Source organism: Barbus barbus (genome assembly GCF_936440315.1).
Source record: "Barbus barbus genome assembly, chromosome: 10".
In the NCBI taxonomy this organism is placed as follows: Eukaryota; Metazoa; Chordata; class Actinopteri; order Cypriniformes; family Cyprinidae; genus Barbus; species Barbus barbus.
Genome location: NC_136738.1, coordinates 32,061,747 through 32,130,793, shown reverse-complemented (window position 1 = coordinate 32,130,793; position 69,047 = coordinate 32,061,747). Strand labels below are relative to the sequence as shown.

The 69,047-nt window shown below is 37.9% G+C and overlaps 2 protein-coding genes across 3 annotated transcripts; both read right to left on the bottom strand.

Moving 5' to 3' along the window:
• Positions 1-12,422: 12,422 nt before the first annotated feature.
• On the bottom strand, positions 12,423-23,913 carry LOC306876186 (nuclear factor 7, ovary-like). The gene is made up of 6 exons (XM_079427180.1): positions 22,478-23,913; positions 19,681-19,776; positions 19,227-19,457; positions 19,127-19,149; positions 18,927-19,045; positions 12,423-14,916 (listed from the first exon to the last, which is right to left on the bottom strand). The coding sequence occupies exons 1-6, from the start codon at positions 22,871-22,873 to the stop codon at positions 14,432-14,434; spliced, it is 1,350 nt and encodes a 449-aa protein (XP_079283306.1). The 5' UTR covers positions 22,874-23,913; the 3' UTR covers positions 12,423-14,431.
• On the bottom strand, positions 23,334-40,681 carry LOC306876183 (epidermal growth factor-like protein 6). 2 transcript variants are annotated; one of them, XM_079427176.1, is made up of 13 exons: positions 40,447-40,653; positions 38,002-38,108; positions 36,856-36,948; positions 35,980-36,099; positions 34,895-35,014; positions 34,480-34,614; positions 33,407-33,529; positions 31,885-31,947; positions 31,028-31,303; positions 27,266-27,340; positions 27,077-27,172; positions 25,979-26,241; positions 23,334-25,069 (listed from the first exon to the last, which is right to left on the bottom strand). In XM_079427176.1, the coding sequence occupies exons 1-13, from the start codon at positions 40,515-40,517 to the stop codon at positions 24,962-24,964; spliced, it is 1,650 nt and encodes a 549-aa protein (XP_079283302.1). In that variant the 5' UTR covers positions 40,518-40,653; the 3' UTR covers positions 23,334-24,961. The 2 variants fall into 2 exon arrangements, with proteins under 2 accessions (XP_079283302.1, XP_079283303.1); XM_079427177.1 differs by lacking the exon at positions 31,885-31,947 and having other exon boundaries at positions 40,447-40,681.
• Between the last annotated feature and the right edge of the window lie 28,366 nt (positions 40,682-69,047).

The window sequence follows — 69,047 nt, the reverse complement described above, 5'->3', positions numbered from 1 at the left end:
TGAAGGTGGTTTTAAGCTCACAAAATGGATTAGTAATCGACGTACTGTCCTCGCTGGAATTCCACCGGAAGAGCGAGCCAAAGAGGTAAAAGATTTGGATTTGGATAATGACTCTTTGCCCGTTGAGCGTGCCTTGGGTGTGCAGTGGTGTGTCGAATCTGACTCATTTAAGTTTAAAATCGTACTTAAAACTCACCCACTCACAAGAAGAGGAATCCTGTCCATGGTTAGTTCGATCTATGACCCTCTTGGTTTCGTGGCCCCTGTCGTTTTGTCTGCCAAGAAAATCCTCCAAGACCTTTGCAGGAGACGTTTGGGATGGGATGATCCTTTGCCCTCTTCTGTTGTCGGAGAATGGATGGCTTGGCTGGAAGACCTTCATGACCTTGAAAACTGGGAGGTCAATAGGTGCTTAAAACCTGTGGACTGTGGTCATCTTGTCTCTGCTCAGCTACACCACTTTGCAGACGCAAGTGAGGAAGGATTTGGGACTGTGACTTATTTGTTGCTCCATGACAATAATGGACGAACTCACAGTGCATTTGTAATGGGAAAGGCACGTGTAGCTCCTCTTAAACTTGTAACTATTCCTCGGATGGAGCTGACTGCCGCGGTGGTGGCTAGCAGAATGGACAAGTTGTGGAGGAAGGAGCTGCAAATGGACCTTGAAGAGTCGGTCTTTTGGACGGACAGCACTTCTGTTTTGAAATGCATAAAAAATGAGACATCTAGATTTAAGATATTCATAGCAAACAGAGTGTCTGAAATATTGAAAACATCTAACGTATCGCAGTGGAGGTACGTGAATACAGCAAACAACCCTGCGGATCTAGTTTCCAGAGGTGTTAAAGTTCAGTCACTTTTAAAGACTGATGCTTGGCTCTGTGGCCCTGACTTTCTTCATGAGCCTGAGTATAGGTGGCCCGAAAATCCTGAGATCTTGGAAAGCTCTCTTTTTGGAGACCCAGAGGTTAAGGCTGTGGCGGTGAACGCTGCTCAAGTTGAGCAGGTTAGTCCGGTGGAGAAGCTCATTGGTTACTTTTCCTCTTGGTTCCGTCTTAAGAGGGCAGTTGGTTGGTTTCTCAAGTTTAAGACCTTGCTCCTATCCTTGGCACGACATCGAAAGCTGCTGAGAGAAAACCTTTCTAATTTGGATCTAAGTACTGATCAGTTGGAGAAAAAGCTACAGGTTCAGATGGAAGGTGTTAAGGCTCAAGTGCCAAAGGATGTTTTATCCCTAGAGGATATGGACATGGCAGAGTTAAACATTATCCGTTTCTGCCAAAAAATAAGGTTTCCGGAGGAACTGTCCTATTTGAAGAAGGGAGAGTGTGTAAGAAGGACAAGTCATCTCTACAAGCTCAACCCGATCCTGGATGGTGATCTCATTAGGGTTGGAGGACGGCTCAGTAGAGCAGCAATGCCACTTGAAGCGAAACATCCGGTTATACTGGCCAAAGATCAACACATTTCTAATCTCATCCTTGCTCATGTACATCAAGAAACAGGCCATGGTGGACGAAACCATATGCTTTCTCATTTACATCAGAAGTATTGGATTCCTGGTGCCTGTGTTGCCATCAGAAAGGTTCTGACTAAATGTGTTATCTGTCGTAAACTGTCTGCTTCACCTGGACAGCAGAAAATGGCTGATCTTCCTCACAACAGAATTACTCCTGATGAGCCTCCTTTCAGTCGAGTTGGTTTGGACTGTTTTGGACCATTTGAAGTTAAACGTGGAAGAACTGTAATCAAGCGGTATGGGCTCATTTTTACATGCTTGGCAATACGACCCATACACCTTGAAGTTCTTTCATCTTTAGACACGGACTCCTTCATTAATGGTTTCAGAAGGTTTATAGCAAGACGTGGACAAGTCCTGGAAATCCGTTCAGACAACGGTACTAATTTTGTGGGCGCTGAACGTGAATTGAGGCAGGCTATTGAGAATCTGAATCATGACCTCATAAATGATGTACTGTTGCAAAAGGGTGTTAAATGGGTTTTCAATCCCCCAGCAGCATCACACCATGGAGGCGCTTGGGAAAGATTAATTCGGTCAGTTCGTAGAGTGCTGAACTCTGTCTTTAAGACTCAGATCCTTGATGAAGAAAGCTTGGCAACGGTATTTTGTGAGGCTGAAGCGATTGTTAACAGTCGTCCAATAACGAAAGCATCTATGGATCCTCAAGATTTGGAGGCATTGACTCCTAATCATCTGCTTTTGCTTAAATCGCAGCCGTTATTGCCTCCAGGATTGTTCAAGAAGGAGGACGTTTATTCTCGTCGTCGCTGGAGACAAGCTCAGTACATGTCGGATTTGTTCTGGAAGCGCTGGGTAAAGGAGTACCTTCCTGGACTTCAGGAGCGCCAGAAGTGGAATTCCGTAAAAAGAAACTTTGTTTCAGGAGATCTGGTGGTGCTAGTGGATGATATGGCACCTCGAAACACTTGGATTACGGGAATAATTGTGGATACTGTTCTAGATAAAAATGGACTGGTTCGAAGTGTACGGATTAAGACTAAGACTAGCTATCTGAACAGACCAATAACCAAAGTCTGCCTTCTGCAGGAAGCAGAAGGGCAGTGAAGATCTTGTACAGTTTGAATGAACTTTATTATTGGACTTTTAAAGGACTAATAGTTCATTCTTCATATTCTGATTGGTGTCTGTCTCCCACAAGGTAATAGTGGTGGTTAATTATTACTATGAAATAATTTGGGGCCGGAATGTAGGAGCCATATATCGGGTTTGATTAGTCTGTTGTGATATTTCTTCTTTCCTTCTATACTGTTGTGTATATGCACGCGCGGTGTGACGTCATTTGTAACTATGGCACCGTAAGTGGGTGTGGTGTGTATATTAGCGTGTGTGTTCACCTGTGGGGCATGGCGGGTTGTTTGGAGCATGGCTGCAGGGTGAGCATGGGGAAAAACTTTCTTTTGACCGTCACTACTGTCAATGACGTTACTACCATCACTATCTGTTACTGTGCGTTCTTTGATGTATCTTCCCTCGACTGAATGCATCTACCAAAGTAAGTGATTGGTGTTTGTTCTTTCTGCTGGTGAAACGGAGTAATAAAAATAACATCAGATGTAATGCCTCAGTGTGACGCGTCTTTAGTATAATCTCCTCGTGTCTTAGCCTGCTGCGGCTTTTGGATTGTTTTTGAGTATATGCCGCTACACCAATGCTCGCTGGACGGAAGAGAAAACGTAACTGCTCTACCGGGAAAGTTCTCGCTGCGTCCGCTGTGAGACCAAATGCTCGCTGGACAGAAAGAGGAAACAGGAAAATGAGAGCTTGACCGGGAGATTTTCTCACACTGCGTCCGCTGTGAGACTAATGCTCGCTGGACGGAAGAGAAAACGTAACTGCTCTACCGGGAAAGTTCTCGCTGCGTCCGCTGTGAGACCAAATGCTCGCTGGACAGAAAGAGGAAACAGGGAATAGGAAAAAATGGGAGCTTGACCGGGAGATTCTCACGCTGCGTCCGCTGTGAAACTAATGCTCGCTGGACGAAAGAGAAAACGTAACTGCTCTACCGGGAAAGTTCTCGCTGCGTCAGCTGTAAGACCAAATGTTTTTTTTTGTTTTTGTTTTTTTTTTAACCCCGGGTTTTTAATCAATGAGGGTTTGGTGAGCTTTTTTAATGTGGAATCGGTTGGTCCTGATATAGCTTTGGAAAGCATCTGAGGACCATCTCCCAAGGGCTTGGATCTGCTGTTGGGAGAGGCCTTTTTGGGCTGCTGAAGTTGCTGCCCCAATACGGAAAGCGTGACTTGAAAAATTCTTTACTGGAATGCCTGACTGTAGGAGAACAGATTTGAGGTGTTTCTGGAACCAAAAACGTGTCACAGGTTTTTTGGATTCATCTATGAATAGGGGTTCCAGAGGAATTTTAGCCTGAGAGCTTCTCCATTGCAAATATGCCAGGATTGACTGGTATGGTTGGATTGGCGAAGAGAGGTTAAAGATGTAGATGAAATGACCTTTTTTGGTTTGGTCGGTCTTACTTTGTTTAATCAAATATGAAATTGTTTCACCATCTAGTACTGATAAGTCTGAGATGGTGGGGTGGATTTTTGGGTCAAATTTGGAAGTGATGGCGAGTTCCGAGCATCTAAGAAAACCAAAAAAGGCTAGGATAAACATGGCATCGAGTGTGCGAGCGGTACTGATGGGCTGGTAGCCTGTGCGGAGGCCGTGAATACATTTGGTGAGAATGTCTAGCGTTATGGGTTGTCTGGCGTCGGGACGGGTGGGCTGGGATCTTTGAATCCCTTTGATCAGGAGGGAGGTTTGTGAATTGTTTATCTCAGGGGAAGGAGCGCCGTACATCAATTTATGGAAAAACTGGATGCCGCTCAAGTAACCTTTGATGGACCCGACTTGAAGGCCCTTAACGCTATTAAGGTAGGAAATAAAAGATGTGATTGAAAGAAGAGAAAAATCAGGGAAAGGCATGTTATAAGAGACATTTAATGTTTTGAAACATCTCCAAGCAGTCACGTAGGATTGGAGGGTCCTGGGAGAAACTGCTTGGAGGATAGTGTCGAGCGATGCGTCAAGCAGGGGTTTTAACGGGTGGGTTACGGGAATATTAGTTCTGAATAGCGAGGTACTGGAGTTGGGAATTGATCCGCCTCTGGAGCCAGCGTCCTGAATTTCTGAAACAGAAAACGAGACAGGGAGTCAGCGATTTGGTTTTCTGACCCAGGGATGTGTTTAGCAATTATGATGAATTGGTCGCAAGCTGAAATCCAGGTGAGACGCCTTAAGAGTGGCATCAGAGCAGGTGAATGGGAACGGCCTTTGTTAATGCAATGCACTGTTGCGTCGTTGTCGCAATGCACTAAAATGCTACTAGCAGCCCATTCTTTCCCCCACAGAAAAGCTGCTACTACGAGAGGGTAAAGCTCGAATAGAGCTGCGGATTGGGATATATCCTGGAGCTGCGGTGGCCACGGAGCTGCGAACCAACGACCTTGAAAAAATCCCCCGAAACCGATTGAGGGGGCGGCGTCTGTAAACAGTTGGATATCGGTCGGGGACGAAACAAGGTTGCTATAGAAAAAGGATAGGCCGTTCCACTGGTTTAGAAATGTTAACCATAGCCTAAGTTCGTCGCGACATGCTTGAGTTATAGAAATGAGGTCCTCTAGCGAGTGGACCGAGGACGCGAGTGAGAGGAGGTGCGATATGAAGGGGCGGCCCTGCGGAATGATGCGCATTGCGAAGTTTAAATGGCCGAGCAGGGATAGGAGTTCGCGTTTTGAACAATTAGATTTTTTAAGTAGAGTAGAAGAGACGAGAATTATTCGATCAATTTTGTCTTTGGGCAGGGATGCTTGGAATTTGTCTGAATCCAAATTAATTCCTAGGAACTCGATGGATGTTGCAGGGCCCATGGTTTTTTCCTCTGCGATTGGAATTCCTAGCTCAGAAAAAACGTTTTGGACCGTGAGGATGTGCGCGGCTGGGATGGCATTGGGAGACGAGATTATTAAAAAATCGTCTAGCAGGTGAATGAGGTGGGGAATGGCGTAGTTGTTCGACAAAATCCAGCAGACGGCTTCTGATAGCATGTCGAAAATTTTAGGGCTGCTTTTGCATCCGAAAGTTAAACGCACTGCAAAATAATATTTCCCGAGCCAGCGAACTCCAAATAGGTGCCATGAATCTGGATGGATGGGCATTACTTTGAAAGCAGCTGTAATGTCGATTTTTGCAAGCCAAGCACCCCGACCTGCGATTTTGATCATGTCGATGGCCTGATCTATGTCGTGGTATTTCAGCGAAAATTCGTCGAGAGGGATCAAGCTGTTTATGCTTGGGAACGGGGAATTGTGCGGGGCTGACAGGTCGATTATTAGGCGTTTTTTACCCGAGAATTTTCTTGTAGCCACTCCGATGGGGCTAATACGGAACAGATTAAATGGAGGATTGTCAAACGGACCAATCATGAAGCCTGACTCAACTTCTTTTTTGATCAGTTTGCTTACGACTTCAGGTTCTATGAGGGCGGATTGAAGATTATTACATGTGATGTTTTGGGAGAGCGGGCATTCTAAGCCGGGTTTAAATCCGTTTTTTAGACCGGACAGCAGATAATGAGTAAATTCAACGTCTGGGTGATGAGCTAGTTCGAATTGCATGCGTGAAGTATTTACAGGAGTCGCCAAAAATTTTTTTGATTTTTCATTCACAGATTTGTAAACTGGACATACAATGCGGGCATGAGCGCCGCCACAGAAGCTACAAATGTGCATGAACCGGCAGCGCGATCTGTTACATTTACCCGCGTTGAAATGGTTACAAGGATGTCTGCTTTCGTCGAAAGCGGAATCCTGGTTTGCGCTGGTGGTTGCTGCACGAGGCACGTAGCTGGTGGATTTAGAGGTGCTTGATCCCGGGTAGGGAAGAGAGGAAGGGTTAACCTGCGGGCACGACGCGGTCGTGTGCGCTACTGACCTGCAGACCGCGCAAGAAATGTTTTTTGCAACCTAAAAACACCCTGCTGTGGAGATCCTGGTCGAGTGCGCCCCAGTATGTGCATTGGTTCCACTGTGCGACTCGCACGGCACTTTTGGCTGAAAACAGTTTATGGTATGTGAAGAAATGCCCACCCCCATAGGACAGCGCAAGTTCGGCTATGATTGCTTGATAATCATTCAGTTCGCGCCGCCTGTGGGGGAAAGCTGAACAGATGATTTCAGTGTAACGGGAAAAAGCAATTGAAAATTCAGAAAATGAAAGAACGCGAGATGAGTGAGTGTTTGTGTTTTTTTAGGGTAACGGAGAAATCCCCGCAATCTATTTGGCGGTCTGGTTCAGCTGCGGGGAGTAGAGCGAGAAGAGAGGAAAGGTCTACATCCGCACCTGAGAGGATCTGTGCGCGGATGTTTTGGGATACTGCTGGTGGTTCCATAGCGACGGCGTTGGACGGAACGGGCATCGGTGTTGCTGTGAACAGAGAATAAGGTGATTTATGTTGTAAAACAGAACAGGGAAGGGTATAAGCCGGGTCTGCAAATGACGGCGGCGGCCTCGCGCTTGGATGACCTGCTGTGGTTTGAAAAGGAAAGTTAGTTGGAGGATATGGAGGAATGGAAGGATTATATGATAAAAAATGAGCTTGAGCTGCAAGCGGAGGCGGGCCCGTGCTTGTTTGAGCTACTGGAGCTGCAGGCCACTGAAAGTGGGTGGGGTTGTAACCTGTTGGGTGAAACTGTTGGAGTGGTTGGACCTGTGCTGCTAGCGGTGATAGCCTCGCGCTAGTGTCTGTGAAAGGAGCTGGAGGCCACTCTAAAGGAAAAGGGTTATAAACAGCGGGAGTATGAAACTGAGTGGTTGTGGGGAGGCCGCTGGGCCCGGCTGTATGCGGCGCTGTGGCAGCAGAAGCCGTGGTGGAGGGCTGGGCCTCATTGAGAGGTGGGGGTGCCATGGCGGAATCTGGTGCGCGGCCCAGGCTCGCTGAAGGCTTGTTGCTGCGTCTTGATGGGCGAAGCGATCCGGATCCTGTGCGGGAAGATGACGGTGGTGATTGGGCAGGCGATTTTTGGGCCCTGCGGGCTTTGCTCTGCCTGTGGGTCGTCTTGGGAGTTGATTGTAGGGAAACGTACAGATCATACAGCTCCGCCTTGTTCATTTTCCGCGAAGCTTGTACGTCTGAATTCCCCAGTGCTTGTTTTAATCCCGCTACGGTCCAATTCCTGATAGGTGGGATCGTCGGGACGGCCGAGCGGTAGGAGGAAGCCGGAGAAGATGATGGAAGTCTTGCCGGGGGCGGTGAAGACTGGCCACGGCGTCTTGGTGAGCGCAGGGCTGTTCGGGCCGGTGTGCGGCCGCGTGAAGAAGCCTGGGGCTCAGGTGTGACGTCTGGCGTAGGAGGTATGATCGTGGGACCGGTGGAATGCGCAGGGGCATCCCTGGCAAAGTTTACTTCTTCGTCGGAGGAAGAGCTTGGACGTTCAGACATGCTGCAAACTGTCAATGGAATGAGGTGAGAATGCTGAGTGTATATATACCTCTTGCCATTGATTGCTGAGTGCTCTCCACTTGTGTTAATTATCTGAACGAGCTCCTCCCGAACTTTGTTAATAAAACATCATAATGTAACTTGTTTTGCTTCCACGTCATTTATGAATCCTCTCCCAAGGCCTCAAGGGATAGTAAATTATCCTTTGTATGCATACTTCATCCCGCATGACGGTACTTTTTGACTACTTTAGAATACTTAACAATACTGTGAATTCAGACATATTCATGTTTTTGTTTGTTTGTTTGTTTTTGTCTACTACATAGTAGGGAAGTGAGCATATTCAGACATGCACCATTCATCACCCAATCAGTTCTTTTCCACTACAGTAAGAAAAATAATATACTTCATGAATTCAAGTGTGAGTAACATTTATGAAATTATATTTTGAATACATTAATATTTTGACTATGTCTGAAAATATTCTCATGGACATCCTCATAATCCACTCTCAGATGCCCTTATTATAGTCACATTTCAGTCTGTGCCTCTGACTATTTTCACCCTTTACATACCAACCGTAGGCTACGTGCTTCTGTATTTGTCTTATATTTTCCCACATATTTCTGTTGTTTAGACTCTACCATACTAAATACATCATTATGGTTTGATTCCCTATTTAACTGATTTCTTGTTTGACTCTATTATTTGATAGCTGATCATCATCTCTGTTCTTTTGTCTGACTGACTGAAGTGTATAAACTGATGCTGTCTCCTGAAAACTCCCATTCTTTCATGCCAAAAGCAGACGAGGAGTGAGGCAGTACAGCTGGAGAAGATTCATACATCTCCTTCTTCTGACAGATTTTTCACACTCAAAATAAGATTTACCGTACGGTTAAGAAATCAGTTACACTAAATGCCACAGTTTTTCTACATGTCAATGATTTTGAAAGAAAACGGGTCTGGAATCTAATGTTGTTATAGAAATGAACACAACTTCCACGCATCTGATTGAACGATAAACCACGCTCTTATTTTAGCAGAAAGTTTGCTTTGTAAAGTAGGTTCAACAGCGTTAAGTTAATGTCATTCAATTGAACTGTGTACATTAATTTTAGACACCTATGTTATGCTCTTGTGCCTGTAATGATGAAAATGATAAAAAATTGTATTTTCTAGCGTCTGTTAATGTCAGTGATGTAACTCATTTCAGGAGTGGCCAAAATGACAATTTTAAATCAGTCAGCGCTATAGACATGTGCCTTCATATTCACAAGTAAAGCTTCGTATTAAGATGTAGTAGAAAGAAACGTTTACACGAACTGAGTTTCAATCGACTAACCGGAGCGAGTGCTTTGATGTAGATCAGCGATGAGTGACAGGACAGAGGCACTTTAGGAGCCAATCAGATTTCAGCGTGAAAGTGCATTCACTGACAGATTACTGGAGGAGATCCAAAATCTTCCATATTCCCTTTCCTGCACAAGTAAATGTCTGCAAGGAAATTCCTTACCATCTCCTCTGCACTGCATCTCAGTGATCCTGCAGTGGATGCTGAAAAACAAAAAAAGAAATGAACAGCCGCCTCGGTAAGATCAAGCCCATGTATCAACAGCTGAGAGATGCATGTAAAAACTATTTTCATCCCTTCCAGAATATTGCCATTGATGAGAGGATGGTGGCAACAAAAGCTAGAAATGGCCTAAAACAATATATGAAAGGCAAGCCAACAAAGTGGGGATATAAACTCTTTGTGCTGGCAGACTCACTCTGTGCATACACATGGGACTTCTTTATCTATGAGGGTAAATCACCAGCATCACTGATCCCACTGGACAAAGGACTGTGTTATGAGTCTGTCATGGCACTTGTTGATGTGCAGATGTTGGAAACGGGTTTACAAACTGTTCGTAGACAACTTTACAAGTCCAGCACTGTTTAAAGATCTCCTAAAGAAAAACATCTGGGCTTGTGGAACTATTCGGTCCAACAGGGTAGGCTACCCTAAAACCACCACCAACAAGCTCCCGAAAAAAGCTCCTCGAGGCACTCATCGCTGGCTGAGAGATGGGAACTTGCTGTTTGTTGAATGCAAGGATACAAGGGAGGTCCAGATGTGCTTCACCATTCATAGAGGCACTGGCAGTAGCACCGTGTAGAGGAAGGTGAAAGGTAGCAGCAGACAGTGGACAACCTTGGATGCACCTGTTCCAGACTGTGTTACAACAGGTTAGTAGAAAGTATTCAGTGATATAAATTTAGCTCATTTATATTTCTCACTTAGAGAACCTCAAGTATAATTCTGCCTTTTTCATTCTAAAATCTGATCATTTTTATTTCTTTTCAGGTGCATGGGTGGAGTTAATGTATCTGATGCACTCATCGGCTCGCACAAGACAAGAAAGTGGTACTGTAGCTTTTTCTACCACTTTGTGGACATAGCCATCGCAAATGCCTTCATCCTACATCGTGAAATGGCCTGTGCAAAGAATCAGAAGCCAATGACACAGAAGCAGTTCAGAGAAAAACTCATTGAGGAACTTGCTGGATTAGTGCTTCCTGACTTTCCTCCATCTCCTCCATCCCCTCCTCAGACCACTCGCCACTTACCAGGGCATTTTGCTTCAGACAGCACTAAAGAAAGGCAACAATGTAGGGTTTGTGCACAAAAAAACCCTGTATATTGTTGACTTGACTTGTTTAGTGGCAATGTGCTTTCAGCCGAAGCGTGACTGCTTCTCTGCTTGGCATAACCAGCACTGACCAGTAGTTTTATTTCTGCAAAGCAGATCATTTATAACACAGTATTAACAACACTACACTTACATTTATAACACAATATTACTTTTCTGAGTGTGCTACACACAGGTGAGTGGGCTGAACAAACTACCTGTAGTAACACTCTTTTCTCACTATATGCACTAGACACTTTTTTTATAAACACTCCCTGTTACAAGCAATTGTCTCTTACTTCTATTTTTGTGTGTCTACATTTGTTTTTTATGTAGGACCATGGTCCTGAGAAGACACAATATTTCATTCCAGTGACAATAAAGCTCGACTTGACTTGTTTGATTGTAATATTGTAATATACACTCTCAAAATTAATTCAAATTAAAATTTTGTCTGAATAAACCTTTGTGGAATTTTATTCCTAATTTTATTTTTGACCAACTCGGGGGTCTTTCTTTTTTACTAATGTGTGATTATAAGATTGAGAAATTGGATTGCACAGGTTCTGCGCAATCCTCTTCACTAAGATTCTCTGGGTCTCAAATGGGCTCAAATTGATAAGCAAAATATATTTTGAGCTGAGGGGCCGTTCACACACTGGGCCAGCTGACCACCCAAATCCATTTCTGAGGGAGGGGCTTCATAAAAACAGGAAAGCATCAGAACGTTCATCAGAAAAGGGACAGAGTGTTGTAGAATAAAGGTAAATTATGTGAAAAATCAGGGCTTGGTCGATTATTTTTAGTCGCAGAAAAAAAAATTCCATAGGAAGTGGCGAAGTCACGCAGTCTGTGACGGACACATCATTAACGGCTGGTCTATGTGGTAATATAGTGTATCGGGCAGGACATCCAAACGCTCACCTATCATTCATCGACCTCAAATATGGCTTTTCATCTGAAAGTAGCAACTTTACATGGCCTCTCAATCTAATGTTAACTGTTAAATGTGAGCTATTGAAGTGTCTGTGCGGAGTGTAGAAGCTGGACACTAGCGCTCACTGCAGGGCAGATGGAGGCGCCGGTGCACTCATTTGCTCTTAAAATACTCCATCATTTTTGGTCATACAGATAAAAGTAATACATCTTATCAATCTGTAAAGAATACGTTTATTTGTGTGCCCTCAGAATAACAACGAAACTTTGCGTCGTTGTAAAATAAAGCAAACGGGATGTGCTTTCTGCCGTCTCGGTCTCTGTGAACTTGAGCGCATCACTCCAAAACTCCATGTGTACTTGCCTTACAGATATGAAAAATATATCTACAGAGAGTGAAGTGTCTACTTTTCAATGGACCAATTCAAATAGAAAACAAATATTCTCCGATTTTGTTATCCGTATAAAACATGCATACAGGTGCATCACTACTGCGGAGATGACGAGTCAGTGTGTCGCCGACTTAAACCGAAAACACTAATTTTATCAATAAGTTATTATAACGTTAATGCAGTCTCCTTGCTGTTTTTTGCTGGCACATTTGTAATTATTATATCTGCGGTGCGCTGTGGCAAGCTTTTTTTGCATGCTTTGAGCGCTTATTAAGCTATGTAGGAAATTAAAGGCTCATTATTATTATTTATATAGTTTATTAACAAACATCTGACTAAAAGTCAACTAATGCTTAAAATGAATGACTACTAGTCGACCAGAAAAATCTTTAGTCGAGGGAAGCCCTATGAAAAATGTTTTATTTTTTTATTTTAAATGAAGCATTAACACATTAGACTGCACCCCATGAACAAAATCAAGCCAAGAAAAAACAGCCAACCACCCCTTAAAATGTTAACAATTCTTTAATGAGGCCCAATTTAGTAAACAGCTGTAGGAATTTCTGTAGGAAGTATTTACATTTCATTCAACTCTGATATGGATCGAAAATAAATTTTACATCCATTTATGCCAATGATCATTAAAGGTTTAGTTCACCCAAAAATGAAAATTAGCCCATGTTTTACTCACCCTAAAAGCATCCTAGGTGTATATGACTTTCTTCTTTCAGACGAATCCAATCAGAGTTATATTCAAAATGATCCTGGCTCTTCAAAGCGTTAGAATGGGAGTAGGCGGGTGTTTTTGTTCAACAGTCCAAAAGTAGTCAAATAAACTGTGCGCATCCATAATAAAACGTGCCGCACAAAACTCCAGGGGGTGAATAGAGGCCTCCTGCAGCAAATTGATGCATTTTTATAAGAACATTTTATACAATATTTAAAATATGGATATTATATATACGTTATTCTTCTCAAATCTGCTGATTGTCATACGTGCAAGCTGCTCTGGTGGATGACATAGGACGTACGCATAGCGCGTGCACTGGAGATTAGTTGATGAACGCGGGAGCGTGGAGGAGAGACGGCAAAACACTGGTCATGAATTAGAAACACAAAACAAGGATTTGTAAAGAAAAATGTCGGAAGATTTCAATATAAGCCAAGAAGAGACTGGCTTTCCTTTGGTAAAGTGCTTCCTTTGCTCCTGTAAACAAACTCGCGAGACTAGCATATCCCACTAGCGCGTACGTCCTACGTCATCCCCCCATTAGTTTTTGGGTGAACTAACCATTTAAACAATTATAACGGACATAAACAATTGTGACATGTTCTGGCAAAATGAGTCACAAGTGTTCAAAAATTAGTTTACATCCTAAATCAAAAATTTACAATGTACAAATTTACATAAATTTACATAAAAATTATGTATGATTTGTTGGAATCGGACAAAAAATTACTGAGCTACACTCGTTTGAAGTCGATAGAGTCAGCAAAGTCAATTTTGAGAAAAATGTAAAGTATTCTGAAGGTTCCAGAGCAAAATCACCTAGCAACGCTGCATCTTTTGCTCCAGTTCTTTATGTAATAACAATTACTATATTAATACTCACAATATAGCTATCTTTTTATTTTATCTTTGTTATTATAAATAACAACAGATACCAAAAAAAGTAGAACAAATAGCCTAAGAAAAATAATGCATTACCTTTTTCATTTTAAATTTAAACAAAAGCATTCAAGGAATGAAAAACAAATAATCAAATGTAAAAATTCCTTTAGTGCATTCATTACAAATAAATGAATTATTAAAACTACAAAAGCAGTTCAGTCAAGAGCAGCGAGTGATTCCCTCTTTTCTTTTATTGTTAGATTAACATTAACGAGACAGGCGGTCTATATATTAAGACCTACTGTACTGCAGATCTAATATAATGTTACACATCAGATGTTTTCCCCCAACAGTTCCCGAGACATTCACTTAAGACATAAATTATATTTCAGTGAATACTTAAATACTGTAATTCTGTGTATATGTGAATAATTATTTACTGGAATTGCGTGCTGCCAGGAGCACCTTTATGCATGCTTCGGATGACAGTCAGCGTGAGAAGCGAGTGGAGAAAAGGTACTCTTCTCAGAAAACATACAAATAAAGATAATTTTAGATGTTTAATTACTATTTGGAGCATTGGGATCACTAGACGAGGGCTTAATGAACTCATTTTTGTGAAAACCTCAAATTCAACATTTTTCCTTTTTTTTTTGCCTGTAGCTCAAAATTAGTTCATTCGCATTCACACTCGTTTTGCCAGCACGGGTCACAATTATCCATTAGTTTCATGTTGAAGAAATATTGAAATTGTGATTATGGATTAAAAATTGGAAACATGATGAGTGTCTAAAATGAAAGCAGGTCGATCCAGATCTACAGGTGTAACGTTTACTGACTATTAAGCGGTAAGATCCTCAGAGGGTAACAACAGAACAATGGAAAGAGTGTGTCAGTGAAGGTGGCTGTGAATGTGTGTAGATGTGTGTTAGTTACAGGATCAGAGAATGACACTGTTCCTCTGTCATAGTTCAGATACACTCTCACACGCTCAAGCTTCTGTTTGACAGGAAAACCAGCCTTTTCAGAACATCTATGTTCCACACACCAGACATCAGTGTTAAAGAAGTCATCTCTTTTCCTTTGGTTTGATGCTGTAGTTACTCCAACAATCCAGCATGGAGTCTCTTTAACCTCCACATCCCAGCAGTGTGTTCCTGAGTTAAAACCCTCTGAACCCAGAACACAAGGATAAGAGTCAAATCTCTCTGGATTATCAGGAAGCAGTTGTTTGTTCTCGCTGCATCTCACACTAGTCAGATCATCAGACAGGACGAGATCTAGATTTGCAGTGTTTGGATCCAGAATCACAGGAGCTGATGAGACACAATCAACAGCTGATTTTATTCTGATGTTCATAAAATTATCAAGAGTGAACCATACATAGATTATGAATTATGACACTAATCCTATTGATCAAACACATCAGACGTTGTTTATGTTGGGAAGGTGTTTTCTTCCTCTAACGAGAAACGAAAACACCACAGAGACCACATCCTACCCGAAAGGGGAGATAAACATGTGGACTTACCAGTGGGAAGTATTACATAGGGAGGTCTCTGTGGTGGGCTTCACCTAATGGGAGAGACAGCCATACACAGTGAACCAGTAACAGAGTGAAACTCTGTCCAGGGGAAGACACGGTTTGCACTAGGAACTGAAAGAATACACACAGGGTTTTTGAGGCTGCTGCAAACGATCTGGACGAGCTCACAGAGACTGTAACATCTTATATCAGTTTCTGTGAGGATATATGCATTCCTACCAGGACTCATCTAATTTACAATAACGACAAACCGTGGTTCACTGCAAACTCAGACAGCTTCGTCAGGTCAAAGAAGATGCTTACAGGAAGGGGGACAAAGTCTTGTACAAATAGGCCAAATACACACTGGAAAAGGAGATCAGAGTGGCAAAGAGGAATTATTCTGGAAAGCTAAGGAACAAATTCTCTTCCAGTGATTCTGCTTCAGTGTGGAAAGTTCTGAAAGACATCACCAATTACAAGACACCATCCCCCAGCACTGTGGAGAATCAACAACTGGCAGACGATCTGAATGAGTTCTACTGCAGGTTTGAAAAACACCATTAACACCTCCTGCAACCCCCCTCTCCCCCACACCTGCACAGAAAATAAGTGAAGATGACGTGTGCCAGGTCTTCAGAAAGAACAAGAGAAGGAAGGCACCAGGCCCAGATGGTGTGACACCAGTCTGTCTGCCTACAGAGCAAACAGGTCTGTGGATGATGCAGTCAACATGGGACTGCACTTCATCCTGCAGCATCTGGACAGACCAGGGATTTATGTGAGGATGTAGACTTCAGCTCTGCTTTTAAAACCATAATCCCATCACTCCTTCAGCTCAAACTAACTGTACCATCCTCCGTCTGTCAGTGGATCACCAGCTTCCTGACAGACAGGCAGCAGCTAGTGAGGCTGGGAAAATTATCATCCAGCACCCGTACTATCAGCACTGGAGCTCCTCAGGGCTGCATTCTCTCCCCACTGCTCTTCTCCCTGTACTCCAATGACTGCACATCTAAAGACCCCTCTGTCAAGCTCCTTAAGTTTGCAGATGTCACCACAGTCACCTGCCTCATTCAGGATGGTGACGAGTCTGCTTACAGACAGGAGGTTAAGGAGCTGACTGTCTGGTGCAGTCTTAGCAACCTGGAGCTTAACATACTCAAAACTGTGGAGATGATCGTGGACTTCAGGATAACCCCCCCCCCCCCCCCCCCCCGCGCTCTCCCCCCACTCACCATCATGAACAGCACTGTGACTGCAGTGGAGTCATTCAGATTGGAACAATTACATTGAGTCAATTGTGAAAAAGGCCCAGCAGAGGTTATATTTCCTTTGCCAGCTGAGGAAGTTCAACCTGGCACAGGAGCTGCTGAAACAGTTCTACTCTGCCATCACTGAATCCATCCTCTGCACGTCAATAACTGTCTGGTTCAGCTCAGCTACCAAATCTGACCTCAGAAAACTACGGAGGGTAGTCCGGACTGCTGAGCGAATCATTGGTACAACCCTCCCTACTCTCCAAGAACTGTACTTATCCAGAGTGAGCAAAAGGACTGGTAAAATCACCATGGACCCCTCACATCCAGCACACTCCCTCTTTGAACTGTTACCGTCTGGTCGACGCTACGCACCAGAACAGCCAGACACAGGAACAGTTTCTTCCCTCAGGCAATCCATCTCATGAACACTTGACAATAACGTGGAACACATAACACACAACACTATTATACATCATTTATCCATCACTCATACTTATTTACATTTCAAATTTGTACATATCATACCTGTACATACATAATTGTCTATATTATATATTGTGTTTTTGCTTTTTTTTTGTACATTGCATATTTTGTATATTTGTACAGTATATTATTCTTTTTATTATCTGTGTCCTGTCCTGTTGCTGTCTTCTGTTGCACTGAGGAGCTTCTGACACTATAACAAATTCCTCGTATGTGTAAACATACCTGGCAATAAAGCTCATTCTCATTCTCATTCTCTCATATGGGACCGTCATTAGAAAGTCACTTTATATGGAGCATTAACCCAATTGTGAGGGCTGACCTGAAAAGGGGCATAGCCACAGGTAACTAAGTCTGGTAACGAGTTCCCCCCCTAAACTCATCTACTGCAAATGCTTAGTGATGGAAAGGGTAGTCCAGGGTTCACCACCCAAGGGAAACTAGAACTGGACCTAAACAGAGCACATTATCACCTCATAGAGGAAAAAGGTTCTGAATGAAAGCATTACACCCTACCAGACATCTGAATTCCTCTGTTGATACTAAAAATCCTAGATTAACCTGGTTCCATGCACAGATGATAAAATCTGGTTAAGGTATTGGGAGTAGCCCAGCTCACAGCTCTACATATATCTGCTAATGAGGCACCATCCGCTAACGCTGAAGAGGTAGTGACACCCCTGGTCGAGTGCGCCCTCACTCCCAAGGGGCATATACCAAGAGAATTGCATTCACAATCCAATGAGATACTTTCTGTTTGGAGACAGCCTTCCCCTTCTACTGTCCTTCAAAGCAGACAAAGAGCTGTTCATATAACGTTAAACTCTGTGTTATGTCCAAATAAATTCACAAAGCATGGGCACAAAAGAGACAAGGCTGAATCTCCCTCATCAGCAGGTATAGCTTGCAGGGTTACCCCCTGATTCTTGAAAGGGGTAGTAAGAACCTTAGGCACATATCCGGGCTGAGGTCTCAGGACAACATGAGAGTATGCATGTCTCGTTCACAGAGAGGGTCTATAGATCCCCCAACCTTTTGACAGAAGTAAATGCGGTCAGAAGGGTCGTCTTCATGGAGAGGGCACTGAGCTTGACTGACTCCAAAGGCTCAAATGGCTCTCTCTGTAAGGCCTGAAAGACCACTGAGAGATCCCAAGAAGGGATGAGGTACAGTCTTGGAGGATTTAATCTCTGTGCACCTCTCAGGAATTGATGAACAAGTGCCACTTTGTAGAGGGGGCACTAGATTGAGTAATTGTATCTATCCCTGCTGGTGACACCCCTCTGAATTCCTTCTTGTCCCATTCAAAGACCATCCATGGAGGTTTTAAATGTCTGGGCACGAGTGCGAAATTGTGCCTTGCCCCTGATAGAGATGGTCCTTCCTCAGAGGAATTTGCCAGGGAAGGGCAGACACCATCAAAGTGAGCTCTGAGAACCAGATTGGGCCAAAATGGCGTGACCACAATGACCTGTTCCACATCTTTCTTGATCTTGCAAAGAGTGGCTGTAATGAAGCTCACTGGGGGAAATGCATATTTGCATAGATCCCTGGGCCAGCTGCATTCGTACCGAGGGGGGCCTCGGTCAGGGAGTACCAAAGAAGACAATAGTAGGATTCCTGAGAAGCGAACAGATCTACGTGTGCTTCACCAAATCAACTCCAAATCAGCTGGACCATCTGGGGATGAAGTCCCCACACTCTTCTGAGCATAACCTGTCGCGTGAGTGAATCCATTACGAGATTGAGGTCACCTGGAATGTGAGTGGTTCACAGAGACTTGAGCCACTGCTGACTCCAGAGGAGGAGATGGCAGGTGAGTTGTGACATGCGACAGGAGCGAATACCACCCTGGTGGCAGATATAAGCTACTGTTGCGGTGTTGTTTGTCCATATCAACATGTACTTGCCTTGGATCAAAGTTTGAAACCCTCCTCACAGCTAGAAACACAGTCAACAACTCTAGTCAGTTGATGGACAGAAAGGGAACTGTAAATATTCCCTCATGCATCATTTCCAGTGTATGTGTAACAGCACAAATCTTCTCCAGACTCACTGTTTTGCACAATGTCCTGCATCTTCTTCCATACTCTGAACGGCAGGTTGCCCAAGTAAAGTGACACATGAATCAAAGCTCCAGAAGGCGTCTGTGGATCTGGCTGGGAGATCTGGACTCTGGAAAAACATTCAGAATCAGAACTGCAGTGGCTTTGGCTTCAGAAGCAGAGAGACCAGAGACACCAGCAGATCACTCACCTTTCCTTCGTGACTGGAAACTCCTGCAGAACAAATACAACATTTATCACCAAGAACTCAATCAATCATCAATCAATCAATGGATGAACTGAAATTAGACCTTTAGAAAGCAGACATCATTGGCTTTCATCATCTCCTCCGTGTCTTTGATTGTGTGTGAAAGAGCTGAGATGTGTCTGTTCATCTCCTCCAGCTTCTCCTTCATCCTATGATTCTTCTGCTCCTCTTCCTCTCTCAGTGCAGTGATTGTAGCTTCTTCTTCATCTCTGAGAAACTGATGAAGCTTCTCAAACTGCTGTTTAATCTGACGCTCTGTGTGCTCAGCTTGAGACTGAAATCAAATCACATTCACTTCAATCATCTCAATCAACACACATCAACACATCACATCATTCAGATCCAAGAGAAACTCAGACACCAGACATATAACAGACCCAGAAGCAGATTGTTGCTTGTCATTTACAAAAAAAAAAAAAATTAAATATAACAATTCATAATTGTGTATAGTCATCCTACACCTGTACTGAAAATCACTTTTGTTTCTGTTTCCTCACCTTGATGTGTTGAACTGTTTCCTCAAACTTTCCTTTAATGTTTTCATTGTGCTGAAGTTTCTCCTGTAAGGATGTCAGTGCTGTATTGAGCTCCTCCTAGAATTTAACAAAATAAAAATATATAAAACACCAGATTACAGTGAAGAGATGAGAATACAGTGATCATACAGTGCAGTGAAAAAGTATTTGCCCCATCCTGATTTCTTTTGTTTGTGTGTGTGTGTGTGTGTTTGTCTCATACTAAATTGATTCAGAAATCAAAACCAAACACAAAACAAAAGCAACCTGAGTAAATACAAAATACACTTATGTAGTTTGTTTCAACAGCATGAAGTTGGTTAAAGGTCTTACAAAGTAACACACTATGCCAAAGGTAAAAAAAATTATATAAACGATGAAGAAGGAAGTAATAGAAATACATCAGCCTGAGAGGGGTTAAAGAGCATTTTTAAGGCTCGCGGACTCAAAGAACCACAGCAAAAGCCATTATCTACATATGGAATAACTAACCTTCACAGAATTAGCTCATCCAAGAAGTCACAAAAGGAGCTGCATTTTCTACACCTGACAAGAAAATCCTAAAAGAGAATGCCTGGTTTTCCTCTCTCTTTGGAGTGTTACAAGCTGTTCGTGCATAGATGAGATCCCTAAAGTTGCAAAGACTGAAGTCTCAAACCCAAAGAGATATTCTTTATAAAAGTTAAGACTCGACCACGCCCTCCTAAAATGGCTCATTCAAACACGCCCCCACGTCTACGTCACGATGTGGGAAGATTTGCGTAACACCGCCCAAGTGTTCACCAAAAGAAAGAAGGAGTGGTTTCAGTAACCGCAGTAGTGTTGATGCAGCCATGTCAGGGAGACGCTGTGTGTTTCTATGCGAAAGCAAAATAACTTTATTTGGCCTTTCGAAAGTAGATGCAATTAGGAATCATTGGTTAAAGGGGTCATATGATGTTGCTAAAAATAACATTATGTTGTGTATTTGGTGTAATGCAATGTGTTTATGCGGTTTAAGGTTAAAATTTTTATTTTTTTCCACATACTGTACATTATTGCTGCTCCTCTATGCCCTGCCTTTCTGAAACGCATTGATTTTACAAAGATCATCATTCTGAGAAGCGAGGCGTGCTTTGATTCGCCAGCTATCCAGTGAGTTGTGATTGGCCAAATACTTTAAACGTTACGCCCCTCACCGTATTGTGATGCCATGTCCCGGCGCGACATCACTAAAACAATAAAACCTATTTATGAACGAGGCATTTGTTGCATCCAGTGGGGACATAATAACTGATTATAATGACCTATACTGTCTTTTTACGCGTCGCGTTGCATCGTGCCACGTAAACGTTACCATGTCTGCATTTGTGATCGGAGAAACAACAAACAACAAGCACTACTCTACGCTGCTCAAAACTCACGCTTGAATCTTCAGTGGCAAATTCTTTAAATAAGAAAACATACTTACAGGCTGTGAGTCAGAAGCGCCAGACTGTCCTTGCAAAGTTGGAATTGCCCCACTTTATAGAAACAGCCTTTGTGCGAGCCAGCATTGTAGGCTACTCTCTCCCAGGTTCAGGAAATAGTCCTCCGTAAAATGTGCTGCACACACTCTAATATTTGCATTGTAAATTGTGTTGTAAATACAACTTAACCACTGATTTCTAGTTCTGTCCTCTTTTAGAAGAATAATAGTTCCGCCTTGTTTCATTGCGTATACGTTTGGGCGGTGTTTTGCAAATCTTCCCACATCGTGACGTAGACGTGTGGGGGCGTGTTTGAATGAGCCATTTTAGGAGAGCGTGGCAGAGTCTTAACTTTTATAAAGAATATGTCTTTGGTTTTGAGACTTTAGTCTTTGCAACTTCAGGGATCTTATCTATGCACAAACAGCTTGTAACGCTCCAAAGAGAAAGGAAAACTTGAAATCACATCATATGACCCCTTTTTGTTTGTTTACAACACAACAGCACAACCGAAATGTTCAAATTTGTGCAACGCATTTTATGGACAGCAGTTTTGTGAACCTAGTAGAGTACAAGGCTGGCTATGCATGAAGGCTATTTCTAAAAAAAAGGTCAATTCCGACTTTGCTATGATAATCTGGCGCTTCTGAATCAGCGACTGTAAGTATGTTTTGTTATTAGTTCAAGTATTTGCTATTGACTGTTCAAATGTGGAGTTTTGCGCATAATGCGTTGTGTGTGTGTGTGAGTGTGTGTGTGTGAGAGGAACAGGGTCACAACACAGCGGAGTGTTCAGCCCATCAGAAATCGTCTTAACCACGGCTTGTGTGCAAATACATACGAGCATCATCATGCGACTCTGTTCCCCTCTCAGGCTTGAACTGATAAAACTAACTTGAAAGCTGAAGCTTGTGATTATGTTAAGGGCCGTTAAATTTCCGACGCGTGCTTGTGGTTTTCGGCCAATCACAATGCACTGGGTCAGTTGGCCAATCAGAGCAGACTGCACTTGTTGGAAGGAGGGGCTTTGTAGAAAACGATGCGTTTGAACATTAAAGCATGTCAACACCAAATAATGATCTTTAAAATAGCATCATATGGCCCCTTTAAACTGTATTCTGATTTGTACTCATGTTGCCTTTATGTTGTATTTTGAAGATCTAAAACTACTTAATTTGAGATGGGCAAATACTTTTTCACAGCAGATTATATTTCATATGAATTTGAGTAAAAAGGTAGAGAGAAATATTCAAAGTGCATGAATGTGATGATATCTGTGTTAACAATGACTTATAGTTCTTAACATATTAAACAGGATACATTTGTCCTACCTTATATGATGAAATCACTTCACTTATTGGTCTGAATTTGTGACTGTCGTGTTGTTTTGAATCTCTGCACACTACACACGCAGGCTGTTTGTCCTCCAGACAGAAGAGTTTGAGTTTCTCTCTGTGTAAACTGCAGATCTCCTCAGATCCTGATGAATGGCTCTCATTTCTCTCCTTCAGGAACGACTCACACAAGTTTTTTAATGCCAGATTTACTGGAGGAAACCTTTTTGAGGATCTTCTCCTGCAGACAGGACACTCCTGAGTTTTCTTGATTCTCCAGAACTGTTGAAGACACTCTTTACAGACACTGTGACTACATGATAAAAGAACAGGAGCGTTGAAGATTTCACAGCACACGGGACAATTATAGTCATATTCATCTGATGAAGCCATTTTCACTGTTTGAGCTCCAGAAATCTAAACCTTACTTTCACTTTCTGACCGACGGCTTCAAACATGAATAACCACGAGAATCACAAAGATCTGCTGTCTGTTCAGAAACTTTTTTATTCGTTGTCCACCGATGGCTAATTCTTTTTTTACTTTTTCTCAAAGAGAAGAAAATCAGCATGACGAAGGAAAAACAACATGTCAGTCTTTTCCTAGTAAATGTTGTAAGAGGGTGGAGTTTCTGATCACCTTGGGGTGTTTAAACAGCTCTAATGACAACATCAGGATTTCTTCAGGTTACATTTGAGTATCATGCATTCAGAATTCACTTGCACTGAAACTTTCTCAAGTATAATGCTAGAAAATGTTAAATGGCACGCAACAACAATTTACAACAATGGAACAATGGAAAACACATTGATGTTAAAAAGACTCAAGGCACTTTATTTGTGTTTTATTTATTGAACTTTATTTGTCTCAGACTTTCTTGAGAAGAAGAGGGTAGAGCAACCAACAACTACTCAATAAAAGAAATGGGTGTTCATTTCATACTCGGTGATAGTAGCACATTTTTAATGTCTCAAAACATGGTAATACTATAGTTTGTAGTGGCCTATTTAATGCACTTTTAGTTTGGCTTGAACTATTCATGAACCAATTCAGACTGGCTTGCAAATAGTTTTATCAAATCGTTGAAAAGACTCGACTCTTCTTGTGAAGACAAAGAAACTCATACAGAGGTTTGAAAATATAGGAGTAGGTGATGACAGATGTTTAAGATGTATATTTTACCTGCATGAACAGACTGTGTTAACAGTACAGCAGAAACAGCAGCACATCTTCAGATGAAAGGAAATATTCAAATCAAATCTCTTCATGCATTCGTTCTTCAAACATGACCTTCGTTTAGCAGCCGTGTGTTTACAGTGTAGGCTATGCAGGATAGAATTATCACACATAGTTTACTGTATCTCAAAACAGTATATTTCCATGTTAAACAATAACATTAGAAGAATCTGAGAAGCTTAAATGAGCCATTGCATTGATGATGTCTGCATCCGAAAACTGAAAAATGCTGCCTGCGGAGGATGCATATGTAATTTGTGACTGTGTGATCTCTGTAAACCCATGAATCAGTGTTCATCCCACAAAGGCGATCCAGTGTCTGTGGTCTTTACCTGATCTCAGTTTTAGAAATTTGCAGGCATTTTTAATGAGACATTTGTTTAATTAAAAGGAAGAGTAGTAGTTAATCGTTCTGTTTTGACAAGCAAACAAAACACGTTACACAGACACTTCATTTTTAATGGTAGTTGATGATTTGTCAATTTTTATACTTTCAATAAAACATTTGCAATGGGTTAGTAAAAGCTGTTTTTTTGCAATATGTTTAAGGTCTGAGTTTTCATTGCATTTACTCAGTTTTGACCAGCAGGCATCACCAGCGTGAGGACTCGAGCACTTCGAAACACAATCCTTTTATGAAGCAGTTGGTTCAATTGATTCAAAGCTTCGAAACATCAATATGTAAATCTATCCCTCAATAGACTTCAATATAAATTCAATATAGCATCTAACCAGTATTATCGGTAGACATTTATTCATTTGAAACTCTTAAAATGATTCTTCTTTATTATTATATTTTTAGAAAGAAGTCAATATCACCACTGAACAAGCTCTGAGGTGATGGTACAGAAGGTCTGAAGGTTTATACTTCATTGCCAAATATCCATTTCTTTCATTGCCAAGGATCCTGTCCTCTTGACAATGAGTCTTGGAAGAGTTATTGATTTGAAATTATGTATTAAAAAATAATTCTGAACAGAAGAGTAAAATTTGTAAATCTATTAAAATATTTTAATGTAAAGCAAAATTTACAGCCATTATACTGTTACAATGTTTATATAATCATACAAATATTGACTGATATCTACCTACAAAGAATCAATAACACTGACTTACATAAATGTAATTCTCCTTATTTCATGCAGGTTTGTACCTGTTTATTATGAAAGATGAGCAACAGCTAAAGCTGTCTTTTGTTGTTTTTGTTGAGATGGTTAAAAAGTAATGATATCCTTTGTGTCACCGTTAAAAGATGTCAGATTTATCATCCGAACAGGATCCAGAGATCAGAACCACATGATCCAGACCGATCTCTCCGTTTACTGACTTCCCACGCTCAGCTTCAAAGATGATCTGAAGAAACAGTCAACTATTAATAAATATACTGTAATAAGCTGGAGAACAATACAAGATCTAGTTCAAACAATTAGACATTTCAACATCCAATCAATTAACGTTTTTTTTCCTGTATTGTTTGTAACTTGTTCAAAAATCAGTCAGTATTTGCTAATATTTTGATCAAATAAATACAGCCTTGATGAGCAGAAGAGGCTCCCTTAACGGAGAATAGAAACCATCCAGCGCTATTATCTCACGAATCAGCGGTCTGAGTGGTAAGATAAGATAAGATAAAAACAGTATTAATAAAAAAATAAATAAAATAAAAAATATTTTTTTTAATGAACGTGACATATTGTCAAGTATGGTGACCCATACTCGAAATTGGTGCTCTGCGTTTAACCCATCCAAGTGCACACACACAGCAGTGAGTAGTCAACAAATGCACGCACACACACACACACACACCGTGAACACACACCCGGAGCAGTGGGCAGCATTTATGCTGCGGTGCCCGGGGAGCAGTTGGGGGTTTGGTGCCTTGCTCAAGGGCACCTCAGTCGTGGTATTGAGGGTGGAGAGAGCGCTGGACATTCACTCCCTCCACCTACAATCCCTGCCGGCCCGAGACTCGAACCCACAACCTTTGGATTATGAGTCCCGACTCTCTAACCATTAGGCCACGACTGTCCCTGTGTATTGAGTATTAATATGTTCCGTAGATGAGGTCTTAAGGGTGAGGGTGAGTAATTAATGACAGAATTTTCATTTTGGGTGAACTATAACTTTAAGAATGTTTAGATATTTTTACTGGAAAACAAGAAATAAATACTGAGGAAGAAAATAATTTTTTTGCAGTGTGGCTCAAATATTCCACCCTTTTTCCAACTTTTAGAAAACTCAGGCAGAATAACTGTAACTCACGGCCTCTGGAGTGTTTTCTGTCCAGCTGATGGTGATCTGCTCTGACTGCCAGCTGCGGTCGAGAGGGTTTCGTTTCTCCCAGACGGCCACAGCGCTGTTGTCCAGCATCACCCGTAAGACGCCCATGTTCTGACCCAAAATGCGATAATCAAATTTCAGACAGAAGCTGCTCTGACGCATGTAATCATCCAGCAGCAGCTTCATCCGTGCCTGTTCCTTCCGGTTCCTCACAGGACCGTCCAGAGCCAAGTAATATTCCCTTCCTGAAAAACCAAAGAGCCAGGATCGAGATTCATGAATTTATTGGGGGTTTTTAAAATAATGTTTTTAGACTGTAACAGTATAAATAGTATAAAACAGTATAACAGTATAAACAGTATATACAATAACAAGACACAGGAGGAAATGCAATACTGTCAAAATATGTGTAAATATTTATTAAAAATTCAGTATTAGTGACAAGTGACACATAACAAACTCAATAAAATAACTAAATAATTATTAATATCAAAGATACTAATTGTTTAATATGATGATATTTATTACACTATTATAGTAATATTATTATAGTTCTATATAATATATAAAGTACTATTAAACAGTAAATATAAATTTGTAAATTATAGTACTTTTTATTATTATTACTATAATAATTATTAATTATAGTACTTTCAGTATTTAATATTTAGCCAAAAAAAATTCTTACCGTAACTAAAATAACATTATAATTATGTTAAGTAAATATTTACATCTTTGCATGCATATACAAAGACATTAATTGTTTAATTACTCTCTCTCTCTCTCTCTCTCTCTCACTCTCTCTCTATATATATATATATATATAGGCAAAAATATTAATTTTGGATTATATTATTATATTATATTTAGTCACTAATATTACATTTCTTTAAAAAATGTATTAAAATGATTACATTAAAAAAAAAAAAAATCAGTTAATAAGGGTTTTGAGAAGTATGGAAAACGTTTATACACTCAAACACTGGCTAAGCTTTTAGTAAATTTGAAACTGACACAAGGGGGAACTATGTGTTAATTTTCCCAGTGGACACATTTATTAATGTATGCTTGAGTCTGTACCGTTTTCATGATATTTGATGGTCCAGTCCAGATCATCTTCATTATCCTGCACCCATTCACACGCACCGCGATCAAAGTCACAGTCCGTCAGGAATCCTGCTCAAATAAACACATACAGCACCTCCTCAAATCATCTGACTGCTGGGAAGACAAAAGCCTTATTCAGATCATCTGAAAGAGTTTGCTTACTTTCCTTCAGCGGCGCTGCCTGGATCTCCTTCGGCTCGGATTCTGGACTGTAAACAGGCACAAAATCATCTGGAACTACAAATGGAAAAACACACAGATCATAAACAGCATTGCCAACATTTGTCTTCAACCTCTGGCAAACCAGAAGAACAGACAGAAAGCAGCACATAATGATCTCAACAGAGAACTCCTCTGATTCTGATGTGCTTCTGAAGGAAATCTCACTGCTGACAATACAGCAGGAGGATCGTTTCACTTTATTTAGAAGAATAATGCTTTCATGACTCTCTTGCATGAATAATGCACAATAAGGAAAGTAACTTAATTATGAAATGATTTGAAGATTAATGGCAAAAGTTTGCTAATTACGTTTATATGTTAGGTACTGGACTCTAAGAAAAGTTCATAAAAACAGGACTTGATATGAAGGAATTGGGCATTGTGTTGTCTTTGGTGTTGAAGAACATCTCTGTAAACTTACATTAATAGGTCATTTTGTTAATAAACTCTGTTTTCCTATGGATTTTAAAATATATATCGTCTCATATAAAAAAAAAAAGTTTAAAAGTAATATTACACAATTAATATATTTGTGTATATAACATTTTATTTGTTTCATGTTGTACTATTATTTTAATTACTTTAATTTTACTTATAATAAATATAAACAATAATTATAATGTATTTATTTATTATTAATGATTATTATTATTACATATTATTTTATTTATTTAAATTAGAGGTCAGTATTACGTACACTACTACATACAAAGACATTAATATTCATGATTATTTTATTCATTTCTGAGTATACTGTTATTTCAGTCAGCCACTTTAATATTTAAATTTTTATAAAAAATAATATTTATGTAATTACTTTAATATTTATTTTGCACTATTTGACTTAAATTAGAGGTCTGTTTTTCTATGGATTTTGCTTGTACTGTGTTGACTAGCAAACTCTTTCACATATTTGAGCTTCTCTTGGTAAATCAGGGAAAGCCACTAGAACGTGAATATCTGTAGAAGAGAAGGATCCTGCAAGTGGACACTTGCCTGCGCTTTCAGACTCTCGTGTGCTGTTAGAAGAGCAGACATGCAGTCAGACTAATGGAGAGAGAGAGAGAGCTGATGATGAAAGGCTGTCAAACAGCTGTTCTGACGAGGATAATAAAAGGCTTGAGCTCTAGGAAAACAGCACTGGAAGATGTTTCTCAAGCAGAGGGGAATTTTCTCCCAGAGCTCATCTGTGTCTCGGGCTTGTCTCCTCCTGTCGGATCTCCAACATGAGATTCTGTCGGGTTTATGTCTTGTCGAGAGATTTAGAGTTTCTCAGACATGTCCTTTCATTGCAATTGTTAAAGCAATTTTAGTTCATTACTTCATTTCAGTTAGTTGCAGTTAGTTTAATTTAACATTTACATTTTTTTTATTCATTTCAGATTTCAATGAACAATATATATAGTTTTAGTTAACAGTCATAGCAAAAAAAAAAAAGTCCTATTCTTAAAACTGTTTATTTAAAATAAAGTATATAGTCTCCCAAGTTTTGTCTTTTCTTCTCTCTTCTGTGACTGATGGAGTTTGTGTGTCTTCTCCTGCGGGTCACAGAGGTTCAGTGATTGATCGCTCTACGCCTCGGCTCTATTGTGAGTCGGACTCTATAGAAGACACTGCTGTTCCTCCATTAGTCAACAGTCTGTCTTTGCCGCTAAATTGAGTATTTTGGACGGTCATACTACACTTGGTTCATTCACTTCCATTCATATGGATGTGAACGAAGAAGATCAGGTTCACCAGAAAACTCTGACCTGTGAGTCACAGACTGACCCATTCAGATCAAGACAAAACATACAAATTCTACATGAAAGTGGATCATTTAATTTAATTTAAAAACAGAAGACCTATATATTTTTGTATTGAAAACAGGGTTATTATTGTTAACTATAACCATAAAAAAGGGGGAAAAAGAAAAAAACTTGAAAATTACTTTAAATGAAATAAACATTGCTGGAAAGTGAGAATTCATTTTTCATTTTCATTTGGTTGAAGTACTAAAATAAACTAAAACTGAAATAAAAATTACACATATATATATATATATATATTAAAAAAGAATGTAAAATTTTAATTTAATACAGTCAACCAACAACAGAACCAAATAAAAAATAAATACTACATTTGAACTTAAAATAAAAAAATAAATGATTATTTTATTTTAGCTAGTTGCGATTTCTCATATTCATTAGTTTAACTTGATGTACGAAAAATGAATAAATAATAAATAATCTAAGCTAAATAACAATAATACAATTATTTAAATTATTATTTTTATCACATTAAAAAACACATATTACTAAAAGCTAAAATTATCCTAATTTCAACTGAAATTTAAAAGGAAATGGACAATTACACATATTAACAACAATATCACAAAGATAATAAAATAACACTGAATCAAAAGATGTAGATTCCTAAAACTGAATTAAGGCTGAAAGCAGGATGCAGAGTTATAATTTGCATTTCAATTTAAGTGAGAGAAATTAAATTAGAATGAGGTTTTTAACAACAATTTCATTATTCAGTATAAATTATGTTTTTATCCATTCGACTTATTAACATTTGGGTGGTGGAAAATGCCTACAGAAGAAAATAAGATATAAATAAGCCCTCTGTGCTGAAATCATCTGTGTTTATTGATTGAAGTCTGCAGGATAATGGTGTTCAGATGTGTTTCACACCTACATCTGCTCACATCAGATGAGTTTAATAAGCACTTATTCCACCAGCACCAGTTATTTCCTCCGACACATCCTGCAATCGCATGCAACGCTGCTTCCTCTCACGGGGAAATAATACGAGTGAATTGGACATTATTCTTGGTCTCCCTGTCTGTACATGTAGTACAGCAGATATTCATATACAGGCCGTATTTGATGAATGCGGTTCAGTCCCAACATGCCCTGAAATTTTGTTATTTTTAAGCAAACGTTTAAGCTATTCCAAAAAAATGTTCATTAACAGAAATTAAGCTGAAAGAAAAGAAAAATACCGTGTAAAACGTAAAAAAAAAAAAAAAAAACATGAAACAAACTAGAAAACTTGCCTTTGCAACCAACTAAAGTATAAGCTGAAGTACTAAAATGATTCAAATATTACTGTTGTTATTGTTAGAAAAATACTAGTAAAATAATTTTCATTAACTGAAATAAAACTGAATTAAAATTAAATTAAAGTTAAATTTCATGTTAGAAGAAAAACTTTAAAATCACGAAAATTTTAAAATAAAATAAAAATTACAGATTAAAAACTTTCAACTTAAAAAACCTTTGCAACTAATTAAATTGAACTAAAAAACTAAAATAAAATAAAGCTATATATAAAAAATGATAATAAAAATGACAAAATTACTCAAATTAAAATTAAAACTATAATATGTTTTTTTAATAAAACTGTATGAAGAGTTTTGCCCTAAATTCCTGACTCTCCATATTCATTCTGTCATATAAAACACAATAATACCAATCTTTCAGTACCAGCAATATATTGCAAATGTATTTATGTTGATTCTCATTTTAATTATGCGACACACCCAATCTGTGTGCGGTTAATGATGCCTAGTTCAGTTTGTCCTGCATGTATATGAACCGTATATATCTGTATCTGTGAGTGGACTCAGCACATTACTCAGTATATGTGTTCTTTAAATAGGACTTCATGGGTCAACAGAGTAAAGAGGAGTATTTTTAGTGCGTCACTCACAGAAAGCGTCTCCTCTGGGGTTCAGCTCCTCACCCTCCAGCTGGTTTCCAGTGTCGTCTTCCTCTTCTTCCTCTTCCTCCTCTTCATCTTCCTCATCATAAACCTTCTCCTCCTCTGGAAACACAGGTTTCTGCTCCGGAGGGCCGATGTAGGCCTCGCCGTCGTAGTCGAAGGGTTGCAGGTGGAATCGTGGAGATCCGGTCACGGCAGGCTCGGGGATAGTGTTGTCAAACCTTCCTCCCAAAATACGAGTTTTGGAGGGGAAATCAGGAATAGCTGCAGGATACAGAAGATGGAATTAAATGCATGAGAAAACTGGGATGAAATCTTGTATGCTGATGTTGAATGATGTTCTGAAGCCATTAAAAGTCAAAACTGCATGTATGGAGCCTGTCCATTTGATTCATGCAATCGCAGCATTATTGCATTAATTATTTAATGTGCTTTATATACATCATAAATGCATGTTTGGATATGCATGAGGCTTTTCCATGCAAAGTGCATCTGTTGTGCATGAAGCCATTCACAAAGGTCAATGATTACGTTGCATGGTAAAACTTTACTTAAAGTTGCAAAATTAGTTAACTAAATGGTTAACATTAGTGCATTATATATAAGCCCAGTCCTAGATATTGCATTAAATATTGCATTAACAAATGAAACTTTATTGTAAAGTGTTACCAGTTGCATTTGCAAAGCATTAAATATGTTGCTATAGCAGAAGTTTCCTCTAAATGCTGATGTTTGCATGTTGTTTTGCACCACAATAAATCACATCAAAGATCAGCGCTGAGAGGAAACGTCCTTCTTCACATACAGCCATTAAACATTTGCTCTGCATCGCTGGACTTTCTCACCATTGAGAATCGCATGTGCATTTCCTTTCTCACCTTCCCAGGATCTGTGATAAAAAGGCTTGACTACAAACACAAAGGATTCGATTCACATGAGTTAAATGATGTTGCTCAGAGGTCAAAGTTCAGGAGACTTACTGAGATCTCAGTTCAGTTTAAAGGAATTATTTACCCCAAAATTAAAATTAGCTGAAAATGTGAAATGTGACAATCCAAGCTGTAGATGAGTTTGTTTCTTCATCAGGCTTTGGAAAAATGTAGCATTCCATCATTTGCTCAGCAATGGATCCTCTGCAGTGAATGGGTGCCGTCTTGAGAAGACAAAAGCTATGTGTTTGTGAGAAACAAATACATTTTTAACTTGAAACCATAATCCATAATAACGCTTGCTCCAGTGTAAAAATGCATCTCCTGTTGTCTCTCACATCAAATTCCAGCCACATATTTGTTTGAAGCTGTTTAGAGCTGTTTTGTCTTGTAAACAGTGCTTGATCTGTGCAGATTTCTCTCCTGATCCAGACCAGACCACCTTTTCACTGGAGGAAGCGTTATTATGGATTATGGATATTTTAGCCGTAAACAATAGTTTAAAGTTACAATGCCTCAATGATGGATGTGTTTCAGCTTTTGTCTTCTCCAGATGTTGGACTGATGGACCGGAGTGGTGTGGATTATTGTGATGTTTTTATCAGACTCTCATTCTGACGGCACCCATTCACTGCAGAGCATCCATTGCTGAGACACTGATGCAGAGACACATTTCTACAATCTGATGAAGAAACAAACTCATCTACATCTTGGATGGCCTGAGGGCGAGCACATTTTCAGCAAAATGTTATTTTTGGGTGAACTATCCCTTTAGAACAGTTTTCCTAAGTCCTTAGATGTTTCTCCTGAAGTTCCTCTATGTGTGGACCCTCATTCATTTCTACAGAAGTGAAGCTCTGGCATCTGTGCAGATAAAGAGCACAGAAGAACCGTTTCCTTTGGCCTTCACTTCAGTGTGTTCGGTACAAACGCAGATATTTACACAGGTGGGATTTCAATCGCAGACTTTCTCTGCCTGACACCTGTGAAATTCAGGAGGCTCTTTAAAGGAGCTGCTGATGATGCATTTTCTTTCCTGTCATTTCACCCCTTTTTCAAGGCTAATTACAAACAAATGAACTCAAAATATAATTGCATATGCATATACAAAATATAAAGTACAAGTCAAGAGTCTGGACACAGAAACGTACTCCTAGGACTGCCTATCTAATTATTTCAGAGTTTTCTTGTGGTGCATTGTTGCACTTTAGTTTTATAAAGAATTTCACACATGCATTATATTTTAGATTTATATTCTACAAAAATAATTTCAAGCATTGAGGTATTTAGGGTCTTTAAGATAATGAGAAACATACATTCGGTCCAAACTCATCACTGGTGGTGTATAATTCAACCAAAAGCAACCAATCTATAGAACTGTACATGATGCATAAGATTTTACTGATTCATTGCTTTCAGGTTTGATTTAGTCCCTCACCTGAACAATCAAATCCACTGCCACGGAAACCCTGCTTGCATTTACACTTGTAGGATCCGTGAGTGTTGATGCACTCAGCGTGATGACTGCACTTATGTGTGTTGGACACGCATTCATTTATATCTGAAAACACAATGAGTTTTAGTATTACATTTCAAATTATGAATCATTCTTATCATTGTTTCAAATCTTTCAGTTTCATATGCAATGCACACAGTACATCTTATAGATATAAAGCATAAGAGTGAATGCACATTGCAATCTTTCCAAGCATTAAAAAAATTATTCATTAAAGTTTTCTGATCCATGAGCAAGTGGCTCCAAATGAATCACAATATTTCAAGCAAAACTGTCTTTGAAAATTAGAAAAAAGACTGTTTAGTTATTGTATGAGAAATTAAACTACACATCCTATGATGCATTGCAACAACCAAATCAATAATGACAATAAAATGTTTGCAATTATAAGAAAAAGTCATAATTACGAGATATAAACTCAGAATTCTGACTTTTTCTCACAACTCTGAATTTTGAGTTTGCATCCTGCATTTCTGTTTTTTGTTTGTTTGCTTTGCTTTTCACCTCATAGTTAAATAAAAATGAGATATTAGAAAAGATAACTGCAACTTTTTATCTTGCAATTACGATTTGTTTCTCACAAATGCAAGTTTGTCACAATTCCTCTCAAGTTTATATCTCACAATTTTGAGTTTATATCTAGCACTTCTGAGTTTCTATTCTGAAAAAGTCCAAATTGTGTGTTAAAAGTTGTGAAACAAGCTTCCATACAATTCTTCCATTTAACATGATTTATTTATTTTTTCCTTGTTTCTGATTTGTCTCTTCTACAGAAGCAAATATCATCAATAAACAACTTCAGAATTCATACACTTAAAAAAATGATGCAGGATTAACTTTAATTCAATTTTCACTCAGAAATTGTTAGTAAATTAAAAAACAAAACAAAAAAATTACAACATGCAATAATATTTGCTTTATTTACAAATTCACAATAAAGTTTTACTCTGTTATTTAGTCAATAATATCAGCAAGCTGCACTGTTTCTTTCTTACCAACGCAGTCGTATTTCCCATTGACGTATTTGAGATCGTAGCCCGGCTGACACTTGCAGTAGTAGCTTCCGAATGTGTTGGTGCACTGACGGTTGAACGGACACTGGTTCTTCCCAGTCGCACATTCATCAATGTCTGAAGAAGAAAATGAGGGAAACAACAAGAGATGATTAGGCATCTTGACTATCGGTTTTCATTGATCCAAAGTCCCACGCCTTATGACTTATGATTTTTCCACCAGCTCTTGATTACTAGGATTTTTATAAAATAATTTCAATACATAACACTAACAAATAAACTCAAACCAATTAAGTATTTTAAAGCAAAGCACAACTAGAAAAAAAAGACCCTCTTGGGCTCCATCACTCTCATCAGTGAGAGCGTTTACTAGCTTCATCTGAAGAGCTGATCTCACCCTCGCAGGTCTTCCCATCAGATCCCAGCTGCAGGCCAGGAGACGGACAGAGACAGCGGACCTCACCCTGCACCTCCTCACAGCCGTACTGACAGTGAGCCAGAGAACACGTCCTGGAGTCTGCAGGACACACGACAAAACATCCACAGACCTTCAATACAACACAAACTCAGCTTTACGGGCTGATTGAATTAACTAATGTACAAAAGCTGACATTAACCTTGAATAACATGTTAAATAAAGGTCATTTAGTATGTGCATCTTAAATGTGACCCTGCAGCACAAAAGCAGTCATCAGTAGCACAGGTATATTTGTAGCAATAGCTAACAATACATTGTATGGCTCAAAATTATACATTTCTCTTTTATGCCAAAAATCATGAGGATATTAAGATCATGTTCCATCAAGATATTTAGTAAATTTCCTACCGTAAATATATCAAAACTTCATTTTTGATTAGTAATATGCATTGCTAAGAACTTCATTTGAACAACTTTAAAGGAGATTTTCTCAATATTTAGATTTTTTTGCACCCTCAGATTCCAGATTTTCAAATAGTTGTATCTCAGACAAATATTGTCCTATCATAACAAACCATACATCAATGGACAGATTATTTATTCGGCTTTCAGAAGATGTATAAGTCTCAATTTTGAAAAATTGACACTTATGACTGGTTTTGTGATCTAGGGTCACAAATGATTAAACAGCAATATCAAACGAATGTGCTGCTGAACGTGCTCAGTTTGACCACCCATAATTCATTGCACCTGAAACATTTGTGCTTTTGGTTAAAGCATGTCGACTTATGAGCACATGCAAATATTTGATATTCTGAATTAGCCATTTAGCTCTATTGAATGTTTTTAAGTCACTATTAAGGTGACAATGAATAGAATATTAGAAATAATATGACCTTTTGAGTTAATTGATACACAAATTAAGCAAACTTAAATTGTTTAGTGGATTTTATGTCAGATTTACATCCATAATGTGCAATATTAATACTCATTTAGCTTCAAAATGATAGCTTATTGAACTTGTATCCACTCACATTGAAATATATTGAAGCACAGTCACTTACTTGCACAGGAGCCATCGGACATCAGCATGTATCCGTTTAAGCAGTAGCACATATAGCTGCCAAACGTGTTCATACAGCGATGTTCACAGGGCCGAGGCTTTAGACCGCACTCATTCAGATCTGAGCTCAGAGACAGAAAGAGACAGGCTGGTCAAAGGCTGTGCACAAAGCATCATATTATGTCTGCGGTAAAATACTGTGCACAGTCTGGGAATTTACTGTATGCATGGATGACCCTACATTTGGGCAAATATAAATCTCATGTTATCTCACAATGTAATGACCTTCCATTGTCAATGTGATGAATGAATTAATAGTAATATCAGCCATGATACAGAGGCATCAGACCATTTCTACTGTAAAATATTACTGATAAATCCTTGTCTGATAACAGAGATTACCATATACCAATATGAGACTCGTTTTCCTCGATATTTCAGGAACCATGTTGTGTGTGTGTTTCTATCAGCTTTTAGAATCAGAACAAGCCATGCCAGATTGTGCTAATTAATCACTCTTTTGAACTAATCTGATGACTGGATTTGGTCTGAATTAGTTTGATTCACAGTTCACAGACTGTAAAGTTGACTTTTAAAGACAAGCAAGGGAGAACCACCAAAAAAAGGCCTTACTTAAAATAAAAAAAACATTAAATTATTAAAAAATATATATTTAAAAAACTTAGTTTAAGTTGAAGTAACTAAATCAAATAAACTAAACAAAAAAACTAAAACTCATAAATACAAATTTATAGAAAAAAATATAATAAATAATAAATAAAACAAATGACAAAAAAAATACTAAACATTTAAAAAATCTTAAAAATAAAATCGAATTCAAAATATTAACAAAAACTATAATAGCACTGGCACAAACCTTGACTGCATGTCTTTCCGGTGTATCCGGGGAAGCACTTGCATTTGTTAGAGCCGACACACTCGCCGTGTCTGCAGCCCAGGTCACACTGAGCTGGAAAAACATTCAACACAGAGATATATTAGTAAAGGAAGCAGTGCAGGTCAAATCCGTTCACAAAACCACACGTCTGGAAACCAAAGCCAACTGCTGTTCTCCCAGATTTCCTCTCATAGTTCAGCGTGGTTTAAAAGCACCAAAGCGCAGAAAGAATGAACATATCATGAGTTTGTGGATGGAATATTCACCCAGTGCATGTTTTGAATGACTAGATACACTCACATGAACCATTCTCAATCACAGTATGCACAATTATATAACAAAATAAATAAATAACATAAGAGTATGAGAATCAAGCCATAGCATTGTGAGATTGCAGTTGTAATATTTTGAGAATAAAGTCAAAAGTCCAGAAATATTATCTTTATTATCAAAATATCGACGTTTGATCTCACAATTTGATTTCATTCTCATAGGTTTAACCTCATATAAGACTTTGTTCTTCTATCGATACAACTTTATTCTTGTAATTTTGACTTTATCAAAGTATTATAACTTTGACCTTACAATTCTACATATTCTCGTAATCTTGGATGTTTTATTTTTTATTTAAATTGTATTTTTTACTTCTTTTTTTTTTGTACATGGCACTAAAACACCATTGTAGACTTACATTCTTGTTACTAAATAAAAATAAAAATCCACAACTTTATTTTCAAAATATTATTATTTTAATCTTGTTTTGCTGAGACTTTGGTCATTTTGAGGTTATTCTCAAAATATTACGACTTTAATCACGTAATACTATGATTTTATTATTGAACTTTTGACTAATGTCAAAATTTTACAAGTTAAATATTGTACATGACTTTATTCTAATATTGCTGTGACTTTATTCTTGAAGTTTTTGACTATATTATCAAAATATTAAAACTTTAATCTCAAAATGCTACGACTTTATTCTCATTGAGCTTTTTCTCAAAACATTGGGACTTTATTCTCATAATCTTTGTTTTATTTATGTGGCATTAAAATGACATTGCACACATCCTTGTCACTAAATAAAAATAAATCACATTGTAGAATTGTTCATTTGTCCTCATTTACCTTCACAGAGTCCTTTGCTGTTTTTCTTCCATCCATAACAGCACTCCAGCCTGCTGCCGTATCGACAAACACCTGCTAAACTCCTCGATGGGATCTGACGCTTTTCCCTTTCAGGAAAACATCAGAAGCATGTCAGTTTTACACACAGAAAGGATATAAAAACACAATAGCAGTGAAAATAGTTTCTACACCCATTTTTTTCAGACTGCCATGACTAATGTATCACAGGAAGTTTTAGGCGTTTAGAAGATCACAGGTTGTTTCAGGTGAAAATAGTCATGATTTGAAGGTAAACGTCTCTCTCTCTGGTGACCTGTGACCCTCCTGGACTAATTGCAGCTGTAAAAGCAGCAGAAATGGAGAAACACACATGAAGCTCCAGCGGGGATTTGAACAGACAGGATGTAGGAACCTCTGCGTTTATGGCTCTTTAAGTGTTTAACAGATGCCTCTTAAAGGAACCTCTAAAATCTCCTTGACCACATTTCTGCTGTAATTAAGCCTTGCACTATTCACGGTAATCACACCTCAGCAGATGGATCAGGAGCAGAAGGTGTGTTGTTTACACTGACAGCTACTTGAACAGGTTTTCATAGACTTTACACACTCCTGGAAGAGGTTCTGGCTTTGAAATATTACTACAGAAGACATTTAAATGAGCTTTTACTTATTTTTTTAACCCCATTGCATTTTTAAAAGTCTGATTATAATATGAGATTTCTTGCCACTTTAATTGGAACATTTAGCAAATAAATAAAATTGCAGCAGTGCACAATGCATCAAATAACGAACAATGAACGTTTATTAATCTTAGTTATTATACTGATACTGATGTTTATCACATAACAGTTTTAAATGTCATACATTATATACTTCCATCTTGTAAGCTCATTTGCATTCATTTAAACATTTCTCAACTTTGTCCAGCCGCTGTGCACACACACAATGCTATGTTCACAATTTGAGGCTTTGAGATAATCTCTAAAAAAATGAAAACAATAAGTAATAGTTGGCTGATATATCAGCCAGTATTTGGCATTTTTTTTTAATTATCATCATAGTTTTTCTGTTTGGCGGATGTGTCTGACAGTGCTGAGAACGCCCAATACTACTAATACTTTCTCATCTACAGTATTCAGCAAATGTGGATTTATATCACTCAAACAGGTCTTTGATAAAATTTAATTCCACAAACATTGCAATAATAATAAGTTTGAGAAAATATACAAATTTAAATTTGGCAATTTTTCTCTTCCTGGACCAAGAAACATAAAAATAATGCTGATGACTCATCCTGCACTACACAAATTTTCATCCAATCAGATTCTCTCGAGAATGAGCATGCCCCTCCCCCTAATTTATCTGCCTAGCAACAGAAAGTCAACTGTAGTCTATAGCAATATATTAGCTGCCCCAGTAACTGTTTCAACAGAAAATGTTAAACAAAAGACAAAACTGCTTTCCTTGAGTGATCAACATCCTCTCTGTGGGTCCAGATGTTTGTAATTCTGCGTGCTTCTCATGTTGGTCTCTAAATTTGGAGCGGGCTCCAGCGGGACGGAGTGAATCAGTGAACCGACGGAAATAAACTCTGCACAGCAGCAAATGGGAGCCAGTCGTGTGAACAGGTGGCCAACACTCATTACGGCCAAAATTAGCAGCTCATCACTGGCAGATCAGCACCGACAGCTTCACAAACCAACACAACAACAGCCTTTTACATAAATACTGCACAAATATTTCAAATCTGTTCAAGCTTGTGCATCACTTACAGCTACTTTTGTATTTAATAGTGATTTGAATTGATGATTAACAGCCATTCAATTTAACAATTAACTGAAATTTGTTGATTCAAGTGAAGTAAATTCACATTACTCTGAAAAAAAAGGTCTCACCAAAATTAAGTGAGTTTTTGCTTAAAACATTAAAGATCTGGCAATGCGAAAAGAAAAATAATATTGTTTTTTGTTTTATTTAAATTTATTTCTCTTACCCCATTAACAGATTTTTTTTACTCGCTTAATTTTGATATTTTTTTATTTTTCAGTTTTGTTGTTTGTCCGTTTATTTTTTTGTTTTGTTTGCAGTTTATGTATTTAATACGGCTACAAAAGCAATAAAAATGAAATATTGACCTTTAATTAAAAAGGTTGCATTGGTCACAAAAGTTTTTGCACATTAATTACTGTTGCCTTTTAACTTAAGAATTGATCTGCTCCATAAAAACACCTCAAATAAGATCTCAATTAAATGAAGAAAAATCTACTGTACTTCTCAGATGTTTCTCCTGACCTAATAATCTGACATGCATCTCCTCTAGAGTTGCAGAAAAGATCTCAACGATGTCTCAAACTAAAGTCAAAGATCTCGATATGAGCATTAAGATTGCTTAAGTTTTCTCCACAACAGAAGCTGTTTAACTTCAAGCAGGAGAAGGGCACTTACCTGTAATCTGCAGATCCTGAGGAGAAATAAAGCAGGAATGACAGAGCGCTGATCCACGTCAAATGATTCATGTTTTAAAGCAATCCTCTTTATTTCTTCTCTTCTGTTTGCGTTTCCTAGTGTGATTGCAGGATAAAGTCTGCAGCGTCTGTCCTCTCGTCTCTCGAGTGTCTCGCTGAAACTCCAGATGTCATTGCGTTGAGTGACAGAAGGGCTGGAAGTCTTTTGTGGGAGTGTTTCAAACATCTCTCTGAAACTCAATCTGTGACGTCTAGATTGATTCAAGTGAGCCAAACATCTCACTTCACGCTCCAGGAGAAAGAAAACCTGGTCTAAGAGAAATTCAGACATTTTGATTCATGAATGTGAATTTGAATCAAATTAGAAACAGCATACTGGAAGTTAAATTTACTTTATGGCATTTTATGGCATTTTATGATATAATAATATATTTATTATTAGTCATAATATGGAGCAATTTCTTGCAACACAAGTTTTATGACAAAACTATTAATTTTGACTAATTATGCCTATTTACAAATTGACATTTTTGTATACCAGTGTTATATTGTTGATATACTTTTATAGATTTTGTTAATATTTTTAAATTTAATTTTATTTGTATATTTACTGCTTTCACTTTAAGTTTAGTTAAAGTTTTAGTAATTTTGTTGTGTATTCTTGTTATTTTAGCATTTTTTAAATATGTTGATATGGATTTTTCATTATTTTTATTAGGTTTAGTTTAGTTTGAGTTATTTTTGTACTTTCTATTTGCACTTTAATTTTCATTAAAGTTTTAATTTAATTCATTTTTTAATATGCCTGTATAGTTTTTATTAGTTTTATTAAAACTAATAAAATATAATTTATTTTTAGTTATTTTTATACATTTCTTGTTTTCACATTTTAGTTACAGTTTTAGGAATCTTGTTGTGTGTTTTTTCCATTTTTAATAGTTTGTTTATATGTCTATATTGGCTTTTTATAATGTTTTAGTTTATTTTTTTTCTGTTTTCACTTTGATTTTAGTTAAAGTTTTAGGAATTTTGTTGTCAATTTGATAATTTTAGTAGCTTTAGTTCTTTTAAAAATGTGCCTTTTTAATTTTAATTTTTTTTATTAGATTTAGTTTATTTAGCTTTGTATACTTCAAGTAAATGAAAATTAGAAATTTTACCTTGAAAACTTGCTGAAATTAATTAAGTTTAAGTTTAATTTGATATTTTAATTTTATTTCAGTTAACATTTCTTTAAGTAAAGTTACTTATTTGTTAAGTAACAATGTTTGAATGGTTTAAATGTCCCCATTTTAAAGATTTTGTGGAAAATAAATAAATCTATCTATCTATCTATCTATCTATCTATCTATCTATCTATCTATCTATCTATCTATCTATCTATCTATCTATCTCTCTATCTCTCTATCTATCTATCTATCTATCTATCTATCTCTCTATCTATCTATCTCTCTATCTATCTATCTATCTATCTATCTATCTATCTATCTATCTATCTATCTATGGTCAGTGTCTGCTCTGGTGTGTGGTGGTGAATGAATCTCTCTCTATGGTGGAGCTGAGCTGTGTTTGGGCTTGTCGTGAGCAGCTGGAACGCTTTTTGAAGTGCTTCACATGATTATTAAGTCTCAAGCCTGCCAAGTCGTTCAACAAAAGACAATATCCATCATTACAACAATTTTATGCTTCTACACCCCTGCATCTCCATTTGAAACAACGAACATCTGGTCAAACCTGACAGAGCTCTGACCTCGAGGAGAAGCTCAATAAGGCCACACACAAGTGCACAAACACAGCCATCAGATGGCAGGAGTGTGGTGGTGTTGTACATACTTACATGTGTTCTTGTGTTTCTGTGGCAGAGACAAACCTCAGTCCTCCAGGGGACGATAGAGTTTCCTTCAGATGCCATTAAACCGTACAGCAGACAAGACAGAAGGTCTCATTTTCTTGATGTACTCAAATATATAAAACTAAAACTGAACTAACTATATAACCATTTAAAAACAACCACAACAAAGTAACAGAAAATAATAATAATAAAAAAAAAAAATTTAAACTAAAATGAAAAGAGAAAATATCAAATTAAAAACTAATTCAATACATTAATAAAACTACAGTAAATATCATATATACATATATAGAAATATATACATTTAAAAATTATGAAAGTGAAATGAAAATATATATTTACTAAAATATATATATATATATATACTAATGAAAATATATATTTTTAAAATTATATAAAATATAAAACAAAAAATAATTATGTTATTAAGTACAAATAAAAATAAATAAAATAGTTACGCTTTATTTTAAGGTAAAATAATTCTCACTATTAACTGCTTCAATAAACGCCTAATTTGCTGTTTATTAATAGTAAAATTTGGGAATGGGGCAGGATTAAACGATCAAAAATAATGTCATTCAGAATAAAACATTAAAATGTGCTTTATAAGTACTAATAAACAGCCAATATGCTAGTAATATGCATGCTAGTTAATAGTGAGAATTGGTCCTTAAAATATAAAGTGTTACCATAAAACCTATAGTAGTAGGCCTTTTTCAGGTATCTTAAAATAACACTGTAGCGTTGCTTTCATTGAATTAACTTCATAACTGATGCATTTTGTGAAGCTAATATGAAACAGCCTGTATTGTAAAAAGAGCTGATATACATAACTGTGACTTGACTTCCCGAGGTAATAAATGGTTATGTATTTTAACAGCATCTTGTGAGGTGAATCTGGAACACAAGGCCACATGCAGCTGCAGGTTTTCTGCTTAAATGTCTTGCACTCACAAGTTTCTAATGCTTCTTTGTCAGACAGGATGTTTGTCGGCTCCCCCGGGCAAAAGTAGTTTGTCTGACAGGAGATTATTTCACATCATGGGGAGGAAACAAGCTTGAATTCGTCCCGGAGCTTGAAATGTTATCAGCCTGCAGAAATATGCTGCTATCTGAGACTCTGAGCGCCTCAAACAGACAAACATTCCTTCGCAAAAACACAACTAAACACTAAAACTAAAGTAAAAACATAACATGTAAATTTAAAAGCTAACTCATAATATTAAGAAAACAATGGTAGTATCTCAATGACCCTTTAGTAGTATTTACTATAGTAGGTTGCTAAAAAGCAAAGTGACAGTGAAGTAATTTCTGTGCAGTAATGTCAGGTTAAGTGCTTTGTGCTGGTGAAAGGGCAGAAGAGTGTTGACCTCTGTAACTCACCAGATCAAAGGTCACCCTCATGTGGGATCAAACACTTCACCTTTGTCCTGTAGCAGGAGGAACCACCCTGTGCAAAGAAACCAAATTAAGCAGAGCTTATATTCACACTTTAATACACAAGGTTAGAGGTTTGACATTAAATTGAATGAATAGTTCACACAAAAGTTACAATTTGCTGAAAATGTCCTCACCCTAAAGCCATCTAATATGTAGATGAGTGTGTTTCTTCATCAGATTTGGAGAAATGTAGCATTGCATCACTTGCTCAGCAATGGATGCTCTGCAGTGAATGGGTGCCGTCAGAATGAGAGTCCAAACAGCTGATAAAAACATCACAGTAATTATTAATGCCACTCCAGTACATCAGTTAACATCTGGAGAAGACAAAAGTCTCTCACATCAAAATCCAGCCACATATTTGTTTAGAGCTGTTTTTGAGCTGCTTGATCCGTGCAGATTTCTCTCCTGATTCAGATGAGACAACTTTTTCACTGGAGGAAGCGTTATGGATTATGGACTCAGTTTAGTCAGAAGCAATGGTTTGACGTTAAAAAACTTCTCAATGATAGCTTTTGTCTTCTCCAGATATCTCCAGATGATTATTGTGATGTTTTTATCAGATGTTTGGACTCTCATTCTGACGGCACCCATTCACTGCAGAGCATCCATTACTGAGACACTGATGCAATACATTTCTTAGGACCAGCTCAAACCAGCATCCATGCTTCAAAACCTACCTAACCAGCATGTGCTGTTTTTTTTGTTTGTTTGTTTTTCAAATATATAACCTGTTTGCTAAAATGAGATATGCTCATTTATGTTTTAATATGACTTAAATCCGTCCACAAGGGGTCAGCAGTGGCCAAATGTTACTTTCTTATAGTGCTCAGTAAATCTATCAGAGTTTAGTTTATCTGTACGATTTGCCTCAGAGCTTCCGTTCTTAATATTCATAATCTGTGGAACAAATTCCTCTTAAATCCCCTTGAAAAACTACAAACAAAAGACAAAACTAGTCTTAAATTAACATGACAACAGCAAGCTTCCAACACTCATGTATTATTGTCATAGAGTGGAATTTTACCAGTGATCTCTGACTAAACTCGAGTTGGTTTTCTTCTCGTCACTAGAGGACTCTCTTTGATAGCATCATGTTTGCTATGAGGAAGGATCAGTGAGGAAGACCTTCATCGAGTTTAAAGTCGAACAAGGAAGGAATGTGGCAGAAATGAGCACGTTCATTCATTAACCATTGTGTGTTTTCAGGAAGCAGCAGTAGGAAGGCTAATGTGTTGTTTTCTGTCGTAGCTGACATTGAAGACTAGCGGCACATGAGCCTCTCGAGAATAATTAAAACTCCAGAGGAGAAGGAAATCACAGAGGACATCTTTGATTGTTTATCTGTGAGGGATTCACTAAGAGCTTCTGCTGATAGTGTTGTTTATTTGCATGCGCTGTCTGCAGTGTTTTAGCACACAATTCACTAAAGAAAGTGCAAATGAGGTAACATCACACCCCAGAAAGAGTTTGTCATCTTACAGACCAGTTCTGAGAGGATGACATTGATCTGACTTTTACTGGGACTGTACAGTATTCAAATAATAGTTCACCCAACAATGAAAATTCACCCCAAATGTGTATCTCCTTAGGCCAAAGACGTATAAGTGTATTTATTCATCAGTTTAGGAGAAATGTATCAGTGTCTCAGCAATGGATGCTCTGCAGTGAATGGGTGCCGTCAGAATGAGAGTCTGATAAAAACATCACAATAATCCACACCACTCCAGTCCATCAGTTAACATCTGGAGAAGACAAAAGCTGAAACAAATATCATTAAGACATTTTTTTTATGTCAAACCATTGCTTCTGGCTAAAATATGAGTCCATTATAATAATGCTTCCTCCAGTGAAAGAGTCCATTTTATCCACCAATCCATTTATTCTTTCATTTGCTACACTAGACAACATTTGAAGTGGATCAAGACCTTTCATCAAAGTTGTCCTAAAACCTAAACCAAAATGTGTTCTTGTCTTAGGACAACTTTGATGAACTTTTTTGATCCACTTCAAATGTTGACTGCTGTATACCACTTCTCCTCTTTATGAACTTTCACATAGTCTACTGTTTTTAATTTACTGCAAGCAACACATTTAGTAACCTAATATTAAGTTATGAGTAGAATCTTTAACTCACAGTGTATAACAACATTATTTAATTGATTCCAGTAACAGTAAAAATATCCAAACATTTTTCTAGTAAGATCAACTTGTGAACTAAAATTGCATGAAATATAATTAATTTTCTTCAGAGAGTATAGCATATGTTGCATATATTTTTAGTGAGGTTTGTGCTTGAAACATAAACAACACTTTGCCACTGGGGTACAACAAATCTATTTTAGATGCATTCACCAAAAACTATCACATGTCGTTTTGTTTCTCAGTTGAATTTCTCACATTTTTAAGGACGGTTTTTAACAGTTTTATTGTAAAATTAGAGTAAGCCAATGATTTTGCAGCGATCAGATCAGTGTGGCAGTGAATGGCTGTCAAACCTCCCACTCGAGCAGGATTTGGTCATGTCAAGCTTTCGAAATAACTTTCTACCCTTATGGCCGCCTCTCCTTTTATAGGCAAAGACAGCGAGAGGCATTGTGTTTTTATCAGTGTCACGAAGCAACGCTCATCCTGCAGTCAGTCAGTCAGGCTCCTGGTGCATCATCAGGCCTTTAATTGCACAGCATTATGTGAACAACTGTGTCTAAGAAAGCTGCACGCTGAGATCTTATCACTTAGTTATGTCTCAGATTCCTTGGCAGAAAAAGTATTTGTGGATGATCATTTGATCTTTGATGAGAAATCAGAAATTGATTGAGTTTGAGATCTCATGTAGATGCAAACATTGAAATATCTTCTGAATCACCTCAGAAACTCTCTCCATTTGCTGTCTATTTAAACACATTGCTCTATAGGGGGCGAATTCACCAATTTGCATCACTTTTGCAAATGGTATTTTTAAGATCACTAAGATTTTTCAGGGACAGTTTTTTTATTTTATTATTATTTTTGTGTGTGTGTGTGTACGGTTTATATTTGCTATGTATATATAAATGCACACACACACATATACGTATATATTTAAAAATATATATTTGTATATATATATCAAAGGGCCATCCTTAGTGGGGTGCAATTGGTATATTCACACCGGGCCCTGTGCTTGAGTGGGCCCCATGGAGACGGGGAATATATATAAAATTCAAATGTATAATTTTACTTTTTTTTTTTTTTTTTTATAAAGAAATGTTATTACAAAATAAAGTGTATAATTTTATATGCAATCATTTAAATACTCATTAAACATACTATGTATTACACTATTTTATCAGTTAAAATAATTAAATTATTAAAATTATTATATAATAAAATAACATTAAATATATGTATACACAATTATATTATATATAATATAATATATATTTTTTCATTTATACTGCAATGTAAAATTTTTAATTGTAATAAAATTATTAAATTTCAAAAATAAAAATCATTATAAAATTATATAATATTGTATACAATCATTTAAATACAAATTAAATGCATTATGTATTACAGTATTTTATTACAGTGTAAAAAATAAATATAGATAATCCAATATACAATCATTTAACTACATTTACATTTTGTTTATCCAAAGCGACTTACAATGGAAGCAATCAAAATCAAATTTCAAAATCAAACTAATTGCAAAAACAAATTACACATTATCTACACAAATAACTGTATTTATTTAATTTTTTCCCACACCACTACGCAAACTCTTCATCTACAGTAATTTTTCTTTTCCAGCTCAAAAGTTTGAGGAGAATCTGACTCGGCATGTTAGTTAAACTCTCTGCATGTTTATACCGAGCTTCATTAATAATTACACATCCGCTTTAATGGCACAGACACCTGAAGGAAACTCTCTTATCACACTAATTAGCATTTTCAGTAGAATCGCAGACGCTGCTGGGCCTTTTCTCTAATGTTTAACCATATTCTCCAGCACACCTGAGAACAAAGCCCTGTTTCTCCTGAGTGACTGCAGGAAGCAGGGGTTCATGTGAGGGCTACGCAGCTGAAATCCTCTGTCCAGCGAGTGTGTGTGTGTGTGTGTGTAACGGATGCATTAGAACTAACACACAGACAGATGGAGCAGCAGACAGAAGAATATCCTGCCCTTCCCCCCATTCACTGTTACGCAACACACTTTCACTTTAGAATGAGACGAGCATTGTGAACTAGACATATGGGCCAAAACAAGGAGAAATTATACTGTTTTGTATCATTTTCTGGTTATGAGGGCTGAATTAGAATGTGAATATGATTTTGATCCAGGGAAAAAACTATGTAAGAAAAAGAATGTGCTTCCCTAAATATGCATAGATGTCACATTTGAACCGAAACAAACAAACAATAAATAAATAAATAGAAAACAAGAAACGTTCAAATATATTTTTGATTAAAGAACAGTTTATTTTTAGGACCATTAAGATTTTTCATCGTGACCTTGTTGATTTTATATGAACAAAAATGTATGTACATTATTTTATTACAGTTATATACAATATATATATTATACACATACATATATGTGTGTGTATTTTATAAATGAGATACCTTTAATTTGATATAATAATATAAAATATTATATGTAAAAGACTCAAGATACAAAAGTAAACATTCCAAAAAAAAAATATAAATGCATAAAATACATATAGTAATTTATATATTTTGATATTTATTAAATATAACAATATTATTAATATTATACAATATTATAAATACATTTATATATGTTTTACCAATTATTATATTATTAATCATATATTATATCATCATAAATAATTTTTTGGGGGTGAAATGTGGCCTGGACATTTCTTCTGTGAGATTTTGTTAGATATGAAAGTCCCCATGCTAACAGATTTCAATACCTTACTACGACAGCTTACTATGGTATATTGTGTGATTCTCTTGTGCTAAAGTGCTGCTGATCTCTGCTAAAATGACCAAACATTGCTGTAACTGTTATTTAAAACACGTCACATGGTTTCTAAAGCAGAATAAGCTCAGTCAGAGCATTGAGACAGCCTGTGTGTGTTTCTCCTCTGGGAATACGATCCTTAAACTCAAGCCTAAATTTAAATTCTAATCATAATTCACAATTTTACTGTATTTTTGCTATTTATTTTACTGTACCTAAATGCAGCCTTGGTGAGCAGAAGAGACTTCTTTCTAAAACATTAAATTAATTAAGTATAGTATAGTTACTGGGCAAAAGTCTAAGGCAGCATTTAAGGCAGTTTCTTATTTAGGCACTTAGGAGAAATAAAGGCCTCTAATCTATAGAGCTTGAGAGGAAATGACTATATTTCACAGAAATGACATCATTATTGACCAGATCCATTTATCACTTCAGTATAACCTTTTAAGCCTGATCTACTTCAGAAGAGCATCTGCTGGATTCAGAGACGTTTATCCTTGAACACTTTAGTGATCTGGCTGACAATTGTCTGGCTATTTTCTCATTGTTTCTGATTTTGAAACTTTCTTTCAGAATTAATATTTATATTTCTGCTAAATGAAATTAGCTAATTGCTTTATTATTTAGTAGAGGGAAGTATTTCAGTGTGTTTTTGTTTTTCTGAACCTGTTGTCACTGATGGTTTTGCTCCCTCCAGGTCACTGTGTGTGTGTGTGTGTATGTGTGTGTGTGTGTGTGTGTGTGTGTGTGTGTGACCCTGGACCACAAAACCAGTCTTAAGTTGCTGGGGTATATTTATAGCAATAGCCAAAAATACATATGGGTCAAAATTATACATTTTTATTTTATGCCAAAAATCATTAGGATATTAAGTAAAGATCATGTTCCATGAAGATATTTTGTAAATTTATAAAAACTATATAAAAATATATCAATCTTAATTTTTGATTAGTAATATGCATTAAGAACTTCATTTGAACAACTTTAAAGGAATCGCACCCTCAGATTCCAGATTTTTAAATAGTTGTATCTAAGCCAAATATGGTCCTATCCTAACAAACCATATTCAGTCTTATTTATAAAACTTATTTTAAAGCTTTCAGATGATGTATAAATCTCAATTTCGGAAAATTGACACTTAAGACTGGTTTTGTGGTCCAGGGTCACACACACACACACATTATATATATATATATATATATATATATATATATATATATATATACACGCACACACATACATATTTTTTTTGTTGTTTTTTCACATTTTGATTTCATGTTAATTTTAATGCCAATCACTAGCATCTCGCATCTTGAAACCCCAATCAGTTGTCACAATGTGTATTAGTTTTAGTTTTTTTATACGGGTGACCAGTCAAAGCTGTTTTTGTGAGCCATGGCTGGCATAGCATGGCCCTTTTTCACTTCCTAATTTAGTCTCTAGTTTTGCAAACTGGAACAAAGGTGCATTTGAGCAGCTGCTGACGATCAGGAATACATGCAGCATTATCTGACATTTATTGGTCAGCTTCTCTGAACTGAGCTTCTGTTCAGCTGCTGAATGAAATGACAAGGATTCCACAGTCTTTCATTTTGTGTGTGCAAATACAGGAAATAAGCACATGTAGGAGGAACAGAAAAACACAAAGAACGGAAGGAGGAAGTTACTGTGCAAAATAACTTAAAAGAATGTGTTGCAGGAACTTCATGTGCTCAGCTGGAGGCCAACACTGTTTAGAGGTGTGAGATATATTTATAAATATGCACGTAGCTTATCATATGGTCTATAAATATATATACAGCAGGTTGCTGTATTGTCAATATATACATTTAATAATTAAAATTTAATTAAATGAAGAAATAATAATGAAATACTTTAATTAAATATCATTAAATTAATAAAAATATTCAAATAATAAATCATTTCAACTGTGTTTGTGTGTGTATGTAAATGTGTAACAAATTTCATTTTAGAATAAATATTAAATCAAATCTCCCTTTTCTGTCAAAGATACTAGAAAAGGTAGTATCCTCACAATTATATTCCTTCTTAGAGAAAAATGGTATCTGTGAGGAATTCCAGTCAGGATTTAGACCGTATCATAGTACTGAGACTGCTCTCATTAGAGTTACTAATGACCTGCTTCTATCATCTGATCGTGGTTGTATCTCTTTATTAGTGCTACTGGATCTTAGCACTGCGTTCGACCACAACATTCTTTTGAATAGACTAGAACACTTTGTTGGCATTAGTGGAAGTGCCTTAGCTTGGTTCAAATCATAGTTATCTGACCGCCATCAGTTCGTAGCAGTGAATGAAGAGGTATCATATCGATCACAAGTGCAGTATGGAGTACCTCAAGGCTCAGTACTTGGGCCGCTACTTTTCACGCTTTACATGTTACCCTTGGGAGATATTATCAGGAGACATGGTGTTAGTTTTCACTGTTATGTTGATGATACTCAGCTCTATATTTCTTCGCGGCCCAGTGAAACACACCAAATTGAGAAACTAACGGAATGCATAGTCGATATAAAAAACTGGATGACGAGTAACTTCTTACTGTTAAATTCTGAAAAAACAGAGGTGTTAATTATTGGACCTAAAAACCCCACATGTAATAACCTAGAACACTATCGAACACTTGACGGCTGCTCTGTCATTTCTTCTTCATCAGTTAGGAACCTAAGTGTGCTGTTTGATAGCAATCTTTCCTTTGAAAGCCATGTTTCTAGCATCTGTAGACTCTGTGTGTTCACTGCTGTGTGTGTGCACGTTGTGTGTGTGTTCACTGCTGTGTGTGTGCACGTTGGATGGGTTAAATGCAGAGCACGAATTCCGAGTATGGGTCACCATACTTGGCTGAATGTCACTTCACTGTAAAACTGCGTTTTTCTATCTCAAAATCATATCTAAATTGCAACCTATGCTCTCAACGTCAAATGCAGAAATGCTAATTCATGCGTTTATGAAGGTTAGACTATTGTAATGCTTTATTGGGGGGTTGTTCTGCACGCTTGATCAACAAACTGCAGTTGGTCCAAAATGCAGCAGCTAGAGTTCTTACTAGAACCAGGAAGTACGACCATATTAGCCCGGTTCTGTCAACACTGCACTGGCTCCCTATCAAACATCATATAGATTTTAAAATCTTGTTAACTGCTTATAAATCCCTGAATGGCTTAGCTCCTCAGTACTTGAGCGAGCTCTTATCACATTATAGTCCTCCACGTCCGCTGCGTTCTCAAAACTCTGGCCATTTGATAATACCTAGAATATCGAAATCGACTGCGGGCGGCAGATCCTTTTCCTATTTAGCACCCAAACTCTGGAGCAATCTACCTAACACTGTTCGGGAGGCAGACACACTCTGTCAGTTTAAATCTAGATTAAAGACACATTTCTTTAACCTGGCTTACATATAACACACGAATATACTTCTATTATTCAAATCCGTTAAAGGATTGTTAGGCTGCATTAATTAGATCAACCGGAACCGGGAACACTCCCCATAACACATGATGTACTCATTACATCATAAGAAGAATGGCATCTACATTAATATTTGTCTGTTTCTTTCTTATTCTGTTTGTCAGTCCGTGTCTGGATCAGATGCTCATCCGTGCCTGGATGAGCCCCGGGGACATATGCCCAGTGAAGACCTAAACTTAAAATAAAATTAAAATTAAAAGAACAGAAAATATCTAAAAATATAATAAAATACCTAATTACATAATACTATTATAGCCTCCAATCTGATACTGTTAAGTGCTTTGACACAATCTGTATTGTTAAAAGCGCTATATAAATAAAGGTGACTTGACTTGATTAAATAATTTTAACATTTAAATTAATTCATAAATAATACAATTATTTTAATTACCTATTTATTTAAAGATATAAAAATAATAATAATTTTCATTTTTTAATTATTATTTATTAACTATAAATAAGTAATATATGAAATACATAAATAATAATATATGCTTAGGTGTTGTAGGTCTTTTTTCTCTCATATCTTGTTAAAAAGTAAACATATATGAATTTAAGAATTAATTAAAAAGAATTAATAAATGTTAAGTAAATATTTTTAAAGATTTAAATAAAAATATTTATTTACCTATTTAAAAAATACAATCATGATAATAATAATTTATATTTTTAATTATTGTTATTATTATTATTATTATGATTAGTAATAATTAAATTAACAATTACAGCAATGGTTGTGTTGGCTTCAGACATTTAATTCAAAACGGATCTACATAAAATAATTTAGGAAATTATTTCCTCCAAAATAATATTGCAACACCATCATATGTTTGTTTTGTGTTTCCTCATTGTTTTCGTGACTCACTGACAGGAAAAATACACTGTGCAATAATGACCTTCCTGCACAAACTGAAAGCTCAGATGACAATGCGTATCAGTAAAACTGTTTCTTCAAAATGTTTCAAAGAGCATTTGAACTAAAGATAAAGAGGCTTGGGTGAATTTTATATTTCCTTCTCAGAAAGAGATACAGGAAATGATGTCATCATGACTAAAAACACCACGGCTGTTCAAATCTGACAATACCACATTTCCTGCAGCCTGAAAACTGAACGTGAGATTCAGAGCAGCTGTGCGTGCAGGTTTATCGACTGCTGTTTAGACAGCTGAAGTCTGGAATGAAAACCAGCCACATGCAAAACCTGATCATGATTATTGCAATAATATGTGCAATTTAAATCGAAAATCATGTGGCCATGATTGGCCATCATTGCATGTAGTATTTATGTGTCAGATGCTCTGGAACTGAACATATCGGTCCTCTGCATGTTTCCTGTGACAGACTGCATGTCATGCAAAAGCCACAGACTCTTCTAGAAGACTTCATCGTTGTCTTCTGCTTCTCAGAATGAGACATCGACAGTAAAAAACTGGTTCAGGAAGTTTAACTTTGTAATGTCACCTTGTGCCCAGGTAACAAACACGTAGTGGTTTCCCAATGTATGTATAAGTGATAAGATTGTTGTGCATCATGTGATCTGATGTGTTCATGGCAGATCTGAAGCATTAGGCCATTAGTTAACTTTTAACTTGCATTTCACTGATCTTTATTTCTCAACACCTAAAATCATGCACGATACAGATGTCGAGTGAAAAGGTGTTTTTCGCCTGCAAAGACTGAATGCTTGATTGCGTGTCTCATGATGCCAAACCGCATGACTTCCTCTGTGACATGCTCATTAGCTCTTCAGATTCCCTGTTTGTGCTACAAACAGTTGCTCTGTTTCATACTCATTATACAATATGCATTATATTTTGAGTATATAACATGCATTATATTATAAGCACATAATATGCATTATAATATGGGCATAGGATATGCATTACATTATGAGTGTATAATATGCATTATATCATGAGCACATATTGTATTATGGGCATCGAATATGCATTATAATACGAGTATCTATATATTATGAGCATATAATATGCATTATATGGTGGGTGTTTATTATGCATATTCATTATATTATAGGCATTATAGGTGCGGATGCGGTCCGCCTTTTGAAAATCAGTTACATAAGTATTTTAAGGATAAAGTCCTTAAGTCCTTTTCCTCAAGTCGAGTCAAGTCTGAAGTCTATAAAAATGCGACTCGAGTCTGAGTCACTAACTCGAGTGCCCATCTCTGGCTTATATATTATGTGCCCATAATATAATGCTTGTTCTATGCATAACATGCATCATATCATGAGCGTATAATATGCATTATATTATGGGTGTATATATTATGCATATAGCATGCATTATATCATGGGCACATAATATGCATTATATTATGAGTGTATAACATGCATCATATTATGAACGTATAATATGCATTATATTATGGGTGTATATATTATGCATATAGCATGCATTATATCATGGGCACATAATATGCATTATATTATGAGTGTATAACATGCATTATATTATGAGCATGATAGAGCTTGCAATATGTGTTCATAATATAATATGCATTGGCAAGTGATCATTTTCAGGAAAAAGTAAGCATTTCATGTGCAAATGTGTACAAATATATGTAATAGAACACATATTATGCATTACTGAAATTGGTTAAAATGTGTTACTGTTAATGCAAGATAATATCATCCATATTCATATGAAAGAGATCATGAAGGAGGTGTTGATGATTACATGAAAGTGTGTTTAACAGCATATAATTCACAGATCTCAAAGTTCCCGTCGCCCCACTACCAGATTTAAATGTTATACACATAACATTTGATTATGTGTTCAGCCATTTGTTTTTGTATCTAAAGTCTCTCCATCTTAATCAGCTCCTGACGTTGCACAGATCTTCAAGAACTCAAAGTAAAGCCTTCAAACAATCTTTAAACTTCAAGCCTTTCTAAACCTTGAGGAACTTCTCTTAAGTGCTGATATGTGGCTAAAGCAGAACTGTGTCTGTTTGCACAAAGTTCCTCTTTGTCTTTCTTTTTTGGTTGTTTGTTTTTTCTCACTTAATGTGATAAATCTAATGGCTCTTTACACACTTTAATTCTGTCTCCGTGTCTTTCCACGTGAAAATATTCAATCCTCCAGAACTCATGGAACAAGAGATGATTGTGTGTGTGACTCTGATACGAGAGCAACATTCCTCAGCTGGAAAAAAACGCTAATGCTAGCCGACTTTTTTTTCCACCCCCTAATATGGTGAAAGGCCTGCGCAGCAGTGAGATAGTTCAGCGCTTACATCATCAGCATCAGAGCTCTGCAGAGAGAAATTCTGAGGGAAAGCGTGTCTATCTATATAATCTAAATAATAATAAAATAAAAATGGAAAAACTAAAGAGCAAAAACTAACAAAGGTATCTCAATGCTACTAAAATAACACTGATTTATGTATTAGAATTTGTAGTCTGACATATTCAACAAGAAAAGGTTATTCGACAAGAAAAAACGTAGGGGATCAGTAACTGGATCATTAAAAGTGTGTTTAACATACCTGAACGGAGCCATTTGATTGGATGAGAGGATCTGAAAAATAAGAGGAATTCATGATGTCGTTTCAGATATCACGGTGAAAGATTATGTAGACAAACTCTTGTTTAATTTGGAATAACGTGCACCAATAAGACATGCAAACTAAGACTATGAATGGATTATGAACACAAACAGGGTTGATTTTGTTTTCTTGTTGACTTTAAAAGCAGCTCCATTAGTCTTTGTCAGATCTGCACAGAACCAGCGGCCAACAATTGAGCCACTCATCATTCATAACACTCTATACGTCCCTCATCGGTTCATTTACTCAATATTTTGATAATGATTTAAGCTTCCAATAAAAAGCGAAGTACTCTGTGTTCCATTTCACACATTCTGCATTGTTAAAATCCCCAAAATCAGTGCAAGACATGTGACAAAATGTGACATTCTCCACTTTTTGTGAAAGTGGAGAATTAAATGACATGTTATTGAACACCGGTCTTCAGTCCCTTCACAAACTCTGGTAAACGTGTTGTTCTTAAAGCCATCATGCATGCTTCACCTGCATACACCAAATCCTTTCCCTCTCTATTCAGTGTTATGAATGGGTTTTGATTTCAGAATTAATCCAGGCGTCATTTGACTCCACCTTTTCCATTTACAACCAAAACTAGTAGATCAATAATAGGGCGACCAGTTTCACAAGCTGTGTCTCTTCTCACAGTGAACGAATATACATAAATATATAAATATGTCCCTGTTTCATCTTTTAGGTTCACTTACTTGTTTTTAGAAAGAAAAATCATTCCTTTGCCAATGCAAGATGATTGCAGATGATTTGTAGTGCACTTTAAAGTTTTTTAAAACTATATAATGTAATGTTACATTAAGAAAATAAAAGGCATCTTAAGTGCACTTAAAGAGAGACACTTTCATGACTCATGTTTTGAAGAAGTACATTTATTTTGATGTGCTGACTAACATACTAAAGTTCTTGATTATAATTTATCTTGATCAATGTTATTTGATAATGCATGTAAAATTAATATTTTTAAAAGTACTAAATTGCGACTTCATCATTACGAATTACAAATATATTTAAATACATGGCATACACAGTTCAATAGAATTGAATATGTTAGTTTACCATAAATGTATGCTAATATTCAGCAGTAGCTACGCTTGTTTCAAAGACAATATAGAAGTTAATTATGAATTTACACATAAGGATGTGCTTAAGTCCTACTTAAGTGTGTCAAGAAAGCACTCAAATCTAATTGCATTTAATATAAATTTAAACTATAATTCATTTTAATATACTGTAAATAACATGCAATTAACTGTGCAAAAACATTAAAAGAATATACTTAAGTGTATTTGAATGTAAATTATATTATAAGTGCCATTTTTAAAAGTAATGCAAATTTTTTACTGGTACTTTCTCTCTGTCTTTCAGGAACTCAGCTTTCGAACCACTTTGAATGTGGCTCATCTAATCAGAATTTAGATTCAGTTTTAAGTTCATTTCATCCGCTGTGATCAGACTGGAAAACATCACAGTGAGCCAAAAGTATGATAAGCCAAAGCTTTCATTTCAAAATGTGTATATTAATGGCACACACATCTCTTTTCAGTAACTCACAGTGTCATACAGTCATTTGATTTCTTAATTGTTTTTGCTTCATAATACCATAGCACAAGCTGAACATTTGGTATTATGGTGTGAACAGGCCTCTTTAAAACTGCAGATGATTTTCCCAGGAATGCCATCGCTGTGGAATGATGATTGTATTTTAATCTGGAGAATACGGACATAACTGTTTGGCTGGAAAGAAAAAAAGAAGAAAAAAAAAGTGGTCTATTGCATAAGCAACAGCTTGACTGGCTGCTGTTGTGAAATAAATGCCCGTAGATTTAGGTCAGTACCTCAGAACAAGGTACTTTTGTGGTTTGAATGTTAGCGCCATTCATTCAGCTGTCATGAGGCTAAAAACAAAACATTACAAACAAAGCCATAGCTTTCTAAGGATATTTTGACCTGTATGAGGGTTTTTGATGCTAACAGACAAGGGTGTAAGTTTAATTCTGGTATTGGTGGGGACATTTCCTTTGGATTGCTTGACTACTCAAATGAGAATATAACTTAATTTGTTTCCCGCTAGCTAAATTTCACATTCATAAACAAAAATCTACTTTATTCAAAGTACATAGAAACTATACAAAGCTCTGTTAATCCTAAAGCAGTGAAAACTGCATCTTTATAGTCACCCTGTGTGTCCTCTTAAGGTGAAAAAATCCACAAAAAAACATGGTAGGTAAGGTAACCATATGGTTTTGCTACATTAACCACAATTTAACCATGGTATTTGTAGTAGCATTGTGATTATACAAAAAAAAAACAAAAAAAAAACATGGTTGCTACAGTGGTAAATACTGATCTAAATCAAATGAATTTAAAAGTGAAAATGAATCACTGGAACTAAATGAGTATGAATCGATCGGAGTGGTTCCAGCATAAATGACACTCAGTTGAATCGGTTTGTCTGTTCCTCCACTTTTTCACGTCTTCAGCCATGTTTACACAACACTTTAAGTGCTACTACTGGCTTAGCTCGCTATTTTTATGACATTAACTGAAATAAGTGAAAAAAGTTTACAATTAGAATAAAAATATTTTTATTCCAAAGATACCATCCAACACAAATCTCCAAACATATTCAGGTGAGGTAACCGATTTACTGCTAACTAGTGAAACACCGATGAGCTGCAGCTCAAAATACATGTTAGATAGAAACAACGTGTTATGATTGCGTTTGTAGCTTTATTCACTATATTTGAAATAGTTTGAGCTGCAGTTAGTTCATTAGGACTTCTCCAGATGTTAACTGATGGACTGGAGTGGTGTGGATTATTGTGATGTTTTTATCAGCTCTCATTCTGACGGCACCCATTCACTGCAGAGCATCCATTGCTGAGACACTGATGCAGTCACACATTTCAAGTGATGTAATGCAAATTTTCATTTTTGGGTGAACTATTCCTTGATTTTCAAGAAGTCATTTTTTCCTAGCTGTCGTGACTCTTTGTTGATTCTTGTGTTCAATGGCAAATGCTGCGAAACAAAACAGCAAGATGTTAGTAAGTTTAAGATCACGGAAGAGCTGTTGACTGGATTGAGCGAAAGGCAAAGATATTTCCACATGTTTTGGGTTATTTTTAGAGCTCGTGAGAGACAAAGATATTTCGCATGATGAGTTTAATGCTATCTTTTGGTCAGGGCTTTATTATCAGTTTTCCCATGAATATATTCTGGAAAAAGGAACGTGCCATCAGAAGTAAACAAACATCTTTCCCCTGAAGAATTCACTACCAGATGTGAAGTGTGTTTTAATTTAGCTCTGCAGAAGTTTCCTTTTCTCAGGAACTGATGCACAACCATCTACTACAAGTCTTTACACATGTTTACAAATGCTTAATGTGTGAAATGACACAAAAGCAACAGTGTAGCACAACAAGTTTTCTGGAATTGAAGAGGTTGTGATTAATTTATAGTGACATTTAAAAGTGAGTCTATTTTTTTTTAGACTCCATTGGGTCTATGGAATATGCATTATTGATTTTTGTTTATTAATATTTAATATTTCTGAGTAGACTTCTCAGCAAGTGATTTAAGTTCAAGGAAAATGAACAAAAAAACAAACATTTGATTTGGTTCTTTGTCTTTGTTTACGCTATTCTCCAAGTCTCCATCCTGTTAAGTTTTATGTAAATAATGCAGAAGCTTAGATATTTTAAGCAGAAAACCACCACATTTGAAAAAGACCAACTACAGCTTAATGTTATCTAAAAATGCAAAACTATCAACTGGAAAACCAAACTCGGAAACAAGAAAAGCAGCCATTTGTAGATGACATACAAAAGTGAACTTACATTTTAATTTCAGATGGCCAAAGTCCATTTGAGTTATTAAAGCACAACCATGCTTTTCAGAAATCCTGGGTCACATTCCCTTTCTCCAGAGGGATTTCATAACATTCTTCAATAAAGAGCTCTGATCCATTAAACCAAAGCAATGGGTCACAGATGAATCACATATTGCAAATGTTGATTTTAAACAGCCTAAGAAAATCAGGAAAGGAAAAATAAAACATATTTTGTAAGGCAATTAAACAATATATAAAGCAAAATAAAAGCATAGAAACAATACATTGCATGCAATTTATAAATAAGACATTGTGTTCTTGCATTAATGTAAAGTAATACACTTGAAATAAGAGGGCCACATGCTACATTTGTTCATGTTAGACCATGAATTTCTGATCTGGGATCTGTTCACTGATTCTTGGATCCAAATGTGACATGTAATGAGATTTCTGGACGTCTGTGGCGTGAGCTGCTGTTCTTCTGCTTGACTGCAGCCTGTGGAGCTTACTTTCTTGGCCCTCATTATAGAAACCTGAGAGTTTGTATCTCTATGAGCACACGCTGTTCTTCCTGTATTTCAGACTGAATGTTATCTGCATTTTGACTATACTGATTCAGCAAAGATGCATTAAACTGATCAAAAGTTACAGTAAAGACATTTATAACGTTACAGAAAATCTCTATTTCCAATAAATGCTGTTCTTTAGAACTTTCTATTCATCAAAAAATCCTGAAAAATAAAAAGCATTACAATTTCCACAAAAATATTGGGCAGCACAACTGTTTTCAACATTGATGATAATCAGCAATGTTTCTGGAGCAGTAAATCAGCATATTAGAATGATTTCTGAAGATCATGTGACACTGAAGACTGAAAATTCATCTTTGATGACAGAAATAAATTGTATTTTAAATTTCATTCACATAGAAAACAGTTATTTTAAACTGTAATAATATTTGCCATTTTTACAGTATTTTTGATCAAATAAATGCAGCCCTCATGAAATGTGTATGTGATTAACCATGAATATAAATGATTAATATATGAATAAACATCAAGTTCTGATAGACTTTGATCATGTATGTCCTAGTTCAGTGTGGACAGCCATTGATTTACACTAACTAATTTCAGCATGCAGATTTCACTCGAGTTCACACAAAATTGTCATCCCAAACAACCAAAAGATACTTGGTTTGAAAGTGACTGCAATGTATGAGCTGTGCTTCTTGTCAATAGACGATGGACATTTTTTGGCAGCAAAACTGCGCTGAAATGTTGCTAATGTGAGAGTACCTTTAGTCAGCGATGATCTCAACACATATCAGTATTATCTGAGCGCGTCTGCCTGCTCTTACAGCAGCAGCCGTCACAACACTGGCAGATGGCAGCTCAGCACCCGCAGGCCAAAACCGCTCACAATCACTGCTCAGTGTGCCTGACGACACACACACACACACACTCAGCTCAGCGTGCCTGGCATTCGCTTTCCTCTGCTGACACGTTTGTTCAAAACCACACACAAACACTTTATAAAAACTAGTGAGCTGTCTTGCTGACTACTGCCTACATAGGGAGCTACCTTCAATGGGAGCATCCTAACTGATGGAGAATACCATACAAATGACCAGAGTTTTCTTTTGGAACACGCTTATGATGCCTGAAATGTTCCCTAGGTAGACAGCTCACTAGGTTTTGGAACAGATCCCTTATAACAGAACTACTATATACAGTAACCCTTCTCTTTCTTTAATTTACTCAATACAGTCTGAGAGTATGTAAGGAACAATAACAGTGGCTGTTTTTGGCACATACAAACACACTCAAACTCCAACACACACATTTCTTTCAGTTAGCTCTATTTCTATGGACCGTCTGCTGGTGTGAAAGAACAGATTCTTTCTTTGCCAAGCAAAGACGTTCATATATAAATCACTGAGAGGGAGCCCTCACCATTTAACACTAAAATTTGGATGATTTTTATAGACTTGATGACAAATAAATGCATAAATAAATTTCTATATGTCCAGCCTCTGGCAATCAGATGACTGAATGATTATAAAATGCATTGAATTTTAATTCAAATGTGGATTAACATGTTTTAAATCTGCAGCACTACTAACAGTAGAGAAGAAACACATCATGAGAACAGCAGTGAACTACAGGAGGTCAGAGATTGTCTATTTTAACTGGTTTCCTCTCAGGTGCGGCTATTGTTACCAGCTGTGAGAAAACACAGCAATATTTAAACCTGCCCTGTGTGTGAACATGAACAAACATGCAGAAATAATGGTGGATGACTATCGGTTAACGATAATATCACTTTAAAAAATTTAAAATAAAAATAAATGAATAAATTGAAAAAATTAAATAATAATAATAATTATTATTATTATTAAAGAGGTGAGATATCACTTGATTAGTTGCTTGACAAGAAAAAAAATGTCTATAAATATCTTGTGGACTCACATTGAAAGAGGTCCCGCTTAGAACACCCAAGCAACCACCTAGACAACCCAAGAAACACCTACACATATCCTAGAAACTACCTAAAATATCCCCAAAACCACATAGTAACACCCTAGCAACCACCCAGAAAACTGTAGTAACACCCAAAATGCCATAGCAACCATCTACCCAGCAACCGCATAGCAATACTCTAGAAACCACCAAGAAAAATCTTGCAATGCCTACAAACATTCTAGAAAGGACCTAGAAAACCCTAGCAACTACATAGCAACACCCTAACAACCACCTAGAAAACCGTAGCACAATGTAAAAAGTGATAAGTTAAAGGTTTCCTCCACATGTCTAAGGCACGTATGCATCATCTCGTGACCTTGAAAGTGCGGAGTGGTTTTCCCCTCGGGGAGAACCCCTTGGTCTTGAGCCACCACTGTAGGGGTCTCATGTACAGCAGGCCAAAAGGTATCACAGCCCTCAGACCCAGCTGTCTCTGAAACTGCTTGACAGTGAGTGACTGGCCTTCTTTCACTCTCTTGACTGACGTGAGGATCGACTCAATCCGAGCAGGGGACATGCATGCCTGCATCGTGGTCGGATCCCACACCACGCCTAGACAAGTGGTTCTCTGTACTGGAGAAAGCACACTTTTCTTGGCGTTCAGTCTCAACCCCAGCTCTTTCAAGTGCGCGAGAACGACACCTCGATGTCGAATCGCCTTCTGCTCCGATTGAGCTAGAATCAACCAATCGTTGATGTAAAAGTGCGAGGTGAGAGTGCAAGGCCAACGGGAAGAACCCGATATTGGTAAGCTTTGCCCCCAAAAGAAAACCTCAGGGACTTCCTGTGAGTGGGAAGGATGGAGACGTGGAAGTATGCGTCTTTTAGATATAATGTGACAAACCAGTCCTCGGACTTGATCTGAAATACCTGTTTGAGTTTTGAGCATCTTGAACTTCAGTCTGCTGACTGAGCTCTGTCTGCTGACAGTCTGCTCTAGCTGCTCTAAAGACCCCCAAAGGGGCGGCTAGCCTCTCAGTTCCGCTACGCTTCCGGGCGGAAGTAACTGAGAGAAGCACTCGCTGGAAATCGCTGCGCCCTGGAACACTGGCAGGGTTGGCAGACAGGTCTCCTGAGGGCACTGAGGAGAGACGGGCACCGTGTAATGCGATGTACGCCGCTCTTCCCCAGAGGGGGCGGCCCTCAGAAGTCCTGGGTCATAGGCAGCAGGACGTTTTAGCCAAAGACTATCCAGTGAGAATGACGATCCGCCTTCTGCTAGAAGCCTTTGGCCCGGGAGCACGACTCTGACTCCAATATTATGGGAAGTACGAGAAGTGATGCTCCCTAAATGAGGTGCTGGAACACGGTTGGGGCTGCTCTGCCCAGCACCTCAACCTCCTCAGAGGAAGAAAGGTAAAGCATCTTGCTCTCACTTTTTCATATGACTGTTAACCACATTTTATGCCAAAAACAAGAATTTGTTTCTAATGAATAATACATCATTTAAATACATAATTGAAAGTCACATGACATTAGTTAGATTAGTTTGCACTGACATGCAATTACATATTTAAAATATATCATTATTATACTGCCTTAAAATAATTATATTACAGTGAGTCTAATAAGAATCCCAATTGAGAATTATAAATTGCATTAATAAATTGCAGTAATTGCGCTATAATAATGGGGATTTGATGTGAAGATGTGCTTACCTCTCATAATTAATGTTTTAGTTATTTTGTCTCGATTGCATATATGTATATGTATGTGCATACACATATACACTTCTAACTTCTCCTAGTTAGATGAAATACATAATTTAATTCCTCAAAATTAAATGCAGAAAGACAACCAGACGAGTGAACACGGTCTGATATGAAAAGGATTCATAATAAGAATGAGAATGACGTAATGCACGCGGTCGCCTCGGCAACACACTCTGCAACAGCGAGCTCTCACTCAACGGGGAAGAACCGCACAGCGGGCTTCCAGCCCCGAGCGAGAGTGCTAGATCTGGGGAATGCAGGTGGAGATAGAGCGAACCCGTCTCCAGCCCGTCCGCCAGATCCATGTTGCAATCCCCGCGATCTCACTCGCCGCCGTGCCTCAGCTGTGGCGGACCGGAAACGCGAGATCTTACGGCGGGGAAAAGCACAATCAGCCCTTTATCTAGAGCTGACAGCGCGAATATAATGATGTCGTCATTCATAATATGCATGTGCAAACACTGCAGCTTTACAAAGCTCATCGATGTGACGTCGAGCCCTCTCTCTGGGGGAAGAAGCCGCGGGGCGGGCGCTGGATCTGATGGGAAAGGAAGAAGCTAGGTGCTCGCCCGTCTCCATCCCTCCACCTGGTCCATGTGCGATTCCCACGAGTGCAGCCGCCGCTCCGCCTTTTTTCCTCGTTCTTCGGCAGAAGCGGGACCGGCACCGCGAGGAACGCGAGTGAAAGCTCACTCCTCAAAGAGAGCCTTCTGAGAGCAAGCAGATGCAGTGACAAACGCTCACAAAGCGGGCTCTCAAGCAGACCACACACGGACTGTGTATCCCCAGCAGTGATGTAACGTGTGCAGGGAGGAACATACAGCCTGTAATGCGATCTGCTCTCGCCTAAGTGCTTGCACATATTGTGGAGCTTATTTCAAATGATTGTGCTTAGGGACAAACAACACTAAATAAGACTCACAACACAGATCGACAGACACACACACACACACACACACACACACACACACAGAGAGTAGCGGCTGCTGAATGACAAAAAAGCTGATGCCCAATGCGCCGCTCGTGCTTTTATGCTTCCTGGTCGATTACGTCATCCGCCCGTGACGTCTCGCCCTTCCATTGGACAGATTACACATGTATTCAGAGCGCGGTCACGCTGAAGGCGTTCCCCTAGCGTTTCGACGCAGCTTGTTCCTGAAGGGGAACCCCGTATAGCAACACCATAGTATCCACTCAGAAAACTGTAGCAACGCCGAAAAATGCCCTAGCAACTATCTACTGTAGAATACCACAGCAACCACATAGCACCACCCTAGAAACCACCTAGAAAAACATAGCAAGCCACCATCTAGACATGCCCCAATGAACATCTTACCCAGCAGGCACACAACGTCATATGACGTTAATATTAGGTTGGATTTAGGTCGCGACGTCAGGTGACCAAAATTCAATGTCAAGCCAACGTCTAATGACAACGTTTATTTGACGTCCAAGACCGACGTCAATTGACGTTGATATTTAGTTGTTTTCAGGTTGTGTTGGGAAGTAACCAAAATCCAACGTCGAGCCAACGTCTAAAGCCAACGTCATATTGACGTCAAATACTGATATACAGTCGTCGGGTATGGCAACCAAAACCCAACGTCGCCTAGACGTCATAATGGTAACGTCCACACAACGTCAGATTCTAACATCATTTGACGTTGTTTTTAGGTTGTGGCATTTAACTAACCAAAATCCAACGTCGAGCCAACGTCTAAAGCCAACGTCATATTGACGTCAAATACTGATATACAGTGGTCAGGTATGGCAACCAAAACCCAACGTCGACTAGACGTCATAATGGTAACGTCCACACAACGTCAGATTCTAACATCATTTGACGTTGTTTTTAGGTTGTGGAATTAACTAACCAAAATCCAACGTCGAGCCAACGTCTAAAGCCAACGTCATATTGACGTCAAATACTGATATACAGTCGTCGGGTATGGCAACCAAAACCCAACGTCGGCTAGACGTCGTAATGGTAACGTCCACACAACGTCAGATTCTAACATCATTTGACGTTGTTTTTAGGTTGTGGCATTAACTAACCAAAATCCAACGTCGAGTCAACGTCTTAAGCCAACGTCATATTGACGTCAAATACTGATATACAGTCGTCGGGTATGGCAACCAAAACCCAACGTCGTCTAGACGTCATAATGGTAACGTCCACACAACGTCAGATTCTAACATCATTTGACGTTGTTTTTAGGTTGTGGCATTAACTAACCAAAATCCAACGTCGAGCCAACGTCTAAAGCCAACGTCATATTGACGTCAAATACTGATATACAGTGGTCAGGTATGGCAACCAAAACCCAACGTCGCCTAGACGTCATAATGGTAATGTCCACACAACGTCAGATTCTAACATCATTTGACGTTGTTTTTAGGTTGTGGCATTAACTAACCAAAATCCAACGTCGAGCCAACGTCTTAAGCCAACGTCATATTGACGTCAAATACTGATATACAGTCGTCGGGTATGGCAACCAAAACCCAACGTCGCCTAGACGTCATAATGGTAACGTCCACACAACGTCAGATTCTAACATCATTTGACGTTGTTTTTAGGTTGTGGCATTAACTAACCAAAATCCAACGTCGAGCCAACGTCTAAAGCCAACGTCATATTGACGTCAAATACTGATATACAGTGGTCAGGTATGGCAACCAAAACCCAACGTCGCCTAGACGTCATAATGGTAACGTCCACACAACGTCAGATTCTAACATCATTTAACGTTGTTTTTAGGTTGTGGCATTAACTAACCAAAATCCAACGTCGAGCCAACGTCTTAAGCCAACGTTATATTGACGTCAAATACTGATATACAGTCGTCGGGTATGGCAACCAAAACCCAACGTCGACTAGACGTCATAATGGTAACGTCCACACAACGTCAGATTCTAACATCATTTGACGTTGTTTTTAGGTTGTGGCATTAACTAACCAAAATCCAACGTCGAGCCAACGTCTAAAGCCAACGTCATATTGACGTCAAATACTGATATACAGTGGTCGGGTATGGCAACCAAAACCCAACGTCGACTAGACGTCATAATGGTAACGTCCACACAACGTCAGATTCTAACATCATTTGACGTTGTTTTTAGGTTGTGACATTAACTAACCAAAATCCAACGTCGAGCCAACGTCTAAAGCCAACGTCATATTGACGTCAAATACTGATATACAGTCGTCGGGTATGGCAACCAAAACCCAACGTCGCCTAGACGTCATAATGGTAACGTCCACACAACGTCAGATGCTAACATCATTTGACGTTGTTTTTAGGTTGTGGCATTAAATAACCAAAATCCAACGTCGAGCCAACGTCATATTGACGTCAAATACTGATATACAGTGGTCAGGTATGGCAACCAAAACCCAACGTCGCCTAGACGTCATAATGGTAACGTCCACACAACGTCAGATTCTAACATCATTTGACGTTGTTTTTAGGTTGTGGCATTAACTAACCAAAATCCAACGTCGAGCCAACGTCTTAAGCCAACGTTATATTGACGTCAAATACTGATATACAGTCGTCGGGTATGGCAACCAAAACCCAACGTCGACTAGACGTCATAATGGTAACGTCCACACAACGTCAGATTCTAACATCATTTGACGTTGTTTTTAGGTTGTGGCATTAACTAACCAAAATCCAACGTCGAGCCAACGTCTAAAGCCAACGTCATATTGACGTCAAATACTGATATACAGTGGTCGGGTATGGCAACCAAAACCCAACGTCGACTAGACGTCATAATGGTAACGTCCACACAACGTCAGATTCTAACATCATTTGACGTTGTTTTTAGGTTGTGACATTAACTAACCAAAATCCAACGTCGAGCCAACGTCTAAAGCCAACGTCATATTGACGTCAAATACTGATATACAGTCGTCGGGTATGGCAACCAAAACCCAACGTCGCCTAGACGTCATAATGGTAACGTCCACACAACGTCAGATGCTAACATCATTTGACGTTGTTTTTAGGTTGTGGCATTAAATAACCAAAATCCAACGTCGAGCCAACGTCTAAAGCCAACGTCATATTGACGTCAAATACTGATATACAGTGGTCAGGTATGGCAACCAAAACCCAACGTCGCATAGACGTCATAATGGTAACGTCCACACAACGTCAGATTCTAACATCATTTGACGTTGTTTTTAGGTTGTGGCATTAACTAACCAAAATCCAACGTCGAGCCAACGTCTAAAGCCAACGTCATATTGACATCAAATACTGATATACAGTGGTCAGGTATGGCAACCAAAACCCAACGTCGCCTAGACGTCATAATGGTAACGTCCACACAACGTCAGATTCTAACATCATTTGACATTGTTTTTAGGTTGTGGCATTAACTAACCAAAATCCAACGTCGAGCCAACGTCTAAAGCCAACGTCATATTGACGTCAAATACTGATATACAGTGGTCGGGTATGGCAACCAAAACCCAACGTCGACTAGACGTCATAATGGTAACGTCCACACAACGTCAGATTCTAACATCATTTGACGTTGTTTTTAGGTTGTGGCATTAACTAACTAAAATCCAACGTCGAGCCAACGTCTTAAGCCAACGTCATATTGACTTCAAATACTGATATACAGTCGTCGGGTATGGCAACCAAAACCCAACGTCGCCTAGACGTTATAATGGTAACGTCCACACAACGTCAGATTCTAACATCATTTGACGTTGATCTTCAGTTGTTTTTACGTTGTGGCATTAACTAACCAAAATCCAACGTCAAGCCAACGTCTTAAGCCAACGTCATATTGACGTCAAATACTGATATACAGTCGTCAGGTATGGCAACCAAAACCCAAGTCTCCTAGACGTCATAATGGTAACGTCCACACAACGTCAGATTCTAACATCATTTGACGTTGTTTTTAGGTTGTGGCATTAACTAACCAAAATCCAACGTCGAGCCAACGTCTTAAGCCAACGTCATATTGACGTCAAATACTGATATACAGTCGTCGGGTATGGCAACCAAAACCCAACGTCGCCTAGACGTCATAATGGTAACGTCCACACAACGTCAGATTCTAACATCATTTCACGTTGTTTTTAGGTTGTGGCATTAACTAAACAAAATCCAACGTCGCGCCAACTTCATATTGACGTCAAATACTGATATAC

Excerpts from the sequence above, each read along its gene's own strand:
- LOC306876186 (XM_079427180.1), bottom strand. The coding sequence starts at position 22,873 with ATGGCTTCATCAGATGAATATGACTATAATTGTCCCGTGTGCTGTGAA. Across the intron at positions 19,458-19,680 it reads AAACAGTTCAACACATCAAG|TCTCAAGCTGAGCACACAGA; the intron begins GTGAGGAAACAG and ends ATTTGATTTCAG. Across the intron at positions 19,150-19,226 it reads ATGATGTCTGCTTTCTAAAG|GAGTTTCCAGTCACGAAGGA; the intron begins GTCTAATTTCAG and ends TTTGTTCTGCAG.
- LOC306876183 (XM_079427176.1), bottom strand. The coding sequence starts at position 40,517 with ATGAATCATTTGACGTGGATCAGCGCTCTGTCATTCCTGCTTTATTTC. Across the intron at positions 36,100-36,855 it reads CGGAAAGACATGCAGTCAAG|ATCTGAATGAGTGCGGTCTA; the intron begins GTTTGTGCCAGT and ends CTCTGAGCTCAG. Across the intron at positions 27,341-31,027 it reads CCCCAGAGGAGACGCTTTCT|TTCCAGATGATTTTGTGCCT; the intron begins GTGAGTGACGCA and ends TTCCATTTGTAG.